The sequence below is a fragment of the Lactuca serriola genome, chromosome 1, assembly GCF_051521515.1.
Source record: "Lactuca serriola cultivar US96UC23 chromosome 1, Lser_US96UC23_V15, whole genome shotgun sequence".
NCBI lineage: Eukaryota > Viridiplantae > Streptophyta > Magnoliopsida > Asterales > Asteraceae > Lactuca > Lactuca serriola.
The window spans coordinates 240,886,566-240,958,654 of NC_136408.1; the positions used below are offsets into that span (position 1 = coordinate 240,886,566).

Sequence of the window (72,089 nt, forward strand, 5' to 3'; positions counted from 1 at the left end):
AAACTATTGGGCTTTGAAGAAATAGGATGAACAGTAACGAATAACTCTTTGGGCTAAATCGAAAGGGATTGATCCACAAAGCAATGTATTAATTTCGGACTAAACAATTTATTAGATCAGAAAAAATACGAATCAGGTCGAGAAAAAAATAGCCAGATGAACAGTGCAGTAACATAATTCTCCATGAACAGTTGATTGAAAAAATCTTGATTCCATACCACCAAAACACCAAAAATCTTCAATATATGTGCAGAAAATCATCAAATCAAGAACCGATTCTTCAAAAATCAATAGATCTTCAAAGACCCGCTCTGATACCACTTGTTGGGATTAAAACCCTAATTGTGATTTGATGAACAAGATGCGGAAAATAAAAACAAACACAAATAATGAAGACTATGTCGAATGATCACTCGATTTATTGAATTGTGAGGAACGAATTACACTTAAGAAATAAGAATCTAACTCTACAAGAAACCTCACGTGGCGGCTACATTTTGCCTCACACTCTTAACCCTAATAATTAATAATACATGACTATTTATAGGGAAAAGACAAGTCTTGGGCTTTTAACCTAGAATTCATCAAAGGGGCCCATTGCCATCATCCATGGAGTGCTTTGAAACCCTACAATTTTCATTTCTTAAAAACATGTTTTCATCCAAAACAAGTCATAGAGATCAATGTATCATATCATAATAGAAATCATATAAATCCCAAGATCATAAATCCCCCATTATTGTGTACAGATCATGCCGGCACCTTCCCACGGTCCTCGCTAGTACCTGAAACACATAACACAACAACTGTAAGCATAAATACTTAGTGAGTTCCCCAAAATACTTCTTACGCACATACGCCTTTCCAGGCCATGACCTTCCAGTCCATGTGTCTCAGGAGACTTCCGTCCCAACCCGGTAAACCTTTCGGTCTTACCCGCGTCGACCTTCCGGTCCACACCACAATGCCTTCCGGCCCATAACATAAATGACTTTCGGCCCATAACATAATGCCTTCCGGCCCATACATAAATGCCTTCTGGCCCACATCAAGCATATCATACACAGCACATATAAATAGCTAACTTAATCAGATACAATTCACACAACTCATAACGTACCCGACCTTCTGGTCACACAATAAAACCCTTCCAGGTACAATATAGTGAGAAAACTCACCTCGTGGAAATTCTAGAATCTTACGTGCTCGCTATCTCCGAATCCCAAATGAAGACTCAACCTCGCCTAATCATAACGAATATCATTTTAATTAATATAGATTTCCACCACTAGACTTTACCCCTTATTAACATTCCTCAGAGGGGTAAAAGACCATTTTACCCTCCCTTGACTCAAAGTCCACATGTTGACCAAAACCCTAAAAGTCAGCAAAAGTCAACATCTTCAGTACGCGGGGCGTACAGACTGATGTACGCGGGGCGTACATCGCCAACTCAAGAATCGGGGTCTCCACCCAGTACGTTGTGCGTACCGGGAGTTACGCCCAGCGTAATAGTCAGATCTAGACACACTTCATTTCTGGTCTTAATCGGTTAAGCCACTACTTCAACTTCTAGATCCGGCCTTATTTAAGTATCCTTACTCATAAAGTCGGAACCTTTAAGCCTTGGCATGGCTGTAAAGGCTCTTATACTTCTTAACACTTTTCCATTTCAACTCAAGGATCTAGATCTCATGCATGGCTAATCATTCACGTCTAAGATTACATTTTTATGGATCTACAACTCAAATGGACCAGAAATATGATGGATCTAAGCTAATGGAGACCACTTGCTCATAAAGTCTCCACCTTTGGGACCAAAACCCTAGAAAATGGTCCATAAAGCATACCACAAGATCTACAAGTCAAGATCTGAACTTTTTACCTTAGAAAGAAGCTCCAACCTTTGCTAAGCCCGGATCTACACTTGAACACCAGCTTCTAGCCTTCACTATGGACTCTTCTTCTCCTTTGCTACCATGGAACGACGCCACCAAGCTTAGAACACTCACAAAAAGGACTAGGAACGAAGGGACACTCTCTTAGGGTTTCTTTCTGAAGGGTGGTGGGTGAGGAACCAAGCCATCTCATTCCTTTTATAGCCAACAACTCAAATTAGGGTTTTGGGTCTGGACCGGTTACGCCCAGCGTAGCCTTAGGTACGCCCAGCGGACCTGGGTGGCAACGCGTTCAATTTAAGCGCGCGAGTACGTGCAGCGTACTCGCCCCAACACAAAAGGGCCAACATGACATTTATGAAAAGATGAAGGGCTAAAGGGTTATACCTGAATTCCGGGTTGTTACAGAATCTCTTCAAGATTGATTTTCCTCGCACTATCCCCTTGGCTTATGAGTTCTATCTCTCTCGGAAAACCCCTCTCCTCGCAGCGAAGACAACATTGTCACTAAGTCTATAGAAGAGATATCCATAGGACTTCTACGAGTAGCCGATGAAAATACATCGCTCACTACGAAGTTTAATCTTGTCGTGAGTCTCTCTTCTTACGAAAGCCTCGCAACCCCAAACCTTGATATGTGCTAATGAGGGAGCCTTCCTTGTCCATGTCTCGTGAGTTGTTTTGGAAACCTTCTTCGTAGGGACTAAGTTAAGGATATGAGCGGCAGTCTCTAAGGCATACCCCCAGAATGAGATAGGTTGTGAAGCACGACTCATCATGGAATGAACCATGTCGAGCAAGGTTCGATTACGCCTCTCCGCCACACGATTCAACTACGGTGTCCTACATGGTGTCAATTATGAAACAATTCTTCATTCCTTGAGGTAGTCCTGGAATTAAAGACTTAGGTACTCTCCTCCTCGATCGGATCGAAGCATCTTGATTTTCCTGCTCAATTGATTCTCCACTTCTTTTTTGAACTCTTTGAACTTTTCAAAGGTTTTTGACTTGTGCTTGATTAAGTAGATATACCCATATCTGCTATAATCATCGGTGAAAGTCACATAGAAGCGGTTCACATCCCTTGTGGTGGATCTAAAGGGCCCACACACATCGGTGTGTATGAGATCCAATAAACCCTCACCCCTCTCACAAGTGCCAGTGAAGGGTGACTTGGTAATCTTTCCAAGTAAACAAGACTCGCACACGTCATCATCTCTAAGGTCGAATGACTCCAATACTCCATCCTTTTGGAGTTGGGCTATGCGTTTCTTGTTGACATGTCCAAGATGACAATGCCACAAGCATGCTTTATCCATAATATTGGAAGAATCCACACACAACACATCATTTCCTAAGTTATCTATAACCATCACAGTTTCATATATTCCATTACAAGCCAATGCTTCAAAATATAAAACACCATTTAGATAAGCATAAATAGAACCTTTCTCGTTATCAAATGAATATCTAAATCCTTGTCTAAACAAAGCATGAAAAGAAATGATGTTTCTTGCCATATCTGGAGAATAGAAACAATTGTTCAAATCTAAACCTAATCCATTACTAAGCACTAAGGAATAAACTCCAATCTTGGTGACAGGAGACGATCTTCTATTTCCCATGATTAGATTTATCCTTCCTTGCTCTACATCCCTATTTCTTCTTAGTCCCTGCAAATCAGAACATATGTGAAAACCACATCCTGTATAAAGAACCCAAGAAATAACATGCGATGAATCATTTGATTTAATTGTGTAAATACCTGCGAAAGATGGCTTGATCTTTCCCTCCTTTATGTCTTGCAGGTATTCTGGGTAGCTTCTCTTCTAATGCCCTATCTTGTGGCGGTGGTAGCACTCTGCCTCCTTAGGGTTACAGTTGGGCTTAGCAGAGCCAGCTTTGTTTCCACTAGAAGAGGTGGCATTTTGGTACTTTCCCTTGTGGTGGCTCTTTGAAGGAGCCTTCCTATTCTTGCCCTTCCCTTGACCTATTGCCAAGATAGGCGCAGCAGTGGGAGTGGGAGTCGGTGCAATAGACTTATCCTTGAGATTGCTCTCAGCAGTCCTTAGCAAGCCTTAAAGCTTGCTCAAGGTGACCTCTTCCTTGTTCATGTGGCGGGTCATGTGGAACTGGTTGTAGCATGGAGGCAAGGAGTGAAGGATGATGTCAATTACCAGCTCTTCGTCGAAGTTAACATTTAACTTCAGCAGACGATCAACATATCTCTGCATCTTTTGCAGATGAACGGTAAGGGACTCTCCATTACTCATTTTGGCAGTGATCATCGAAGTGATGATCTCATACCTTTCTTGCCTTGCAATTTGGTGGTACCAATGCAACAAGTCTTGATGCATTTCGTAGGGATACATGTCCTCATAGGACTTCTGCAGTTCTGCAGTCATGGTCGCTACCATGATGCAATGGACTTTCGTGGCATCATGCTCATGGGCCTCAAAGGCAACGATTTCTTCAGCAGTGGCAGTGTTGAGGTTGATTTCCTTCAGCTTTACATCAAGTACATACTCTTTTTCCTCATAGCGAGTGACCATTTGGATGTTGCAGATCCAATCATTGAAGTTGGACCCGTTAAAGATCACTCTCCCACACAAATTTATGAGTGAGAATGAGTCGGAGGAGTTTGAGATGAAAGCACTGTTGTTGACATGCGACATCTGAAATAGAAAAGGACAAAGTTTGATTAGCAAATGAATCCCCAATTAAATACCCAAATGAAAAATTAGGGCTAGGATCCAACAACATTATTTACAAATTAGACGAGGGATGCTGTAATTTAACAAGCAAAAAATTTGAAGGCAAGTGAATGACGATTCATTAATTCTCCACCATGAAAAACGAAAAAGAGATTAAGTTTTAAATGTATTGAAAACTCCTATATTCCTTTGAGATTCATTGAACTTTTCAATGGCATGTTTAAATCTCGATGTTCCCCTCTAGTTTGTGACTGGGATGTCGATGATCATAAAGCGGGTGTGAATAACCATGCAAATGTACATGGTGTCCTGATTGTTACAGTCACCTATTTGATGTGCCGGTTAGCCACACACGCTCCATCGAACTATGACAAACAATGAGTCACCCTTCTCCACCTATACGTAGAGTCTAATTAGTGTGTCGGTTAACCACACGCGCTCCACTAACATCTTAGCAAGGGTGCAAAGTGTAATTTCATGGAATTGCACCAATTCACTTTTCCTAAAGTAACTAAGATTGGGAATTGTTGTAAAAACATTTAATTAATGAGGAAGGGTTTTCCTTATCCTACCCGTTCGGCTAACGACCCTCCACCAATCAAGGAAGCGGTGGGTAAGAGTGGACAACCATTAAACGACCATTTTATAGGCCGTAATCTTAAACCCCCCCCCCCCACCCCTTATAGATCGGCTTCGTGAATGAGGCCTAGTAACGATAAGACTAGCATTTTAGTTATACACACATATATATACATATATACATATATATATATATATATATATATATATATATATATATATATATATATTAATCTTGTAATAATATAATAGTATAGGGTGTATTTTAAACATTTCAAAATACTAGGATTTTAATTTCAATTTTAAAATTTTAAAATTTAAAACTTTTAAAATTTAAAAATTTAAATATTAAAACTATTTATTTAATAATTATCCTAAAATTAAACAATTAATTTTAATTATCAAATCTTCAAGGATTATCTTTTAAACTAAACAATTTAATTTATTCTAAACCCTTAAATCCCCTAAAATTCGAAAATGTGGGATGAGATAATTCAAAATATTTAATTACCATATTTAAACCATTAAAAGATAATTACAACATATGGGATTATCCAAATCCCTAAAATTTAGGATCTTATCTTAGGCAGGAGGCAAATTTCGAAAACTCTAGGGTTTGCAAACCCTAGATTTCGAAATCTTGGGGGCTAAGGAAAGGGTTTGAAAAACCCTTATCAAATTTCGAAAATCAGGGTTCAAGAACCCTAATTTTGAAATCCTTGCATTTAGGGTTTATTGGCCATAAACCCTAAAGTGTCAAATTCATACAATTGTATAATTCTAATTGAAAACAAAAAATATACGCTCTAATACCACTGATGGGTTTTATACAAATAATTCTATGTGTGAATGCAACCCTAAATTTGGATATATGTTTTCACTATTAGATACACAACATTATGAGCACATGAAGAACCCTAGCATGCTCCTAGCTATTTCAAAATTTAGATCGTGGAAGGCATTACATACCTCTTGTTGTTATATTCTAATAACAACTCAAATCTTCAATCTTCTTGTCTTTGAAAGTAAGTACCACATGTGCAGTACCTCTAATGGCTCCTAAACACCAACAACAAATGGAGAGGCAAGAGAGAGAGAGAGAGAGAGAGAGATAAGAGGCAGAAAATCGGCTCTAGGAGGTTCTGGGATGAAGTGGCCGATTATCCTTAGCTGAAGGGTCCTTATATAGGTGTAGGGATTAGGGTTTCAGTCCTTATCCTTATCTGATTGCTTGCCCACCAAGCAGTCCAAAGCATAAGTCCATAATCCTCATCTTGGACGAATTATAGGGCCTTATACCCTTGAATTCGTCCACCCTATCCATAGGGCATCCATTGCGCTACTTTGCAATTACCACATAATTACAATTCAGCCCCCTAGTTTAGTTAACCTCTTTTAATCACAAAATTAATTCTTGACCAATGTCAACTAAATAAATATGATTTCTCTTTTAATATATTATTCTTATAATAGATTAATAAACCATAATAACCTCTTTCTCTATCATTTCTCCACTCAAGTTGCTTTGGTGAAGGCAACCCAAAGGACCATGCACAACCGGATTAAATACCTACCAAATATGGTTACGGGTTTAGACACTAATCTAACATATTTATCATTTAAGATTATGCCGATTGTATGTTCGATAATAATAATAATAATAATAATAATAATAATAATAATAATTAAATAAATGTGTATATATAAGATACGAAGGTAGTAAATAATTCAAACCAAATTGAATGATGGTTTTTGAACAAAGATATAAAGCATAAGGGTTAATATTGTAAGTTGATTTAAAACCAATTCAATTTGTACGATTAAATTCAAATAATGCTTCATGTGGTAAAAAACTAGTTGTGAAACCCGTATATTATACGGGTTGATTAAAACAAAATTTTAAATAGAAATGATTAAATGAGAAGCTTATTTGAATTTGAAATTTGAAATAAATAAAAATTATGAGAAAAAGAACATGCAAAAAATATATAAATTAAAATTATTGTTTAGTTATTAGACCCGTATACTAAACAGGTTAATTATAACAAAATGTTAAACACAAAGGTTTAAACTGTAAATTTATTTGAAATTGAAATTGAAATTTAAAATTTAAAATTTGAAATTAAGATCATTATGGTAGGTTTAATTTATGGAAACTAATTAATAATATATTAGAAATAGAAAATGAAATAAATGACAAGTGGAAAATAAATATATCTCTAAATTATGACAAAATGACATGTGGCAAATTGAATGAGAGAAGGACATGTGGCAAAATCGTTCTTATTTATTAGGGTAGATAATAGACAACCGTCGCTATATATATTAATCATACACATGATGAAGTGAGCCTCCTTACGATCAATCTTCAACATTACATATATTCAAAAATATATCGTACGTCTAGGGTTAAGGTGGAAGCAGTACATGGCTGAAATTTGAGGACTACAAGGATAACATCGCATTAAATCTTCCTGGGGTTACGTCCGATGGGATTATGAGGATCGATTAGGTTTCATAGGTTTCTTTATGGGCTTATACATTCGATCAAGAGAAGTTGTCGATCTTTGAGGGGGGTATTGGAGTTGTGCAACCGATTCTTCTTTCTTGGTAAGCCTTGGTTTGGTTTTATTTATCCAATTCTTTCGTCAATTGGTGAGAATTGGTTGATATCATTTTCAATTTCTTTCTTTTGGTGATATCGATCATATTTTTCTTTCTTCTTAAAATTCTTGAGTGTTCATATGATTGAATACTAGTTTTAATGGAGCAATTTGATGTTTTATTGCTGTCAATTTTGTGTATGAACAATCACAAGAATACTAAGCTTCATGTTCTTGAAAAAACTCCAAGTTTTTTAGAACATTGTATTCTTTGGTGATTGATAAAATTTATATTATTTCCACCTTGATTCAAGCGGGTAATTTTTCTGTAAAAGACCATGTTTTGAGCCACTCAAAAGGTCTTCAAAACAGCCTTGGAAAGTCTTTCCATGAAACTTTAAGGTGGATCAAACTTAAGCTTTGGTGAAGTACTCTTTTTAGCAAAGTACTTTTTTCCCATACAAGCAATGTACTTTGAATCATGGATTGAGGTTGGAATTGTTAATTTAAATTCTTGACATGTTTCTACTGTTAAGAACTCAATTTCCATCTTATTAGTTGATTTTGGTGATGGCTTAATAGGTTAAGTGGTCAAAAAGTCCTTGAAATTCAAGGCTGGAAAATTCAGTAAAAATTACCAATCTGTCCTTGTATTGGAAAAATTATACAAACATCATCAGGAGTGCAATTAATGATCCGTAAATTCTGGAAGTTTTCATTTTGAGTCTAGTTTTCCATGAATTTTTCCAGGACCTTTTGTTCCCTCCAACATAGGTGAAAAATCGCCTTTTTTATCAGCAGATCAGAATTTAGCTGCATTGATAGATAGTTTTGTAAAAATCATATAAAATTGTAGAAATATATTTTGGACCTTCAAATGTAATTTATGAAAAGCTAAAAGTCTGAAATTCTGGAGTATGAAATAAAAACGAAAGTTCTACAGGTTCCAAGTGTGTTAAAGCAGCTCTAAACAGGTGGTTGTTTTGGGTCCAAAACTGAGAATTTTACTTGTTTGTTGATTTATATGTTTGGGTTATGAATTTGTCATCTTTGGCACTGTAGAACTCCAATAACTTTTTTATTTGAAATGTAATAGGGAAAAGGTGATACTTCCACCAATACAAGACTTGAAGTGTGAATTGGTCACATCTTTGGCAAAGGTGAGTCAACTTTGTGGTTTTTAAAAGTACATTGTTAGAAGTATCCCATATCTTAGATGGAATGGGATGAACCTAGTTATCTAGGATGTATGTGCCCCTTTTGATGAATGAGTATTGTCTCATGATGTTGAAATACTTTATGTGCAATTGTATCTAGGATTTTGCATCCTAGACTCCTTTTTGTTTGGTGTGAGATGTGAGCTAGGGTTATGCTAGGTTGAGTGATGTGTATGAACATTATGTGATGTGAGCATGTTAATTCTTGTTTGAAAATTACATGTTTGCATGGCAATGAACCCTTAAAGAGGTAATGAGCTAATAAAAGTAAATTCATAAAACTTACACGATTACTTGATGAGGGAATAAAGTGTAACTCCTTAATAAATTAATTAATATTATATTAAAAGTGGAATACACTAGCGGGGTGAAGGGAAGTGTTGGCTCCAAGAGGAAAGCCAATTAGTGTTGGCTCCTTGGGGTAGCCAACTAGGGTTGGCTCTACGAGGAAAGCCAATAGGTGTTGGTTATACGAGGAAATCCAAGTAGTGTCGGATCAACGAGGATAGCCGGTTAGGGATGACTCTACCAGGAAAGTCAGTTATTATTGGCTCTACTATGAAAGCCAGTCGGATGGTTATTCTAGGCGACTAGTCTAACGCATGGTTCACCTAAAGATAGGTGAACTGCAGTGATGTTGGCTCTACGAGGAAAGCCAGCACAAAACATCACGTGGGAATTGGGAGGTGTATCTATTGGAATTTGCACCGCTCGTACCAATCCTTAACGACAACACATCTATACGTATGTGCAGAGTCGGAGTAGCGAACGCAGCGCACTGGGAGTAATGATTACAGGTGAGAGTCGCGCCTCACTTAGTGCATTGGGTCGTGTTGGTCACGTTAGTAGCGAATAGGGTCTTGCTTTGGGGGTTTTTACGGTGAATAAATAGACCCTAACTAGGAGGTAATACTTTAATAATTACAGCGGTGAACGGTGAGTAATTATTAATGTAAAGCGGAGAAACAAAATATTGTATATTAACATTTAAGTGGTGAATCGATAAGACTAAATTAGTTACATCGGCGTTGAAGAGAATAACAAATAAAACAAGATCTAAAAAATGAAATAAAAAACTTGAGCTAAACATGTTCTTGTTATGTGGTGTGATTTTGTATGTCCTGCTAGTGAGTCTTTGACTGTGTGTGGATGTTTTGTGTTAATCTATCTATGACATGTGTGTTCTCTCAACACTGTACTACAATGACTCACTTAGCTTATGCTAACACTTGTTCTTTGGTTGTTGGTTCTCTTTGTGTGTTGGAATAGGTAGCTTGACATGATGCCTTAGTGAGGATGGGAGCTTTTGTGTAGTCTTAGTTAGTATCTTTAGTTATGACACCATTTGAACATGTTGGGTTCATCATTATGTTTTTGTGAACTTTAAATTTTGATGGGTTTGTTTTGACATGAAAGTAACTTTGGTGATGTTTTTGAAATAAAATAAGTCTTCCTCAATGTATTCTGTTAAATAAATGTATTAAAAATAAAAAAAAATTGGGTGAAAAATTCACGATGTTACATTTGAAGTCATAGGAGACTTGTCAGCACCAGTAGTAACAAAGCATTTTCCAGTCACAATCTCTTCTTCACTTCCTTCTTTGAAATTGGCATATACATAGCACCATGTGTGGGATTTCGCATCTCCTCATCGTCTGATCCAGATGACCAAATCTAATATGTGTCATCCTCTTCACCACTTCTTTTATCAACCAAAGACACACCTTTCATGTTTGCTCGAACCTGTTCAAGCCTCTCCACATAGTAGGCTTCGTCTTTCACCCTATTCTTCTTATCTTCTCGTTTTCTTAACATACAATCACAAGCCATGTGGTGCGCACCATTGAAATAATGACAATCGAACCCAGAGTCACCCTTTAGCTTCTTCTCTATCTTCGCATCCTCAGACTTATCGTCCTTCTTCTCCACTTTCTTCTCCTCTCTCACACTCTTCCCAGAAAAAATTCCTTTTGATTCACTTGTTTTAGACTTCAAATTGAAAGGCTTTTTGAAAAATTTATTCACTTTATTGTTTGAGTAAAAAGCCACAACTTCGTCATCAAAATTAACAATCATGCCTTCATCTTCTGATCCTTCATTCTCAGTTGCCTCGATCCCAGCTTCTCCACTTGTAACCTTCGACATCAAAGCTAGAGGACCACCCAAACTTAATCTCTTTTCCTCAGCTATCTCGTTGACTTCGCTTTCACGAGCCTTCAACTCATTGTAAAGATCACTAAAAGAAAAGTTGTCGAAGCATTGTTGGGTTTTTATCATCAAACTGATATTGCACCACTCCTTATGAATCCCCATTATGAAAGTCAAGTGGTATTGAATTGTCGATCTATTGACTCCATATCTACTAAACTTGAAAATTAATTCATTAAGACGATTTTAGTAAAGCTCAATATTCTCACCTTCTTTCTACTTGAATTCACCTAACTCAAGAAGACATTGCTTAACAGAACTCTTTTTGTTTTCTCACTTCTTTGGTACTTCTCCTTCAATGTGTCCCAAATTTCTTTGGCAATAGAACATCTATGGACATACTTATACACAACAGGTGGAAGAGCACCTCTCAATTCCCACATGCATCTCTTATCATTTGCTTTAAACTTGTTAGTTTGAGTAGTAACATCAATGGATGAACCACAACTTCTGACATCAAAAGCATCGATGGATGAAAGTTATCGCTCTATACACATCTCCATAAATCTTCATTTAACCCTGTGAGATAATCCTCCATCATGTTAGCCTATTGCTCATAGTATTAGGGGATTAACATAAGAATTTTGGTTGAAGAAACCAAAAGATGAGGATACCCTGACATCATGTTCATATTGAAGTTAGCCTTTATTCTAAGGAACATTCTGTGAGAGCATTAGTTTTAGAGAGAGAAATAGCAAGACCCATTTGTACTCTTTCTATCAAAAACTAATAAGAGCTTAAATCCGAATATATTTACTCTCTTGTGTTCTTCATGTTCATGATTCTTACAATGATTCATTAGATCTTTCATATTTTGTATTTGTCATCATAATCAACACCACTACAATTGGTATCAAAGCTCATAATTTCTACTACACGAACATTATGATTTTTGAAATCCATTTCGGCATCAATTTGTAATAGCTTGATTTTTCAACAAAACTGTGTTTTTTTAAATTTTATGAAAATCAAAAACTTTCTGTAAATTCTGATTTTGTTTTTAAGGGATAAAGCCAACTAAAGAGTGAAAAATCTTCCACAAACAATGCATAAAATTGATAACCATCGACCGATGTAACCAAAGATAGACCTCATAAATCAAAGTCATTGGAGTCTAATGGGTGCAATGCTTTGTATTTATTAATTTTAAATGGTCAACAGTTGTAACAACCCAAAATTTCATATCACTTCTTGTAATCCAATTTGATCAACCAAACGTTGTTTCCAATTTCGTTTCCGATTTCACCATTTTAATTAAGTCATTAACTTGTATGTATCTAAAATGAATTAATGGGTGTCTTAATGTCATTAAAAATCATTTTAACACCCCATTATAACTATCAGAATAATTCTAGAATCGACCATATCGGGTCACGGCAATTTGGTCGGGTATGACCAAAAGCCCCACTTAACGTCGGTATTGGGTAGAATTCAGTCGTGTCCAATTCCCGAACACTATATAAATGGTTCTAAGCTTTCATTTGAAGCTTTTGGCCATTTCTTCCATAAACACTTCCAACCTCTCTCCTCATCCATAATCAAAGGTCCAAAATAAAGATTTAGGGCCTCAAATCAAAGAGGTATCATCTCTAACTTGTTATTCAACCTCTTTAGCCTTCAATTTGATGATTAAATTAAGTTTTGGGACCAAGAACATGAGTTTACGGCCAAGGAGCAAGCTTGGGCCGTAAACTCCTCAAAATGGGGTTTTTAAGCCAAATTTACCCTTCCAAATCATAGTTGGGACTTAGATGTGACCTTGAGGCTTGCAAATCTAAACTTAAAACAATTAAAACATGAATTTTATGGGACAAAAGAGAGTTTACGGCCAAGGTTTGTTCTTGGGTCGTAAACTCCTCTTAAATGGGGATTAAGTGCCTTTAAACATGTCCAAATGCCTTGTAACTTAACCAATAGCCTTGTGGTAAATCCTAGAATCATCTAAAAATGGTTTGGAGACCTTAAACACATCAAATGTCATACATATTGGAGTTTACGGCCTAAGCACATAGCCTTTGGCCGTAAACTCATAAAGTGATGCCAAAAATGCTCCTAATTTACCCTTAAGGCTTGGAAAAATTCCTAGAATTACATATCAGTGTTTTAAACATCAAAATCTAATTTTTCTCAACCATACTACAGTTTACGGACAGAGAGTATGTATCTGGGCCGTAAACTCATACAAAGGTGTTAATTGAAGCCAAAAATTGATACCAAGCCTTGGAAAATTAGTTAGAATCACATGTGATTGTCCTTTGTAGCTCAAATTAATCATTCTTGGCCATGGGTGAGTTTACTGCCATAAACTCCAAGTGGGTGGCCGTAAACTCCCTTTTAAATGGTATAATTACATTTAATCCATTCCAAGGCATTTTAGAAATCCATTCTAGCAATCCCCATGTCCAAACAAGCCATTAAACACCCAAATTCACACCAACATGAGTTTACGGCGGTAAACTCATGTATGGGTGTGTTTTGTGGTTGTAAACTCATTTAAATGTTTACTCTTGGGGAGTAAACTCAAGTCCCAAGTCCCTAGTGCCATTACACGTCTGTAGATGCCACCCGGGTCACTCCAAACGCTCGTTTTGAGGTGTTTAACCTCGTTGGAGTGTAATGTCCCATATAATTAGTAGTTGTAAATCTAATTAGTATTATATGGACTTTATTACATTTTACATAGGGACATCGCGAGTAAACAATCCCTGAACCAACGTCTAGTATCCAAAACTGTCGCATTTCCGAGTCTGGTGAGTTCATACCCCTACCCTTTTTCACTGTTTTTCACTGTTTTCAGGGGGGAACACAAGCAGAGTACAAGGATTTTCTTGTACTCAAAACTTATTTTCGTATGTGTGTTTCACATTTCATATGCTTTTAATACTGATATACACAACTGATAACCAGTAGAACATACAGATTACGTAAACATTTATTTGTGAAATGAGTATTATAAACTGTTATGTTTTATATATTTCACAAATGGTTTCCACATTTTATCAGTTAAAAGCATGACATTAGAACACATGAACAATATAATTTGTACACTGTCTTGTCCTCGGTAACATTCCACAGAGATACGCGAATGGAGGATTATCCTATTATTACTAGTAAATTTGTTATTCCTGTATGATTGGAGACACGTCCTCGGCGAACACTCCATAGAGATACGCGAGTGGAGGACTACACCCGTAACCAGAATCTCTGGGATTTAGAGAGCGTGACTTGAGTGTATAGATCTATACGGGGCTGACTACCCCACACCTGGCTGCTAGCTACAGCCGAACCGAAATGGTTCAAGGGTGACGAAAGTCATAAGGTTGTGGACTACTTATTGCCACAGGTTCAGTCTTTAGTATGGTTATGGAACTCGCAACTAGGATAACAGAGATTTACTTATAGTAATAATGAACCACTTATTACATTTTACAGATAACCAGGTTTCGGTTACATCTTTTACATCTTTTACATCTTTTACATCTTTTACAATGATATCCAACATTTAGGAAGGTATGAGACCTTCCTGGGAAACTTTGTACATAACCAGGTCTAGCAGAATACATCTTTCACATCGAAAACCAACATACAGGAAAGCATGGGGCATTCCTAGGTAACATATACATAACCAGAAAAGTGTAACAAACTGAATAACATTACATCTTTTACAATAACTAACATTCAGGAAAGTATGGGACTTTCCTGGGAATACACTGGTACACAAACGGAATAGAACAACGAATTGGATAACCAAACTATACTTTACTTTTGTGAAACAACAACCAACTTTTAAGAAAATGTGGGATTTTCTTGGCGTGTGTTACATTTTCAGAAACAGAAAGGAAACATAAACATTTTCACAAAACAAAACTACTTATGAACTCACTAGCGTTATGCTGATTTTCAAACCGCTTGTGTTCTCAAGTCAACGATAGTACAGGTACCCGAAGACTTACTTAATCCAGGTCGGTGTGCATGCAAGGCTCGTTCGTTTTGTTCATATCTATATTATGTATCACAACTATATAAACAGTGTCTTTTGAAACAAATTGTAAAACTTTTAATATGTAATGTAATGTTTGTTTCACTTTACTTACTATGTACATTGGATTTGATACCCAACGTGGAGTCAACCCCAGAAATGTTTCCGCCTTCGGTTTTCGGGGTGTGACAACAGTGTCCCTTGGACATTTGACAAGATGAACATAGCCCTAGTTTTGGTAAAAAAGAGGTAACAGATGAACAACCAGTTTATTTAAAAGAAAAATGGTGTCAAAAGGCACATAACCTAATCGTAATTGCCAAAGTTCAAAAGATGCCATCAACTATGATTCGGAAACAAAAGCTTCAAATCCAGAAGTCAAAACATATAGTTCATTTTCACATTTTCCATTTGGTAGCATCTTTTACATCCACGTTATTATTAGATGTTAACTTGCTAATTTATAAAAGCCTTTTTGCAAGGTAAGGAATCACCAACACATCATTCAAGATAATATGATCTAAAGTTGTAGTGTGACAATTATAGGAGACTGAAAGTTTATTACCATTACCAAACGTGACATGTGTCATGCCAGTATACATAGTAGCTTGTGGGATATTGACTTTAGACGGGGTCATATGATTTGTGGCTCGTAAATCTAAAAACCAATCGGGACCCGAGGAGGTGACATGGCGTCGAGTATAAATGGTTTAGTGAAATCATCATCAGTGGAGACAAGTTCAGAAGCAAACTAATCAAATTAGGAAAATGATTGGCATAATGATGTACAGTGCAACAAAATCAACAATTGAGTGGTCATCTATCCCTTCCTTCACCACTGTAATTGCCACCTATTTGAAATTTACCACCATCACGACTATAAGACTGACCCGAACGAGATGATTGTATGGCTGAAAACGCCACAAGAGCAGGAGTCACACCATGAAGGGAGCACATAAGAAGTTCATGTGACTCAACCTGAATAAAAAGATCTCAAAATAGAGGGGTTAGACGAGTGGTATAAAAAACATTAGAGAAACCTTTAAATAGCGGACCTAACCCACACAAAAACTAATGAAGCTTATTATGGGTTTTGAGCATAACTACAATTCTTATGTGTGCATGCAACCCTAATTCTTGGGATCTAGGTTTTCTCTAATGAACATGAAAACTTGAACACAAATGGAGAAACCCTAGGAAGCAACTACAATTTTCGAATCTATATAAAACTAGGGTTTGGTTACATACCTTGATTAATAACAATGATTCCCTTGTAGATCTTGAAGCTTGAGAACTTAGTGTCACAAATGTAACACATCTAAGGGCTCACAAACACAAAATGCTAGAGAATGATATGAGAGAGGAGGAAGATATATTTTTCGGTTTCTACTTCTTCTTAAGAGTGGCCGAAATTCCACGGGTTTTGAACCCTTTATGTAGTGCACCAAGGATGCTATGGATAAGCTTAATCTCAAATATGGTAATTATCCACCTCCTTTGATTATTCACATAAATGATTTCGACCACCCCTTTCCCTAGGAAGCTTCTGGACTGTTTTGCTCAACTATTGAACAAATGCACTTTTAGTCCATGCACTTTCAATTAATTCCATTAATCCAAAAACTAATTCAAAATTAATTTCTAATTAAATATTAATTAATAATATGATTACTAATTAATATATTATTTCCATAACATATTAATAAACAATTTATTCCAATTTATTAATTAAAATAATAAATTCTTCATGCTCCTCAATTAGTCATCCTGTCTAGTTGCAAGTGTGAAGGCAACCCAAAAGTAGAATGTCACTATCAATTCAAGTATATACCAATTATAGTTATGGGATTAGACACTTAATTCAACAACTTATCAGAATCATCAACCGGTTACTCAACGGCAGTGAGTTGATTGCATACTCCCTTAAATTTTCGGCTAAATTATGAGACCAACATGGATCCATTGGAAATTTGACATAGTTTGTCTCACAGGTTTTGAATATGCTCCATTGAGGAATTATTTTAAGCAGATTCAAGATTCAACCAGATTTGGAGAGTAGTGGGAAAGCCGGTGATTTATGTAATAGTTTCTTCGGTTAACGATGGGTGTAGTATGATTATCACCATGTTGGTCAACAATGACCGTAAAGGGTATTGACTACTTGTTTGCCATCAACGAGGACTTCTGATGCAAGGGCATAGATAGATCCATCAATATGAGGCAGAAGGTTTTGATAAAAAAAATAGGGGTAGCATTTGATTCTTCCATACAAGATAAAATAATTGGAAGATGAGAGCTTGATTGTTATCATGCCTAAGATCATATTCATTGACAATGATTTATCAGAGGATGTAGACATGGTGAAAAAGAATCATGGAACAAGAAGAAGAAACGAGACAAAAGGGGAAAAGAAAAATCAGAGGAAAAGAGAATCGACACTAGGCATATGATACAATGAGTGGATTAAATCTATGTGTCCCACAAGAGGAAATATGTAAGCCTTTAATAAATAAGAAAAGTTACACATTACATACATCAATAATAGGATAAGTAGATAAATGGCATAATAAATAAATGAAACTAATAATTATAAGGGTATAGAAGCACTAAACCATGATGTTCTTAATGAAAACTTGTATTAATGGCCCTTTGCACTACTAACATAACCATCTGCCACAACCCCTTTTCATAAAATAAGTAGCAAAAACAACTAAATTTTCGGCAAGGAAATGAGAATGTCAATTCTGGAGTGTAAACCATGGTGAAGATGGTCACCAGAAAAAATTGAATCTATTTGTTTCTTCCTTTTGTAATAAAACACATGGTTCATATTTCTAAACAATGTTGTTTCACTAGGTTTTTAGAAATAATTAATGAACTTTATACTTTTGTAAATACTTTTCAAACGTACGACCCTTTAACATAAAACTCAAGGATGGATTCCCTAATTCATCTTAATATTTATAATTGCAATTAAGAGACACATTTCATGTTCTTATTCCATCCTAAGTACACATAAGCCTAATAATAAAAAATATATACATGAAACGGAAACATAAGTAATTTTTGAATACGTTTTACACAATAAAAAGATTCTAAGATCCGCTTTGAAAATTATTACTAGTTCTACATGGCTATTCTACGGCTTGCCAAGTAGAATAGGAATAAATACAACAAAAACAATATTTAATAGTGTGAATACATTATGAAAGGTTCGATATCCTTCTACTAAATATTTCTATTTATCATTCTACTCATTGGATTATGACAAGTATTACAATCAAAGGATTATATATAAGATAAGATAAATAGTACATGACAAATGTCAATCATCAAATATGTAAGATTAAAAGGGAGGAGGATGAAATATTAGGATAAACTAGTAGACAATTTTATTTTCCATATATTACATGCATCATGGATCTAGCGATGCTATTGATGATGATCATTTCCTATTCCTCACAAATTATTTTTCAATAGCATCACAAGCGACCAAGATTTTTAAGATTGTTCATCTTCTCCATTGATTTTTCATGAATGTACCACGATTTGTGATGAGTCTTCTTATGATTTTATTCATTGTTTCACCCTTTTTATGTTGAAAGGAACTTGCATTTGGCAGACATACATTTTGGTGACATATAATTAACTAAGATATATTAATTTTAGTTTCATAACCCATGCTTCTTTTTTATAATTCTTAACTAGTATCTATTAATTCTTTCTAACACTTATATATCATATACTAAATATGTTTTAGAGAGTGGTGATAGAATATATGTATGGAGTTTTAGGTCTATATGTTTGGTTTAAATGAAAAACCTGGGAAGCCCTATTTTGTAACCATGTATCCTGACATCTTCTTGAACCTGTTCTCTGAATTCTCCAAAACTAAATTCTCTATAAACTGAATTCTCAAAGCAACTTTGTATCATTGTTTCATAAGATGGACAGAAGAAATAAGCAGTTGAGAACCTCTCCACATTCTTATTAGCGACAACACGATGCTCAACACTCTTATAAATATTGTTACTCCAAGCCTAAAACAAAAAGGAACAACTTAATACAAACTGATACTTAGATCAATGATAATGGTTACCATTTAAAAATAATATATAAAATGTATACCTGAAAAAGATCTCCGATATTAATGATTAGAGCTTCTGGATTTGGTTTAATAGAAATCCATCTCCCATCTTTTACTAACTGTAATCCTCCAATTTGATCTTGATGTAAGATGGTCAGGAAATCACTGTCAGTGTGTGGCATCAATCCAAACACTTCTGGAGAAATAGGGCAAGCAGGATATCGATTCAGTCGAAGATAGCAACTGGTAGTAGAACAATCTCTCTCAAAGAAATTTGGTTTATGGCCTAATTGCTTGGCCAAAATTCCAGCTATTTTTTGTGCTAGATTAGAAATCTTGGTTGCAACTTGTTTTGTTGTCATGCTGTATTACAATAATAATATGAGGTTAAAAAATGTATCCAAAATATAAATATTATTATCAAATTGGTGATTTATCATTAAAGTCATGTCTTTTCTTTTTTACCCATCACAAATTTTATGGAGAGTGCTCTATACACAATAAATTTAGGTCATACATAAAAATTTATGCTTTATAAAATTGTAGAATTTGTATATTTTTATATTGTACAACCATATAAAACATAAATTTGTGTGTAGTAAAAAATTGTTGTATACATGTGAACTCTCGAATCCTAACTCTCCATTAGTTTCATTTATGAGTATGATGTATCATGATTAATGCAATAAAATGTTTTAAACATTCGTAAATATTGAAAGTCCTTCAAAAATTCATTTTATGTACATAGTTACTCTACATAATAATCAATAAAAATTATATATATATATATATATATATATATATATATATATATATATATATATATAAAAGACATAATTATATAAATGGTACTTATGTTTTACAAAATGTCACAATTTCAGTCGATGCTAACTTTTTCTTATGTACATGGTCCCCCTAGTTTCAAAAGTTGCTTTTTTGGTCCTTAGTAAAAAGACTGTTATACCCTTTCTATTTTATTTTGTATGTTTCAGTAACTTTGACTTAAGTAAAAAAGGATATAAAAGCTCCTCACCCTAACCCTATTCCTTTTCTTAACATCCTTCACCCTTTCCTAACTTCGCCAACATCGCCATCAGGTTATCATTGTCAAATATTTACATCCACTACATGCATCATCATCTTCATAAGGCTTTGTCACTAAGCCATGTTCACCAAAATTCCATCTTCACATCCACCTTACACTACTCGCACTTCCACTACTAAATCTACCGAAACAACCTTCTTCACACATATATAAAATATATGAAGAAGAACACCATTTGCTTTTCAATTGCTTTAGAGAGAGAAAAAATTGGTGTTATTGAAAACCCACACCATTGGACCATTATCTTTACGATAGCTTTCATATGATTGACTCCATCTTAAACCACAATCTGCTTAAAAAAATCATGTTAATAGGGAGAAAAAGAACCAACAACGATCAATGGTGGAGAATGGGATTTTTTGATGTAGGTGATGTAATGGTGACGCTAAAGAAGCATTCAATTAGGCTTCTTTGGAATGTTGTTGACGGTGAGTGTAACAAACCACCAGTGGCCAACTATGAAGGTTGTCGTATTATGTTACTGGAGGAGGGCACCATCATTATCGTCACAAGCCACTAGAGCATCATCATGTCGCCTCCCATTTGATGAAGATGACATGCCATCTCTTCTCCTCAATTTCTCTATCTTGTTCTTTATTTCTTGTCGTATGTTTGTCTCTCTTTCTGATCTCCGGCAAGATAGTCAATTACCGGCCAAGGGTTCCAACCCAATTATTTTTTTCTCTTACTATCTCTCTTAACTCTAATGTTAAAAAGCAAGAGGAAGGGGAGAGAGGTTGGTAAATGGGGATGACTTAAGTTTATTTATTTTTTATTTGTAATAATTTAAATTTAGTTTTAAAGAAAAGAAATTGGAACTTGAAAAAGGGCGTATTTTTATTTAGCTCAATTCATTAATGCTTTAGAAACCACAATGAGGATTCGTGTATGTTTAGAAACCATGGGACCATTTGTATCTAAAATAAATTAGTAAGTACTACAATTGTGGTATTTTGTAAATCACAAAGATTATTATATAATTCTTTTGAAATATAATTAATTTATACACAAGTCCCGTATACTATTGAGAAGAAATGAAAGGTTCAACTTTATATAGAAAATAACAGAAAGCAAGATGGTGCTAAGTCGATATCATTAATAGGGGTTGGTTAATAAATAATGCACGATTCATGTTGGATATATCTATATACTTTTCTCGAAAAATTGTATTTTAACTATTTATCACATGAGTTTCTTTTTACAAGCTCGCGTTGTACCCCATAGTACAGACATAATTTACCTAGTTCAAAAATCTGATATCAATGAGATTAAGGTTCAAGATATTCATTTATGTTATATATGAATATGTATCAAGTTAGATATGAATATATGTGAATGTGTATCAGTTAGATATGACTTAGATTTATGTGGCAAGAGTTATTTACCTGGAGAATAACATACAGATTTATTTTAGTATATTTTAGTGTCTGTAGAAGAAAAACTTAATTTTCCAACCCCATATGTGACCTAATTAAAAGAACTCTTCTTGTTTCAAAAAATAAACATAATCGATTGGTAGAAAAACCTACTAACACAATAACAAACCCCAATTACAACCATCATTGTTGTGAGTATTCATGATGCAAAGTTGATTGACTATGACACGGCAATTGAGAATATAAGTGGTGTTGAGTCTAAGAGTATCTTCAATGGCTAACCATTAATGCATGTTATTACTTAAAAACATTATCAACTCATCTTTCTTATAACATTAAACTATAATTAAATAACATCTCTAATAGTCAACCCCTTTCAATATTTTTTTTCTTAAATTAACTAATATATCTTCATTTATCTAAAATATTCTATAACTCTCCTCAGTTAATTATTCATTTTCTAAAGTAAAATATGAAGAAAAAGATCACTTCAAAGCTATAAAAATTAAAAAACTTTTTAAAAAGATTATATAGGCGATATAAAATATGTATTTCATAAATAAATTTATATTATATATAATAGAATGAGTTATTTAATAAATAAATAACAAATATTTAAAACTAAAATCAATTTATTTATAAAATGAAAACTATTAAAGAATAATGACGGCCACTTAGCTAAAGGGATAAAATGAAATAATCTGTATCAATATATATTATCAATATATATTGAATGATTAATAATAAAAACAAATAAACTATCGTCTTTAATGGTGTTGAGCGCTTAATTAAAAATAAAATAGTAATACGTTTGAAATAAAGCTTCCATTAAAGATACTTTAAAACAATATTTTAATGAATTTTTAAAAAAGTTAATAAATAAAACAAAAAATTTACCATTTGATTAAGAAAAAGTAACTTCTTAAAAAACATTTCAGTAAATTATAATTTGTAACTATTATAAATTACTTAAAACTTTTTCCATTGTGAAAAACAAATTTCCTTAAAATATGTATAAAAATATATAAAAAAAACAAGACAAGTATTTTTTAATACAAAATAATCATAAAAAGCAATTGGCAAACATGCAATCATAGGATACCTTCCTTTTTATTAAAATGCAAAATGACAAAAATTATATTAAAAATCAAGAAGTAATCGGACCCCAGTGGTAAAAAAATAAATAAACATTGGCAATTATGATTATGGCGTCAGTTCATGTGATTTTAAAAAAAGGATAATCATTTATAACCCCGAAAATATATAATATTGTAACGATTTTTTCTTTATACATTTTTTATAATCTTGTATACCAATTATATTCAATACAAATATTTATCTACAAATATTGTATCAAACATTTCTTGCATCAACATTTTTTGACATACTAATGACACAATTGATAAGTAATTAAAGCCAAAACTTAAATAAATGTACGAAAAAATCAAATCTGTATAAGCCATATGAAGTCATCATAAAATATCCAATCTCTTAACATTTAAGCACAAATTACATTTGACAATTGATATATATATATATATATATATATATATATATATATATATATATATATATATATATATATATATATAAAATCGAGAAAACAAAATTTCCGCGTGAAATGAACCATTTAGATGTTTATTGACCAACCAAGTAATGAATATTTAGATAATACCAAAACAATCTGATTTAGATAAAATAAGCAGGAATAAACACTTCGAGGGTTTATTTTTTTTAATGACAAACCCATAATTATCATTTTAGACAATTTTAATGAATAATAAAAAAATGAATATTTGAACCGGTTTTTCGGAATATTTTCTTATAATTATAAGTATTTTATATTATAATAAATGATTATAAAAATATTAAAAAATAGTATTTGGGCAAATATAATGTTTGGATTTAAGAAAGGCATATACAAAATTATTCCAAATAAAATATATATTAAAAACTTTGCTTTTTAAGTCTCTACAAATGGGGAGGCTGTTTTTGTTCCTGCGAAAAATGGTTGGTCCTCGGAGTCGAGTAACGGTGATGATTTTACAGTCAAAGAAACAAGGATGTTCATAGATTATTATGCTGCGACTCAAGCTAATAACCAAACTTTATGAAATGCTTTAATTTCTATTAAAGTTAATCTTTTCTTGAGCCCTCTCACATCTAAAGATAATCTTCTTTTGCGTGGTTTGATATTCCTTGTGTTTTTTTTTTCTTTCATTCTTTATTTAGCTTTTCATCATTTTATTATGTATCATTGTATAGATAAATTCTTCTACTAAAATATTCTGTTTTGCGCTGATTCTTGTTGTCATGGTATATTCGTCTAAGACGAAAGACCATTTTTTCAACTTCATAACTAACTAGAAAAAGCATATCCCATGATGAGGAAATGTTGATATATAGATGTATTTGAATAGTTTATACGTAGCAAGCTCAGTTTAAAACCTAAAGATAAATAATGAATTGAAGGATCGTGTATTACATGAAAATTTTACCTGAGAGTAGAGATATCATTATCACCCGTTGTAGAAATGCCGGCAAGTGGTACATGAAAAGCTTCGGACCATGACAGTTGCCTGAGGCAGGTGGCCGAAGGAGTCCCCCACTGGTAACTCCCCGCAAGAAAATTAAACTTTTCGCTTCCCTCTTTGATCTTCTCATGAAAAGGTCTATGGAACAACCTCACCTGTTCACATCTCATCTTCTCCAAAACATCCAACGAGACCCCATGATTAATCACTTGAAAAAATCCCCATTCTTGCGAGGCTTTGGCTATCTCCATCTTGCATTTTTCCTCCTCCAGACCAAGATCGATCATTGGAAGTTCTCTTTCTTCTGCTACATCGAAAATCTTGAAATCGTTCTTATTCCTTGCATGGCTGTCAAATAATTTCTTGTAGAACTCCTGAAATGGTGGATCGGACGATTCCATGGATATCAACTGCGAAAAAGTTGTAGAACGTGTTATACTTGTATATGTTTTACTTATGCTTTTCAAATTTAAAATATTTCTTTAACTGTAATTCTAGAAAATAACAAAGCTTGACGTTTTTTAAATTTGGATTTTTAACATTCAGTAATTAATGAATAATACATAGATAGGGTCAAACCACACAAGCAAGAAAAGCTAGATTTCTTGTTATGGTGGTGTTAAATTGGATGATTACAGCGTAGGATCCAATAAATGCTTAGTTTGGAGAGCTTGGTACCAAAAACTTCATAAGTATTCATACATATATGAAGATGACCCTAACAACTAAACCTTCTTCGTGAATCTTAAGATGCACGACTAAATCTAATAATGCATGAATGCTTAATATAGGGAGATGATCTTTTCATCTTGGAACTTAATCACTTCTTCAAAATTAAGAAGGAAAAGTGGATATCATGACATTCGTGTTGCTAATCGCCTTAAGTGAGGGTGATTCTAAGAGATTTGTGGTTAATTAAGGAAATGGTTTTGCAAATAAAGAAACGTGCCATATATGTTTACCTATAACTTCACCATGTAAGATTCGAGCATATATACTACACTGATGAAAGAACTTAAAATCCGTTGAGAAAAACTGAGAATCATTTGGGGTGTGGACCAAAAACTTGTACAGAAGATAGTTCTCCTACAGCACGTCTGACGAATTTTTGAAGATATGCCGAGAGAAAGTACAGAAGTTCTTCCGAACTTTTGTGTTTTTCATCTGCTTCCGATAGAAAGGTCGAATCTTTTTCTCGACATAAAAAAGAATATTATGTGGCTCCAGATATGAGTTTCAAAGCTAAGTTAGAATAATAAATAGGGTTTTTGTCCATGTTCAGATCATGAACACGATTCGCTAGAAAAGAACTTCGAGAGAACAGATAAAGGAGGATGCAAGTGACAAAGATTGGGAAAAAGCTTAATTTGTAGGGTTCTGTGGTTTGATGGATGGTGCTTTGGGGATTGAAAAAAAAGACAAAAAAATGTTGCTCGTCAATTCTAGTTGTACATTTTAGGACGATTGGGCGGAAAACATGAACCTTCTTGCAGGTTATCATTTGAGATATAGCTATATGTAAAACCACTATATTTTGCATTTACTTCTGTACAATTTTTGTTTGTGATAAAAAAAAACTTTTCAATAATGTTTTATTGCATGTAAATAACGGTCAAACAAGCAATCTCTTAGGCTACTCGGTACGGACAACCCCGTTCAACGGTCCACATCAGCAAACGGTCCACATTAGCGTAGAAGGATGAAGAGGTGAAGAGAGAAGAAAATGACGTTACACGTTGTTATTGTAGTTGTAAAATTGTAAAAGTCGAATATAGTGTTTTGTATAGTTTCGCATTTTATGTTATTTTATTAAGTCATCTTTGTGCGAAGTGAAATGTCTAGACTTAGTATATTTTTTGTACACTTATGTTCTCTATAAATAAGGGACTGAGGTTAGAAGTAGAGAGAGACTTTTCGTAACTGATATCTCTTTTCTGCTTATGTTGTAATTAGTCTTTGTCAATATGAGATCTGATTAATATTTACTCTTCGTGTTCTAAATCTTCAATTACTCAAATCAAACTTTGCTTTCTCAAATCTCGAAAACAATTCTCATCAATTGGTATTAGAGCAGGATTCAAACTGCTTCGATCTGATTTTCGTGTTAGAATCATTTGCTTTTTGAGTTGCAACTTTACTCAAAATTTTCCACGCATTTTGGTTTTGAAAATCACATTTGATCTTCAGATTTGAATTGATTCTGTCTTTGAATTGTTAAGTCGAGTAATCGATTAGTGATTTGTGATCAATTCAATTGATCAAATTCTCTATTTCATCAAGTTTTTCAAGCTTTCTGAAAATTTCTGTGTTCATCAATGGCGAATTTCAACATGAATACAATGACTTCCTTCTCTCACTTGCTTGGTTCTTCAACCAAAATTCCGATGTTAATCCCAGAATACTATGATCAGTGGCCTGATAGAATGGAAGATTACTTAAATGGAATTGATGAAGAACTTTGGAATTGTATCGATGGAACAGTGCAAGCTCCTGTTAATGTTCAACCAATTGGTTCATCTACTACATCTACTGAAGTTGCTGATCAAGAAAAACAGTTGAAGAATAATGAAAAGACATGCATGAGGGAACTAAAAGGTGCTCTACCTCCTGTGGTTTACAATTACATCAGTAGTTGTAAAACAGCCAAGGAGATCCGGAACACTCTAAAAGAGAAGTATTAAGGTAGCGAAAAGACGAAGATCAACTATGTGAAGCAATGTCTAGTTGAACTGAAGGAATTCAGACAAAAGGATGCAGAAACTCTTGAAAACTACTATGATCGTCTGAATGAGCTTATGTTTCGCTGCAATAGGTATGGAATCACTAGGTCTCTCATGGAGTTCAATTTAACTTTCATTATGGGTCTTCGCAAGGAATGGCGAAGTGTGAGCATGATGATTAAGAATCAACAGAGTTTTGATACAACTAAATTGAATGATCTCTACAATCAACTGAAAACACATGAATGTGAGGTTTCAGAAATGTATGAAGAATCAAAACAAAGTATTGGAGGTCCTTTGGCTCTTGTTTCAAAGGTATCAGAAACTGATGTTAATGAAAAAGATAGTTCAGATGAAGAAGGATTTTTGATGAACTCTGATGATGAAGCTGTGGCATTCTATTCAAACAACAGAGTTAAGAAGTTTTTCAAAAAGCCTTTTAATCCAAAAGGAAAGGCTAGTGATGTGAAGAATGCAGTCATAAGAACTGGAGGGGAGGAGAGGAAGAAATTGGAGAAAGCTGATGAGAAACAAAAAGATGCGAAAGAAGAGAAGAAGTTGAAAGGTGATTCAGGAATTTACTGTCATTACTGCAATGGTGCGAATCACTTCGCAGCCGATTGCATGTTGCAAAGAAAGAAGAAAAGAAAGAAAAAGTTAAAGATGAAGCATACTATTCTGAAAAGATTGAAGAGTTGTGCGCCAAGACAAAAGGAATGTCTCTAGTTGCGAAGGGTGAATCTGTTGATGAAGAGAGTGGAACGTATCAGATCTGGTCATCAGGATCTGATGATGAAGAAATGAGGCATCCCACACATGGAGCAATGTTCGCAAGTTTTGAAGATTGCGAAGAGGACATTTCAGGGAGATGCTTCGTATCTAAATCCACGGACAAATCACCCATGACAACCAAGGTACGTGCAATACTTGAATCTTTTAATATTCCTTTATCTGCTTATGATGCTGAAATTGTTTCATTTGATGATACTGTGGCTTATTTTGATTCTGTTATTGTGTCTGCTAGTATTGAAGCTCAAAAATTAAATATGCAACTAGGTGAGACACGAAGAGAATTAGAAATAAAAAGGAGCAGAGTAGAAAAACTTGAAATGCAGATCAAAAATATAGATTGTGATAGGAATAATCTTACAAATGATGTTAGGTTGTTGCTAGCACAAAGGAACATATATTGTAATTCTGCCAAACGATTGTATGCAAAATTAACTGTTTTACATCATTCTTCTGACTTAGCAAAGAACAACATAGGAAACTTTTACCTTTTCTTGAGTATGAACGTGAAAAAGTTGATGTTGTTTCTTATGATTGCGAAAGTACAATTGCTCAATTTGACAAAATACCTGATGATAGATATCCATACGGTATTGTCAAAATTGATGAATTTCTGAATGCTGATGAGTTGGTTAACATTGTCAATGAAAGTTTGACAAAGAGTGAACAAGTGAAAATCTTAAAGAAAACAGAAACTTCAACTCTTGCCTCTCAATTCAATTATGCTGATATTGATGACAATTCAGATAATGTGAGTGAAATCAGTGAGATAGAAGAGGAAGAAGAGGTTGATTGTTCTCAATTGTCAATCATTAATATCACATCTAAGATCAAAGGTAAAGAAATAATAGTTGATTTGATAGTAGAGGATGAAATTGATAAACCTTCAACTTCGCAACACTGTAAGTTTGATAATGTGGAAGTTGAAAGCTGGAAATCTGATGATACTGATGAGAACAAAGAAGAAGTGAAAGATTCACAGGAAATACCTCCAATAGTTGTGGTTGATCAAGTGTTTGAGAATACAAAAGAATTTGACAAAATATTAAATGACAAAGGCGCACATTATTTGGAAACGAACACTGTGGTATATGCAAATTTTGTATGCACTGATAAAACTATTTTTCCAAATCAAGTTTTTGTCACTACTGGAAATGCTGAGAAAATTCATCCTGAATTCAACAAAATGATTGAAGAAGATAATCTAAAGTCAACCACAGAAGGTTTTTTCGCAAATCTAAACACAGAAGCAAACACTTTAACTCAAAATTCTTATGTGTTTCAAAAACAAAAATCATTACAAAAATGGGTGGTTAAAGGTGAAAAACCAAACAAAATTTTTGAAAAAGTGGAAAAACCAAAGTCTGAAGTAAAATTAAATTCTCATGAATTCAAATTGATGGTTGGAAATTATTCAACAGAAAATAATGTTTCAAAAAGAAAAGCAAGAAAAGCAATTTTCTGGCAAGTTGTGTCTAATGACAAACCAAGAGCTGAAAAAGAACAAATTTCAAAAACAACATCATCAAAATTTCAAAGCAAAAATAAACAAACAGATTCAAGTTTTCATAAACCAATAAATTTTGTTGACAAAATTCCATATGTTCGCAAATATGACAACAATCGAAAATTTGAGAATTCGCAAAAATTTGCAAATAATCAAAATTTTCAAAATGTTGGCAAATTCACGAATACTTCATCAAGTTTGAAAAATTCAACTCAAGCAAAAGTGAAATTTTTACCAAAACAACAAAATTTTCCAAATCCTTCAGTCTCAAAACCGACCAAAGTTTCATATACAAAAGGAAAATCTGATGTAAGTACGATCAATCGTTGGTTTGAAGGGAAAGGAAGAAAATATCAAAGTGGGAAGTTTTCAGAGCAACAAATCAAGAATGCATTTGAGAAGTTCGCAAATAACTCTTCCACTGCTAGTTTAACATCTCATAATTCGCAAGTTCGGGTTCAAAAATGGAAACCAGTTATCAAAAATGCGAATGTTGTGAAGGATGAGATTACAATCAATGGAAATCCAAAACTATTGAACGACTATATTTCAATATCTAGATTTGATGATGTTGATATAATGGATTCTGTCACAAACAAAGTGAAAACATGGTTTTTAAATTCAAAGAATTTGTTTCATTATACTAATGATGGACCCAACAAGTCTTGGGTTCCTAAATTCTTTAAATAAATGCAGGTGATGTGTGACGAGCAATATGATTCTAAATGGTATATTAATAGTGGTTGCTCTCGTCATATGACTGGAAGAAAGGAAAACTTGCGAGATTATAGAAGTTTGGAAAATGCTGGAGTAGTCAAATTTGCGAATAATCACAAGTGTCAAGTGAAAGGCTATGGGAAAGTCACAAATGGAAAATTCACTGTGAACAGAGTTGCTTATGTTGAAGGACTTCAACATAATTTGATAAGCGTGTCACAACTTGTTGTTGGTACTGGAAATCAAGTTGTATTTAATGAAGAAGGAAGTATCATTTCAAATGCGAAGTCAAATGAAATACTTCTCAAATCCAAAAGATATGGTGATATTTTTACACTGGACATCAAACCAATTGTGGGAAAACCTGCTGTGTGTTTACTATCAAAAGCATCTAATGATCTCAGCTGGTTTTGGCATAGAAGATTGTCACACTTGAACTTTCGAAATATTAATAAACTTGTCACTGAAGATTTAGTTCGAGGGTTACCAGTACTAAAATTTGACAATGATTCTTTGTGTGCAGCTTGCGAACAAGGAAAACAACACCGAAAAGGTCATCCAATTGTGATAGATTCAAAAATTGTAGAACCATTGAAACTTCTTCACATTGACTTATGTGGACCGTCGACTGTTGCAACAATCAATAAAAAGCGGTATATTTTAGTTGTTGTAGATGATTTCTCTCGATTCACATGGGTGTTTTTTCTCAGGTTGAAATCTGAAGTTGCTCAAACGATGATTGATTTTATCAAAAAGATTGAACTTAGTCTGAAGAAGAATGTACGAAAAATTAAAAGTGATAATGGTTCTGAGTTTAAAAATCAAACTCTTGATATTTTTCTCACAAGCAAAGACATTTCGCATAATTTCTCACCACCATATACTCCACAACAAAATGGTGTTGTTGAAAGAAGAAATCGATCTCTATGCGAAGCAGCCAAAACAATGTTAACATATGCGAATCTACCTCAATATCTTTGGGCAGAAGCAGTGTCCACTACATGTTTTACTCAAAATCGATCATTCATTCATCGAAGATTCAATGTTACTCCATATGAAATAATCAATAATCGGAAACCTAATGTAAAATTCTTTCATGTTTTTGGTTGCAGGTGCTTTATCATGAATCTCAAAGATAATTTGTCCAAGTTCCAAGCTAAAGCTGATGAAGGCATATTCTTAGGATATTCACAGAATTCAGTTGCATACAGAGTGCTTAATAAAAGAACAAGAAAAGTTAAAGAAACTTTCAATTTAACGTTTGATGATTACTATCTTAAACAAATGGATAGTAAATTTGAAAATAAATCAATACTTGTGGATTCAAATACTCCAATTGATAATTCTGAAATAAATGATTTTGATTATGACTTAATTTTCGGCATTCCTGACAGGGCAATTGACGCAGAAAATAATGCTCCAGATAATCAAACATCAGAATCCTCAAAACATACTGATGATTCAACAATAAATACAACAACCATATCTTGTGAAAGTACGACTGATATTCGTATGGAGGAGGAACATACGAGTATTCATGAAGATACTCAGCCAACTCTCGAGGGGGAGAATGAAATTATGAATCATCAAGTTGAGGGGGAGCATTCACAAAATCAACAGGAACATCAAGTTGAGGGGGAGCATTCGCAGAATCAACAGGAACATCATTTTGAGGGGGAGCATCAAGATGGAGATCATGTTGAGGGGGAGCATGATGAAACAGAGACAATTAATCTTGATGAAAATGATGAGTTTCATGAACTAAATGATAACTTTTCTGTTGCAGGATCTGAAAATGAAGATATGTATGAAGATGCACCATTAGAATTTGATCCTAATTTTCCACCACTTGAGAAATGGACAAGAAATCATCCAAAAGAACAGGTAATTGGTAATCCACAAGATGGTGTGTTGACTAGAGCTCAAATTCGTGCGAAAAATGAGGTACTGAATGCGAACCAAGAACTATGTATGTTTAATGTCTTTATTTCGAAAATAGAGCCAAAGACAGTAAAAGATGCTATGGAACACTCAGATTGGGTTGTTGCTATGCAATCTGAACTGACTGAATTTGAACGAAACAAGGTTTGGAGATTAGTTTCTAAACCTTCTGATGTTTCAATTGTTGGATTAAAATGGATTTTTAAAAACAAAACCGACAAAGATGGCAATATTATTCAAAATAAAGCTAGACTAGTGGTTAAAGGTTATTCGCAACATGAAGAGATTGACTATGAAGAAACATTTGCACCTGTTGCAAGACTTGAAGCAGTTCGCATATTTTTAGCCTATGCAGCTCACAAAGACTTTGATGTTTATCAAATGGATGTTAAATGTGCATTCTTAAATGGAGAGCTAGAAGAAACAGTGTATGTTGAACAACCACCAGGATTTATAAGCAATGAACATCCTAATCATGTTAACATCCTAGATAAGGCTGTATATGGATTAAAACAAGCACCAAGAGCCTGGTACGCAACACTTACAAATTTCTTAAAACAATCTAAATTTAAACAAGGATCAGTTGACCCCACATTATTTCGCAAGAAAGTTGGGTGTCATCTAATGCTTGTTCAAATTTATGTTGATGATATTATCTTTGGCTCAACTGATCCAACATTGTCAATTGAATTTGAAAATCTAATGAAAAGTCAGTTTGAAATGAGCATGATGGGAGAAATTCATAATTTTCTTGGCGTAAACATAATACAGAACAGGGATGGAATCTTAATCAATCAAGAAAAATATACGAAGAACTTGCTTGAAAAGTTTGGAATGTCTAATAGCACGAAACTCAGAGTACCAATGGCAGTAGGAACAAGACTAACTCCTTCGTTAGATGCTCCTGCTGTTGATTTAACACTTTATCGAAACATGATAGGGTCTTTATTGTACTTAACTGCAAGTAGACCTGATATTATGCTTTCGGTTTCCAATTGTGCTAGATATCAAGCTAATCCCAGAGAACCTCATTTGACTGCAGTGAAAAATATTTTTCGCTATCTTAAGGGAACAGTTTCTTTAGGACTTTGGTATCCTACGAAAACGGGGTTTTTCATTCAAGCTTTTTCAGATTCTGATCTAGGAGGATGTACTTTGGATAGGAAAAGTACGAGTGGTGGGTGTCAACTATTGGATGGGAAGTTGGTTAGTTGGCAATCAAAGAAACAAACTTGTGTGGCTATATCAACCGCTAAGGCAGAATACATTGCTGCTGCTGCTTGCACTTCGCAAATTATTTGGATTCAGAGTCAACTTCGTGACTATGAAATAAACATGAAAAAGATTCCTTTGTATTGTGATTCGCAAAGTGCAATTCGCATTTGTCATAATCCAGTACAACATTCAAAGACAAAACACATTGCTCTTCGATATCATTTTATCAAAGATCATGTGGAAGATGGGAATATTGAAATTCATTTTGTTAAAACAACTGAACAACTTGCTGATATTTTTATAAAACCTCTTGATGAAAAATCATTTGTTAGAATTTTAGCAGGTTTGGGGATGATTAATGCGAATTCAATTTCAAAAACTCATGCCTAAAAGTCTGGTTTAGCAGTTATGAGTCAAATTTGTTCAGGGGTTACTGTTCATTCAGAGGCTTCGCATTCACATCTTTTCACATTTGAGATCATAACAACTAAGGTAAGGTTTACGACTAATATTGAATTTTTTTAAACTTTTGAAAAATCAAAAATCCAAAAAGATTTTATTTTGTTATGTTCTTAATTTTGAAAATCAAAAATCCAAAAAGATTTTATTTTGTTCTGTTCATTAATTTTGAAAAATTAAAAATCTAAAAAGATTTTATTTTGTTATGTTTTTAATTTTGAAAAATTCAAAAATCACAAAAATATTTTTGTTTTCTTTGTTCTTTAAACTTTGTGTGTTGAGAATTTAATACAAGGCTAAAATGCGAAGATGTCATACTTATGTGTTTCTACGGGAAGGTATCAAATTTCTTTTAAAAACTAGTTAGGATGTCCCTAGAAGCATGCTGTTGTATGTAGACCAAAAGCCTCAACAAGACTCTATCTGTGAAAACAAAAGCCTTAATGAAATTATCACATGAAAATTTCTTCCCAAAAAAGGCTTATATTCGTATAAGTCAACAGAGCTACCTTACTCTTCTCAAATGAGTTAAGAGTTTTCTGTTTTGTCCATTATAACAGAGGTATACTTCGATTCTTATCCAATCTTTTTATACCAAACAATTCTTACACTCCAAATTTTTGAAGAGATTTGTCCTTGAGGTCTTTGATCAAACCAATCAAAACCTAGACAAATCACAAGTCTGTATTTATGATCTAACATCATGAGTCCGTGATGGAAGTGAAACCCAAAAATCATAAACCTTAAGGAATTGACTGGGAACTTTGTTCCAAATTTTTACGAAACCTTTGTTTCAATATCAAAAATTTCGAAACTTCAAATCATATTCAATTCGCATGTGTGGTCTTGATCAAATATTCACAACCAACAATGTTTGTTACCCAACAAGATCCAGAACAATTTTTTTTTTGAATATGATTTATGTGTAAGTTTCATTCGCAAATCCTAGTCATGATAAATATTTTCACAAGCCAACTTGTCACTGACTACACTGGTCAAACAAGTAATTTCATTTACAATTTCTCACCTTATGTTAAGGCTGATATGTAATGAAATTTAACACCAATCCAAAATGTCTTTTAAAAGAAGCCCTTCGATACTTCTCTACAAGTATTCGATTGTAATTCACGGGAAACTACACAAGCTGTTGATTATCTCTCTTGATGATTAACGAAGCAACCTTTGCCTGGGGTTTCACTGCATTAATGTCAAATTAAATTTTTGACATCACAAAATTCCAAATTTTTTGATTCTCATCTTATTCTGTTGACACAATGCACACACGAAATCCTTAAGGTTCTGAGTAAAACCAACTCAGACTGATGATTTCACAAATCTGGCATATAACTTCACTTTATATCCCAAAAGTGAAAGATCCTTGACTCCATGCGAAGGGTTTTAACGGTTCAGATTCTATAACGGGAAACTTGACAGGCTGTGTACTCAAGATGGTTGGTATTCTATCCGGTTTTCAAGGAGATGTGACAGTTACTTTTTGAAGCATGGTTATCTTTTGCACTCATGATCCGATTTTCAAGGTGCCACATCAGATAACATTAAATGCATCCCGCTTTAATTTCAAATCAATTTGAGTAACCTATAAAAGGGGGATCAAGAACACTATGTACGGTTACGCAAACAGAAATCTCACAAACCTCCAAAGTTTCAACCTTGATCAAACTTCATCTTTTTCAAACCCTAAAAATGGAAGCCACTCAATCCAACACTGATGAAGTTCTTTCTCAATCCCTGATGAAAATCCAAAGCACAAACTACCAAGTTGATCTAAATGTATCTTCTTATCCTGAAGGCTTGAAGATGCTTATTGTTGCCCTGAAACGATCACCTCTGTCAACTGCCATGTTTAGTTCCTTCTCTGTTTCGATGACATGGTTATCCTTGGCAGCTTTAACGACATCATACAATCATACAACGGATGTGATAACATTCAACTTAACCAACAACAAACGGGTCAAACTGTCCAAGAAGATGTTTGTTGAATTCTTGCAGATTCCAAACAACCCTCCATTTGTCAAACATGTTAACTCTCAAATCATTCACATGTTCAACGAGATGGGTCATCAACCAGAGCTTGAGAAGATCAATGACTTTCGAAAGTTTGGGTTGCCGTGCATATGGAATTTCTTATTTTGAATTTTTCTCAGATGTCTTACAGGAAGATCAGTTGGACTGGATAGAGGACAAATGGAAGTATATGCTATGGTTATGGGTATATACTATGATATAAACGTTGATTATGCAACCCAATTATGGATGGAATTTGTTAAGAGTCTTGAAAACACAAATTCGGAAAAGGGGATTTCGTGTGCAAGATATTGGAGCCTGATTCTGGAGATGGTCTATGAAAAAGAAGCAATTCCAGTAATGGAGGATGTTGAAGTTGCAGAATTTTCTTTGTATCAGTTTCCAAAGACAGTAGAAGATGATGAAGCAATCTTTACTCATGTGGCTCGCATTCCAGATGCGATGCTTCGCAAGGTATCTCAAACTCACAAAGTCTTGGTGAGATATTTGCGAACAATTGATCAATCAGAGCAGACTGGAGTATTATTGGATGTTGCTGCTCCATCAAAGAAGAAGAAGCTCATAAAGAAGGATACGAAAGGTTCATCTTCACAACAAGTTCAAGATGAAGATATTCAGATTGAAGAAACTTCATCGAAGTCAAAGAAAGAAATAATACCTTCTAAGTCTGGGGTATTGAAGAAAATTCGCAAGGCTGAGGTGAGCAGTAAAGGCGTTACTATTCGCAATATTCCAGCTCCGGTTTCTCCAGGAAAGAAAAGGCAAAGAGCTGAAGATGTTGCCAAGAACATGCAACGTACTCTCGTCAAAAGAAGGAAGATGGTGATTCGTAATGAATCATCTGATGAAGAAATAGTACCAGAAACTCCACCAGTGACATCTATGGTAAATGTTTCGTTACCTATCATCCATACTTCGCAAATCTCTACCACCTTACCACTCACTAAACCACTCGAAATAGTCACTACCAAATCAGCTTTTGAGGAGGTACCTATTTCTGATACGGTTGTCAACGTATCTGATATGGGGGCACCTATCCTGAGTGTTGCAACCACAATCCCAATCTCCTTACCTATTTCATTACCAATTGTTTCAATTCCGGTTACAACTTTATCCACCACCTTATCAATTTTTGATCGTGCTCTTCAAAACCCATTTACAACACTTTTTCCATCTCAATCACCCGAAAATCCTCAACCTTCGCAACCTTTATCTGATAATGAAGCTGAAGGAGGTGCATTTGGAGGGATAATTGAAGACATTTATTTTGATTCAGAAGAGGAGGATATTCCTAATCATATGCTTATGACAGGAAAACAATTTAAAATCCTGAATCAGAAATTGAATGGTATTATTCAGTCGCAAGCTGATTCTGGCAGGATGTCTTCTATTTTAGCTATGGAGGTTGATGTAATGATCAAAGGTGCTGAGAAGCGTATTATGAAGAAGGTTGATCAATCCGACAAGAATAATGAGCTTCGCATTCAAGCACAAGGGAGCAATTTTTCTTCAGAGGTCAAGGATTTGAAAGCTGCTGCAAAAGAACGTCATGTTCTTTTTGTACAAGATGTGAAGAAAGTTCGGGAAGATGTCAACTATAAGCTTCAAGAGTTGAAATCTGAACTTGCGAAGGTTTCTTCAAGAGTACAAAAGTTTGTTGATGTCCCTATTCTTGAAGCCCATACTGAAGAAACAAAGGAGAAGCTTGATCAGCTAACCAAGTTGGTGTCTGAGCTTAAAATGGTGGTTTCGCAATCTTCAACTACACAAATTCTCACTCACCAATTTTACTTCTTTACTACCAAGGAGTGCCCCACCTGCTTTCACAGGGGTGCAAGGGGGAGAGAAAATCTTAAGTAAAGAAGAGGATGCGAAGACAGTTGGGAAAGTTATATCTACTCAACTTATAACTACTCTTCCCATACTTACAAAGCCAATTTCCTCAACCACAGTAACCACAAAAACGATTGCCAAAGGAATCGTTATTGGAGAAAAAGAAGGAGGTTCAAGTTCAAAACCTCAAACAGATATGGTGGGAAAAGGAAAAGGGATTTTATATGAAAAATCAAAAGAGGAGAAGAAAGCTGAGGCTGAAGCAGAGTTGGAAAGGATGAGGCAAGTACAAAGCATTATGAGGCAGAGGGCAAGTGATCCTCCCACGATGAACAAAGGAGATCATGCGAAGATTTACTCTTACGAAACTATAGAGTCAAAAGTTGTCGGGAGGGAAATGTACGAATTCGAGAAGAAGCCAAAGAGAAGTTATGATATTGCGAATTCAGACAATTGTCAGCTGGATTTTCCAATAAATGAAATGCTATTCATCACTTCTCAATACAAGATTAGTGAGAAGTTTGATAATCCTGATGATTATATACACATGAAAATCAGATTTCATGCTGTCTTCGGGAAGAATCCAGATGAAGTTTGGTCTTTAATGAAGATCAAAAAGGTGCTGACAATCAAGAAAGAAGTATTGTTTGAAGACATGCATCAAAATTTTTGTTATTTTGTTATCCGAGCAGACAACAAGCAGTATGACTTCATGGTAGCTGATTTTCCTTTGATGAACTGCAATGATTTAATTCAAGTGGCTCTGATTTTGAAGCATATGGAAGAAAATAATCTCAAAGGCTCTGAGACTGAAGTGTTCAAGATAGGTTTCGCACATGTGAAGACATTCATCGACAACTACTTTGATTGTTTGGCCCTTACTGATGAAAAACTGGCTAATGTGTTGGGAAGAGAAGTGAACGTTCCTTGGGAAGAAACTTTATCTCAATCAGCATTATCGAAATATGTTGTTGGGGAAATATGCCTGAAACCGTTCGGCATGGTGTTTTCTGGAAGAGATACAAAAGGGAAACCTAAGAAGTTCTTGTTTAAAGTCTCAGAGATTGAAAGATATAATTCTTCGCAATATACACACTTTATTGTTCGTATGAACAATTGCAAGAAGAACAATGAAAGAGACAAGAAAGATCTCAAGATAGTGATCTCCTGGTCTGGAGAAGTGCGAAAGACAATACACTCAGCTATTCAAAAGCTTATGGGATGAATAGCTTCGACTGTTTACAAAGGGGGAGAATGTAGATGTAAAATTGTAAAAGTCGAATATAGTGTTTTGTATAGTTTCGTATTTTATGTTATTGTACTAAGTCATCTTTGTGCGAAGTGAAATGTCTAGAGTTAGTATATTTTTTGTACACTCATGTTCCCTATAAATAAGGGACCGAGGTTAGAATAGAGAGAGAGACTTTTCGTAACTGATATCTCTTTTCTGCTTATGTTGTAATCAGTCTTTGTCAATATGAGATCTGATTAATATTTACTCTTTGTGTTCTAAATCTTCAATTACTCAAATCAAACTTTGCTTTCTCAAATCTCGAAAACAATTCTCATCAGTTATGGAGGCAACGGAGGGAAACGAAAACGAAGATAATAGACGAAAACAAAATAAGGGGCGGTGTTTTGGCATGGTCACGACATTTTTGTAATGCCACCTCACAAAAAGGAAAGTGGACGTTGCCCACACGGAACCTCTGCCACCCACCGGAACCACGACTGTCACTGCCATCATGACCTCTATCTCCAACTACCATATTCATACATGAATAATCACGATTGAATAAACATAGACTTACTCATAGATGAATATACTTATATATTCATATATGAATATATGAATATATGAATATACTTACATATTCATACATGATTATCACTATTCATTTATGAATACTACCTTCTCCGTCTTTCGCTTAAGCGGTTAATTTGAAATATGTGGCCCAATGGTGGTTGTGGTGGTTTATATTCATATATGAATATTACAGTCCTCCGTTGTGCCGGTACGCATGAGGGTTTTGCAGACAAAAAATGTGGTATAGATTTGTTCTCGGGTTATCAATTTCATAATTTTTTTCATTTGAATCTTCATATATATATATATATATATATATATATATATATATATATATATATATATATATATATATATATATATATATATATATATATTTATATATATATTGTAACACCGAAATTTTCAAAACAAAATTTTCATTTAAAATCGCTTATCTCTTTAACAGTTTTCATAAAAATCCCATTTTTGTTTAAAGTACAATACATGACTATTTTGTTCATTCAATTAATAAGCCAGGATCCTCAAAACAAACGCCTCCTCTGGTGTGTACAATCGAGCCGGTGCCGTCCCGTGATCCTGAGAAAACCTGAAACACATAACACAAACACTGTAAGCACGTAGCTTAGTGAGTTCCCCAAAATGCCACTCTAATACATATTAGCCACTTGGGGCTATAATCTATGTTGACCCTCTGGTCAGTGTGTCTCAGTGGGACCCTCTAGTCCCAACTCTCTGTGGGCCCTCTGTCACTGACTCTAATGACCAAAAGGCCCTAACTCTGATAACTCTGAATCATGCATATCACATATCATAATAAATCTCAACACATAAATAGCATACAAATTCACTGGCACATAATCCTACATATAGCACATATTAGCCATTCGAGGCTATAACTCTGTGGGCCCTTAGGCCCTAACTCTGCGGACCGTCTGGTCCTAGCTCTGTGGACCTTCCGGTCCTAACTCTGATATACACATAACATAAATCACATAGAAATAATGCAGTGCCACACTTCACATAGATAGAATATAATATATCTAACACATAACTCTGTTACCACTCTAGGTAAAGTATAGTGAGAAGAATCACCTTTGGTAACTCGGTAAATCTCTGACTCAGTAAACTCTGGTCTAGCCTCCTCCTAATCACATGAAATAAGTACCTTATTTAATATAACTTTCAAAGGCTAGACCTGCTCATGGTAGATCATTTCCTGCTTATGGTAGATCATTTCCTCGCGGCAGACACGCTGCCTGATACTCTAATGGAAAACATCAACATCAATGTGACCCTGTAGGGTTTACTCCTAAACCCAAAAATAATATCTCACGCCTCTCCTACTCCCACAGGAAACATAAATAACACCCAAAAAGTCACAGAAGGTGACATCTCCTCCTTCGGATGATTGCTCACTCAGTCCGCAATCCCTCATAAATGCCTTCTCTACCAATCCCTGAGTCTTGCGACTACATCTGACATCCAAGATACTCTGAAATGCTCCCGACCTCCCTCTCAAGGGATGCCTCTTTGAACTCAATCATGGCCCTCAGGCCTAAAACCCCATCGCGTCCAAATTCCACCAATCAATCCTGATCGGATAACCGGAGAATCACAAGCATCATTTGCTAAGAACCATGGTACTAAGCCCCTGACGTCTCTTCTCAATCTGCTACAATGCATGGTACACGACCCATAGCATCATTCCTCAATCTACTCCGACGTATGGTACTCGAACCATAACATCACTCCCCAATCTACTCCGATGTATGGTACTCGAACCATAACATCACTCCTCAATCTGCTCTGATGTATGGTACTCGAACCATAACATCACTCCTCAATCTGCTACTTAGAACCTTCAGAATACTCCCAGTATCGAGTATGGGTCCTCTTCTTTCGGTAGTACGGGCCCATACTACCTGCCACATCTACCCATACTTTCCACACGGACCATTCCAGAGCTCCTAAGTAGCTGCTCAACCTTCTCGTTTACTAATTCCGCCACATGTGCTCGCTCCTCAGCGAAATGCACCACTCCGCCAGTGTACTCATCTGGCTAAGGTCACTCCCTAGGCTCTGCCTTGGTCCTCCCACTTCTCCGCCATTAGCTGCTGAAGAGCTCCTAATGATGCCAGTCATCTACCTCCTGAATATCGTCATATTCATTTGGTAGTTGACTCCCATCATCAAGAGTTCCACAAAGCACGAAGCAAGTAGCATTTGGGCATCAAAGAATACATAGAACTCACTCTAAGTGATAACTCCGCTTACTCTGCTCATTCTCAAAAGTACCACCGAACTCTGCAACTCTACCCCTCGCGGGTTCTAACTATTCTTTCGATAAGCACCACTACTCTCATCTAGGCGTCTCTCCTAGATTACTCATCTACTCAAATCCCTAAAAGGATTTCAACTGAATATTCTCAATAATACTCAAAATCACATCACATATAAAATCAACTCCTAGGCTAAGGAATCACAAATCAGGCCACTCTAGTCCTAAGATATGAAGTACCTAGCATGTCTCTAGCATGCATAATATCTCATAAAGTGCGTCATAAATATCTCATAACACAAAAGTAAAGGTATTTTGGGAAATCACCGTTTGGGCTCTGGCTGATTGTACACACTGCTCTTTCTCGCTTTCTCTTTGAACTCTTATTCACTTATAGGAAATCATTTCTTTGAAAACTTTTCTTACTCCCTCAGTTTGAGTCCAGATTTACCCGAAGGTGCATCCGAATCCCTCAAACCAAGGCTTTGATACCAACTTGTAACACCGAAATTTTAAAAACAAACTTTTCATTTAAAATCGCTTATCTCTTTAACACTTTTCATAAAAATCCCATTTTTGTTTAAAGTACAATACATGACTATTTTGTTCATTCAATTAATAAACTAGGATCCTCAAAACAAACGCTTCCTCTGGTGTGTACAATCGAGCCGGTGCCGTCCCGAGATCCTGAGAAAACGTGAAACACATAACACAAACACTGTAAGCACGGAGCTTATTGAGTTCCCCAAAATACCAATCTAGTACATATTAGCCACTCGGGGCTATAATCTCTGTTGACCCTCTAGTCAGTGTGTCTCAGTGGGACCCTCTAGTCCCAACTCTCTGTGGGCCCTTTGGCCCTGACTCTATGGACCCAAAGGCCCTAACTCTGATAACTCTGAATCATGCATATCACATATCACAATAAATCTCAACACATAAATAGCATACAAATTCACTGGCACGTAATCCTAAAAATACCACATATAGCACATATTAGCCACTCGAGGCTATAACTCTGTGGGCCCTTGGGCCCTAACTCTGCGGACCCTCTGGTCCTAGCTCTGTGGACCTTCCGGTCCTAACTCTAATATACACACAGCATAAATCACATAGAAATAATGCAGTGCCACACTTCACATAGATAACATATAATATCTCTAACACATAACTCTGTTACCACTCTAGGTAAAGTATAGTGACAAGGCTCACCTCTGGTAACTCGATAAATCTCTAACTCGGTAAACTCTGGTCTAGCCTCCGCCTAATCACATTAAATAAGTACCTTATTTAATATAACTTTTGAAAGGCTATATTATGTCCTCTTATGACACTCTCAGAAGGGTAAAAGACCATTTTACCCCTCTCATAACTCAAAAGGCCCCACTATAGAGCATACCCTAGAAGTCAACCAAAAGTCAACTTTCCGGGTTACGCTGCGCGTACCAGATGTGTATGCTGAGCATACCCGGCTGCCTCTCAGAATCGGGGAATACCACCCAGTACGCGACGCGTACTGGGATTACGCCCGACGTACTCTCCTGCTTCAGCCCTTTAGCTCTCGAGGTCTTAAATAGTTAAGACCCACGTCCAACTTCTAGATCTGACCACTTCTAAGCCTCTTAATCCATAAAGTTGATGACTTTAAGCCTTTGCATGGCTGAACAAGTCACCAACTCTCATAATATCCCATTCTCTAACTCTAGAAGGCTTATTACTCAAGCATAACCTCATATCAACAACCAAGATGGAAACTTTATGGATCTAAACCACTAATACCACTGAAAAGGGACAGATCTCGGACCATGGAGCACCTTACACTCATAAAGTCTCCACCTTAGGGGGTTTTAGCCCTAGAAATGACACATGCAAAAACCAACCAAAAAGGAGAGGAAAGTTTTGAACTTTATACCACTAAGTGTAGCCCTTTTCTCTATAGATCTCGGATCCAAACTTGCACTTCAAGCTTTAGCCTCCAAAAGCTCCTTTCCTTCTTCTTCACTAAGCCACCGATGCATAATTAGCTCCAACAACACTCACACACACTAAGAACGATGGGAGGCTCTTTCTTAGGGTTTCACTCACTGATATGGAGGCTGAGAAATGAGCCTTCGCACCCTTTAAATGGTGCACAAGCCAGATTAGGGTTTTGCACCTGGGCCGGGTACGCCCGGCGTAACTCTGGGTACGCCCAGTGTACTCATTTGCCACATTTTCCAATAAAGGGCTAAACTTGACCACAATACAAAAGAAGGGGGTTGAATAGCTGCACCTGAACCTTGGGATGTTACATATATATATATATATATATATATATATATATATATATATATATATTATACACAAAAACCTTATGGGTTGAGATTATTTTATGTTCTTCATGCATAGTGTTTTTTGGCGCGTCTGGATTTGTTTTTCTTCTTCTTATGCGAGTTGGGATGGAGATTTTCAGAATAAAATGGAAAGCTTCTACCAAGTGAGTCATCCGCTCTACAAATTTAGATGGAAGACATGTTTCATTGATGAGCCTTTCCTCTTTCCCAAAACAACCCTACATATAATCACCTCATTGTCTTTTAGCCTCTTTATTTCTCTTATATTCCTATTCATTTTCCCTTCTTGGTTCCGTAATTGTTTGTGTCTTCGATCTACTCCATAATCAGTCCCTACTAGTTCATGAGTCGTGCTTCAAGCCTTGTCACTACTTTCTTCAACCGTCACCAGTTGTTCTCTCTATACCAACACGCACTCTCTCAATCTCGATGTAATATTTTTAATCGGTGTGCCTCTGAATGTAACAATTTCTTCTAAAGACATTAGGCGGCTTTAATAATACACTCTCTTCTTCATCAATACATTTATTTAACTTTTTTCTTTCTATTTTTCTCTACAAACTCCAACGGTCCCCAGAAGAAGGAGAGACCAATAACCTTTATTACTTTACTATTGGGTTTCTTAGTCCTAATTCGAACTTGGGTGTCATTGATTCACCTCTAATTGCACAATACAAAGTGAAGATAAACACTACTATTATTTTTACGTATCACCATGAATCAAGGTTCTATTGTTTTTGTTTTTTGGAACAAAAATTAGATGAATTTGTGTCACAACTAGCATTTTTGATAGGAAATTCTATTCTCATGAAAACATCATCTATTGTAAGGCTTGTACTCTAAGTGAATATCATACTCTATGTTCAATCAACGTCGTCCATTTGAATCCAAACTCATGAATGAAGGTCAAAACCAAATACAATACATCTCATATGTTCATTATGGACTAGGAATCCAAACTCTATGTTCAACTATGGGTTGAAAACCCTAGAAATCTCGGTTCAAGTTCATTATAGACTAGGATCCTCTTATTGGGCCTTTTGGACCAATAAACCTTCAATTTGACTATTTTGGGTCTAGGAATCTTATTTGAGCTCTAATTGGACCCACAATCATGAAACTAGAGTATTTTGGGCCATGTGGGTTTAAAATAATCCATTTTATCTCTAATATACCTTGTTGGGCCATAAATGATCCCAATTGCCTTAATGGGTCGTAAACCCTTTTAATTGGGCTTCATAGATTCGAACAAGTCAAGAGAAGGCCCAAATTTCTTCAATCCCTTCTTCCTAGCCCAATTTTTGGCCCAAACAAACAAAACAAAAATAAATAAAGAAATGGAAGAAGTTTTGATTAAAACTTGACAACACATAATTATCTATCATGTAATCACATACTTCAAGGAAATCTATTATCCTTCATCCAAAGAAAGCCTCTCAACTTCCTCACTAAAAATCGTGTGTACATGTGTGTATGTCCAAGAATCCTTCCACAAGATCACCTCTAAGTAAGTTGTTATCACATTCAAATGATTTTTTTCCATTTCATGCTAGGATTCTCACCCATAAACACTTTACTTCACGTTCTAGCTTCCTAGAAACATTCAAGTTTCAAAAACTCTCCCTAAGAAGCACTCAAAGATCCGAAATCAACATCATCTACTCGCTTCCTTCACCAAAAACTGAAACAACAAAGCAAGGTGAGTTCATACCCCCTATTTTCGGTTTTTACTAAGTTTTGGGGGAGAATACAAGTTGCTTGGTGTAGATCTATGTGTATATGCATGAATATGTGTGTTTTTCATGATTTATTTGGTGAATATATGTTATTAACTTCATAAATCTAAAAGTATGTAAAGAATATGAAGTTTATTGTAACATCCGGGTTCCCAGGTATTATATTTTGTTCTTTTATTTTTGGTTATTATGGGGGGACTCGGCGAGTTGGCGTCTAAACTCGCCGAGTATGGTCGCGGATTCGTATGCGAGTTCACAGCTGGACTCGGCGAGTTCTCGAGTGGACTCGGCGAGTCCATGCTGTTTAATGAAACCCAAATATCCACGGTTTGAGGCCTATTTTAGGGGCCATGTGGCCGTCATTTGCGGCCACCAACCCCCAGAGAGAAACCCTAAATAGATCTAGAGCGTTTGTGAGGAAGGAGAGGCCAATCTTGAACTTTTGTGGGTGTTTTTGCAAGAAGGAAGTGTTCAAGGCAGGAGGAGGCTGAAGGAGGTGCGATTTTGGTGGTTTTTGAGCTCTTAGAGATTGTATTGAGGTGGAGGCTAGATCACATTTCTTCCGAGTCAAATACTTACCGAGACATCGAGGTGAGTCTCCTCACTATACGTTACCTAGAGTGGTATTATGCGATGACCAGAGGGCCTTATGCGTTATGTATGTGATTATGTGCTATGTGATATTTGTATGTTGTATGATGATATAGACCGGACCGGAGGGTCCAACGAGCTATGACCGGACCAAAGGGTCCAACGAGCTACGGGACTGGAGGGTCCCACTGAGACACATCGACCGGAGGGTCGTATTATAGCCTCGAGTGGCGTATGTGCTGTATGTGGTATTTTGGGGAACTCACTAAGCATTTATGCTTATAGTTGTTGTGTTATGTGTTTTAGGTACTAGTGATGAGCACGGGAAGGGGCCAGTATGATGCATACACACACGCATTGGAGTTTTTGTAGAGATTCTGGGAAGACGTTTTGTGACAATAACATTTGATACAATGTGTTTGATATTATTTTATGAATGAATGAATATTTTAAAAATGAAAAATTATTTTGAAAATTTACGTCCTTACATTTACGACTTGGATCCACATGAAAACCTAGAGAAAAGTATGTGTTATCACATATATTATATGTAAACTAGTAGATCTGGGATTTATACACTTAAAATAGCAAAAATAAGTGTTGTGTACAAACATGGACAACTTAAACTCAAAAATCAGCCCTTGACAAAAACGTTTTGGTCCAATATCGACCTGTTTTTCCCGCCTTAATAATAATATTTTTCAAAACTGTTTTATATGCTAAATATTCAGGTTTATACCTTTAAAATGACAACTCTCACGTTTCATACGCTTTTTCTACAATTTTTGGCGAATTTTACAGAACTGCCTATCAGATTTTAAATAATTTCGGACCAGCCTGTGAAGGTGAGCAATTTCACACATGTTAGAAGCCATTAAAAATTATGGGAAAATTTTTGAACAAAGTAGACAAAATTTCCAAACTTCCAGAGTTTACGGATCCAAATTTCAACTTACGATGATTTTTCTACAAATTTTCCAACAACCAGGTCAGAAAAGTCAAATAGCAGAAAAATATGTATTTTCACAAAAATCAAGCCAAAATGGGTTAAAAATGTCATTTTTACCAACAACTAGCTATAAATACAAGTTTTGAACAAAATGGGGACTAAAATGTTATTTATACTAAAACTGGGCCTTAAGTGTAAATTTTTTTGCTTAATGGGCCAAGAGTGTTATTTTTACAAAAAGTGGTCGTTTTACATCATTGTAGTAAATAATTGAGCTAAACTAGCAATACAATAATAAACGGGCTAATTTTTGCCATTTTTCATGTTATTGGGCCTTAGTGGCCATTTGTATGTTAGATAGGTTCTGAATACTATTTATATGTTTATTGGGCCTTATTGACCCATTAACATACACGACGGACCTTGTATACTATTTGCGTGCTCTTTGGACCTATAAATATCTTACATGTAAAATGGGCCTTAGTTGTCCTTTAAAATATATTTTGGGCCCATGTTATATAATCTCATTCCTATCGGGCCTTGAAATGACTTACATGTTTAGCGATGCCTTAGTGGTTCACTTACATGGTTCATTGCGCCTGGGAATGAGATTTATATGTTTTTCTTCACGTAAATTCGATTAAGGATCTAGTGAGATTTGTCGGTTGACACCTATTGAGTGTAAGATGGTAGCCTGTAGTTATAATCAGATTCTCTTGGAGGGAGAGCAGGGTTTTGTGTATAGATCTATACAGGATGACACCCCACACCTGAGTTGTTCGCTATAGTTAGACTACATCAGTCTAGGGTGACGACAACCTTATTCTATTTTTCCGTCGGTGTTCACAAATGCCAAGATAGACGAAATTGTCATTATTTAGTATGGTTATGACGACCCACTTAGAGGAATTAACATTATGAAGTTTGCGGAAGACCATTCTCTTTTCTCTTGGATTACTCGGAAACTTACTCACACTAGTACTCAACCTCGGGGTTGGTACGATAGCTTTCTCTTTTCTTCTTTTACAGGCAACATCGGGTTGTCTGGGACATTCTATTTACATTTCTCTTTTGGCATTCTATTAATCAATAACACACATGCATTAATACAAGATCGCACACAAACATACTAAGCTATTTAAGAAAATACAGGATTTTCTTGTAATTACAAAGTTATACAAATAATTTTCTCAAACATGCTTATGAAGTCACCAACATTCTTATGTTGACCTTTTTAAATTAACTTGTATTCTCAGGAAACCGTTGAAGGAAGTTGGGACGAACAAACTAATGGATGTTTTGTTATATTTCTATTTCAACAGAGTTTAATTATTTTGGCATGTAATATTCAAATACAATACTCGATGTAAACAACGAATGTTGTTATATTACATGTGTGATGGTGATGATGATGATGATGATGTTATGTTTCAATTATATACTCTGTGATGATACAACAAAAATGGAGTCACGCTCAAGCCCCCAGACGTTTCCGCTATCTGGTTCGGGGGTGTGACAATTTGTCCTCAAAATTGAGTATGTTTTTCTTTGATTATCAATTTATGTGGATCATTTAACGAGTTTCGACTCTTAACAAGATCTGGAATATGGTGATGATACAACATGTAACACCCAAAATCAGGAAGGCCAAGAAAGGAAAGAAAACCCTAAGTCAAAGGGTCATCTCGTCGAGTCCAGGGAGGAACTCGACGAGTCGGAGCGGGATCCGGGGGATCGATTAAGTAACCGACTCGGCAAGTCGGCTAAGGGGACTCGGCGAGTCGGCTAAGGGGACTCAGCGAGTCTGGTCTGAACAAGGAAAACCCTAATCTCGGGAGTTGTATCCTATATAAAGGGTGTTATGTCCCTTCCTCAGCCTCCATATCATCCTAGAGAGCCTGTAAACCCTAGATTTCGTGTGAGCTTCCATCAGTTGAGAGAAATAACCTTGGAGGAGGGAACCTTTGAAAGGAACTTGAAGATCAAGAGGGTTGCTTCAAAGGAGAGGTGTAGATCTGAGATCTACTTCAGTTTGTGTTCATCTTGGAGGTAATAAGCTGGTATCTTCCCTCCGTTGCATCTAGATCTATTTTGTTATGAGATTTGGGGGTTTTACGGTTGTTGAGACTCAATTCGGGTTTAGGGCCTAGATATGTGGTTGCCACTTCAGATCTAGTGTTGGGATGGTCCAATATGTCGTAAAGCATCAGATATTGAGTAGTTGGTGAAGCCCTTTTGTCCTAAAACCTAGCCCTAGAGTGTTTTGAGCCTAGATCTCTTTAGTTATACGTAAAGTTTGCAACTTTACATAAGGATTGAGCTTTGGAAGTATGGATCTATGATTTGGAGCCCCTGCCAGGCTCGAAAAGCCACTGAATGGATTAAGAACTGGAGCGACTCAGCGAGTCACAAGGGTGGACTCGGCGAGTTGAATGAAGTTGGGCAGGAACTCGGCGAGTTGGAAGAACAACTCGGCGAGTCTGTTGAAGATTGCCTTGGACTCGGCGAGTCGGTTCTTGGACTCGGCGAGTCATGTTGCGAAACCCCAAACCCTTCAAGTTAAGACTTGGATCAGTGAGTCAAGTGGGGACTCAGTGAGTTGGACAGGTCAGGACTCGGAAATCAGTAGACTCGGCGAGTCGAGTCGCAAATGAAAGGATTATGAGCTAATGAACTCGGCGAGTCAGTAGGCAGACTCGGGGAGTAGGGTTGACCTGGAAGGTTGACTTTGACCAGGACTTTGACTTTGACCAGAGTTGACTTTCGGAGATCAGTTAAGCTAAGTGATATATGTTTTGATATTGGTAGCTCAGGGAGCTAGTGGAGCAGCGGTTCAGGGAATTGTCGGTCAGCATCCAGAGGGGTTATCAACAAGTTCAACAGTACCAGGTGAGTTTCCCTTTGTGTGAATGGGTGTAAGGCCACAATGTCGGCCCATGTAATTATGAGTAGAAGACCCGGGGGTTAGCCCTAGGCACAGTATGCTAGATTGATATTCAAGACGAGGTCCAATGATAGCGGGCGGGTGCCCAAGGAAGAGTTTATGTGATAGTTTATACTTGTTGTCTGTGTAATACTTGTATGTGCCTGGTAGGGAGGTGAGTGTGGGCGAGGTCCCGTATCTCACCAATAGCAGAGTGTGGATGGTGTTCCAAATCTCATTAGTTGCAGATCAGGGGCGAGGCCCAAGTTAGGGAAAGAGTGAGTGTGGGCTGGGCCCGAATCTCACTACCACTAGGAGCATGGACAGGGTTCCATGACTCATCAGTAGCAGGACAAGGGCGAGGCCCAGGATAGGCGAGGCCTTAGGGCAGAACCCATTAGTATATGTTTAGCTTATGTGTTGTGATATGTTTATGTGCTATTATATGTTAGCGGGCGAGGCCCTGTGACAGGCGAGGCCTAAGTGAAACAGATCTGTATCCGAGCGGGGCTCGAAGCCAGGAGCGGCCTGGAGCGGCGGGGCCGTTGTAGCGGGCGAGGCCCGAGGTAGGGGGCGAGGCCCAGAATAGCGGGAGTGGCCCAGTATGTGCATTATGTGGTTATGCATGGTGTGTGGTAGGTTGGGGAACTCACTAAGCTTCGTGCTTACGATTTTCAGTTTTGGTTTCAGGTACTTCCGGTAGCAGAGGGAAGAGCTCGGGGTGATCGCATGGCACACACCATAGATTAGTCAGCCTGGGAATGTTTTACTCTGATAATGAACATATGTTTTGGAAATTAACACACGGATTGTGTTTTGGATTGATGATTATGTGACAACGCGAAGTTTATCCCGTCTTTGTAACCCGTTCCGTTATTAAAATTCATCTTTTTCGAATTGTTTCCGCTTACATTTTTTAAATTAAGTCATTTATTTCGAGACTTCTATTACGACTTAATGGGTGTCCAAACACCTTAGAAACCTATGAAAACACCCCAATTTACTAATTGGAAAACTTTTAGTTTCGACCATATCGGGTTACGACAACTTAACCGGGTGCGACCAAAAGCCTAGCTCAACATCAGTATCGGGTAGAATTCCACCGTGTCTCAAACTCAACCCATATATAAAGTTCAAAGGACTTCATTTGAAACCTTTTTCAGTCTCTCTCTACTCTCTCTCCTCAAAACCAAGCCCTTGGTCCAAAATAATCCAATTCAAGCCTCAAATCGTTAAGGTAACTACCCTAACTCATAGATTAGCATCCTTAGCCTTCAAATTCATGTTAAAATCATGGAATAGGACCAACATCATGTGTTTATGGCTCTAGAACAGTCTTGGGCCGCTAACACACATAAAAGGGGTTTTTGAGCCCCAAAACCCTCCCAAATCACTTTTGGAGCTTGGAAATGACTTAAGGACTTATTTGAATGGACTAGGAACACCATAAACTCATCATTTAAGGGGTAAACATGAGTTTACGGCCCAAGATCATGATTGGACCGTAAACCCCTTTTCTTAGGCCGTAAACACCATTTTAAGTGTTAAGATGCCCCTTAAACACCTCCTAAGCCTTGGAATAAAGTCTAGAAGCAACCACAAGTGTGTTAGGGACCTTAATCATCAAGAAAACTACCCCCTTAGGAGTTCACGGCCGTAAACCCTCCAAGGAAAGGTTCCTGGGCCGTAAACTCCTATAACATGGTCAAATGGTACCCTAATTTCATTCTATAGCTTGTATAATGACTTAGAATCACATGTGATTAACCTAGGATCATCAAAACACATAAGGATTGAGTAGGTGAGAGTTTACGGCCGTAAACTCCTAGTTTACTGCCGTAAACTCATCAAATGGTCCATATGATTGGTTTAATCCCTTTCCAATGCCCTAGAACCAAACTTAGCATCATCCCTCAAGTGTTTTAAGGCCAATTAGCACCCAAGAGCACCAGCCATGAGTTTACGGCTGTAAACTCATGGGGATGTGGTCTTTACGGCTAAAAACTCCTCTAAGAGTTTACTCTTGAAGAGTAAACTCCATGCCTAAGTCATACATACCTTTAGATGCTACCCGGGTCACTCCAAACACTTGTAATGAAGTGTTTTCTCGTCTCAAAGTGTTTATTAATATTCGATTAGTAGTCCAAAGCCTAATTAGATACAAATGTGTATCTCTTCATATTACATAGGAACCTCACACGTTTTCAAGCCTCGAACTGACGTTTAGCATCTAAACCGACACATTTCTCGACTGGTGAGTTCATACCCCTACACCTTTTCCATGTTTTTCAATGTTTTCAGGGGGAATACAAAGCAAAAGTAAAGGATATCTTGTACTCCAACTTATTATTTCATTTGAAATGTTTTATATTCCACATACTTTTAACAATCAAAACCGTATTAAACAACAGTTTGACTTGTAGAGTTAGTTTTCAAATCTTATTATATATTGTTATAATATATGTTTCTCACATGATTTTCCAATTTATTATTTTTGAAGGCATTAGTTTAGTAATTTTGACTTGTCCTCTGTAACACTCCACAGAGATACGCGAGTGGAGGACCACCCTTTGTAATTAGAATCTAAAACAGGATTTTCCGCATTATTACTTGTAAATTCGTTAATCTTAATAATTGGAGACACGTCCTCTATAAAACTCCACAGAGATACGCGAGTGGAGGACCGCCCCCATAACCAGAATCTCCTGGAGGGAGAGCGTGACTTGAGTGTATAGATCTATACGGGGCTGACTACCCCGCACCTGGCTGCTAGCTACAGCCGAACCGAAAGGTTCAAGGGTGACGAAAGTCATAAAATTATTTGGACTTCTTATTGCCATATCTAGTCTATCGTATGGTTATGGAACTCGCAATTTAGATAACGGAGATTTACTTGTTGGTAATAATGAATTTAGTAAGCTAATAACCTCAAGAATTAGTTTACTTTCCACATAATAGTTTTATATACGTGTTAAAACTAACATACATTTCAAGGATAACCAGGCTTTCAGTAAACTTCACACAAACATTTTAAGTATGGTAGATACTTGTACATTACATTTGGATTCGATAACTAAACACAAACTTTTAGGAAAATAAGGGTTTTTCCTGGGATAACTGAACTGTTTTTAATTAACTAATGGATAACTAAGCTTTACTTATAAGAAAATATGGGATTTTCTTGGATTCATAACTTTTTCAGAAAACCAAAGGAAACTCGTTCATTTTCAGAAAAACAAACCGCTTATGAACTAACCAGCTTTACGGTTATTTTTAAACTGCTTGTATTCTCAGGTCCACATTAGACAGGTAACCTGCGATCTTTTGGAGAAGTCGGAGCGTATAGAAGACCCATCTTAGCTTTGGTTCATATAATACATATATGTATAACACTTGTAACACTTTGTTTTCAGACAATGTAAATATTTCTATGTAATGTAATGTTTTGTGTTTACTATGCTTACTATGTACATTGGTTGCGATACTTCATGACGTCCTCCGCCCCGGAACATTTCCGCCTTCGGTTTCGGGGTGTGACCGATTATGCTTTAAGTAATGTTTTATTAAAAGAAACTTTTAGTCTTAAATTTTCGGACGTTACACAACACACCTGAAGTAATCTTTTTCAGGTGATATTTCTTATTTTCACTCGATGCTATGTTGTTCTTCTCTTCTCAATTTGGTTTTGATTTTATAGTCGGGGGATCAATGTTTGTGATCATGGATATGGCTTTATTTTCCGTTAGAGTGTGGTATGCTAGACTCAAATCATAAGGTAAGAAAGGCGTCATTGTCACTCTTCATGAACGCATTTCCTTTTTATTTCTTGAATTTTATTAGCATTCACAAGTTTTAGCTATTTTAAATGAAGTTTATTCAAATATTTTATGCATCGTATGAAGGTTATTATGTAACAATGTATGCATGATATGAGTGTTCTAATGATAACATTCCACCATTTGTATTTTCTGACTCATTGTTTTTTTAAATTTCTGTTTCTGAATCTCCACAAATTTGTTTTATCAATTTTCGATCCTAGCCCTTTTGGATTTGGTGATGTATTATCTATATATGTTTTACTAAACTTTTTTTTTTATGATAAGTGATTATACATGCAGATAACAATCTTTTAGTTTATATATGTATTTATGTTGTTCAATATCTTACTGGAAATGGTTTGATGATTCCTTGTGAAAACTTTATTGATTTTGAAGCTTATGTTGTTTTTATTTTAATTAAGGATTTCCTTTAGCTATATATAAGATCATAGGTAAAGTTGATTAGGTATAGTTGATTAGTGTTGGAGATAACAAATCAGGAGTTTTAAAAAAATTATTATTTTAAATTTGAAGTGGCTTCATAAGTTTTGTTTGTCCTTATAACACCACTCGTATAGGTCTATTTAAATTGACCTTTAATAAAATATGTCAACATAATTTCACAGTTTTAGTTGGTAGAAAATCAATTTCCAATGTCGGGTCTAATACTTTACAGTGCTCATACGCGGAAAACGGTCCCAAAAAAAAATTTCCAAAACATTTAGTGGTTTTATACAACAAATCATGTGAGAGTGCTACAACAGATATCAAAACAAATGTCTAAGAAGATATTACAAACCAACGATCTTCTAAATAGCCAAAGCTTATGAGTATCCTAAGCTTCTGACAATATCTACTAACCTGCAACAATTTATCAACAAGTGGGTTAGGCTATGGGGAGCCTAGTGAGTACGATCCCAGGGTTAGACATTATGGACGGTGTATGAATGAACCCTAGGGTTCTTACACCAATGTACAAACCCGTACCTTCTAAAAAACGAAAAATCAACAACAAAGGTTAGCTTTGGGGTAAAAAGAGACATAAGACAAAGTACATTGACATTTGTGACAATTCGCGATAACATTCACTATTAAGTAAATAATACCAATTGGGTGTATCCCATGTAGCACCTCTTAATAATCAGAACAAAATACAATAGTCAAACTATTAAATGTTGGAGTGAGTTAAAACATGATAGAAATCCACTTTTTCGAATTCAATGTTTCCACACTACTACAAAGTGAGTCTAATGCGACCTTTTAGATGCAACCTTTGCATAATAGTTGCATTTAGTTGTAAAGAAGGTATTGTCGAACAAAAAGGTTGCACTAGAAGATTTAATGCAACTTTGTTTCAAAAAGTTGACAGTTTTATTAATAATTGCAACTTTGTTTTTAAAAAGTTACAAATGTTGTTAATAATTGCATCTTTTTTTAAAAAAAATTGCAAAATTTATTAAAGTTATAACATTTATTACAATAGTTACATTTTTAATTTTAATTTTGTACCACTATATATATATATATATATATATATATATATATATATATATATATATATATTAATTTTTTTCCTAATAAATTAGAAAATTTTATTCCCCTCTTTATGTTATTAACTTCAAAAAAATGAAAGATGAATTGATTTAAATAAAAATTAAATAACCATAACAAGTGGAGGTGTTGAAGTGGTATTAAGGGAAAATAGAAATGCTAACTAATCTAGAGTTGGGGAAGGAGAGGTTTAAGGATGAAATTTAAGGGACCGATTAGTAAACATTCGTTCATAACCCTAAACCTAGCGATCGACGGGATTTATGAAATACATCTATTTCTTTTGCTTGGGCTAGCATCATAAGCATCAAGAACACTCTCAACTCGTTCCTTTAGCTATTGCATCATGACCATCGTCCATAGAAGGAAGGAAAAAGAAATCAAACAAGGCAACAAGCTTCTACACCAACAACAAAAGAAAAAAAACGAGATATGAGGGAGCGATGAGAGCATTAAAGGAGATAAAGTGGCTCAACATGTCGTCTTGTTGCATTTTTCTCCTATCCAAGTATTCTACTTTCGATTTCTAGCCCTTATAGCATCAATACCACATTGAACCACCACCAAGACCACCTTCGGCAACCTATTGCTGCCAGGAATGAACCACATCACCACCATGGAATGGTGGTCGTGGTGTGGACGGAATTGTGCCCTAGGTTTATCTTTTTATTGCCAATTTCTTCCTGTGAAGCCTAGTTAAAGTACATCCCATGTGTGCTAGGTTAATGAGTGGTGAATTAAGGACATGTCTGTCACTAATTGGTTTTGAAACTCTCTACGCATGATCTTGTCTAGAACTCCATTGCTCAACACTTTGTAACTACAAATTGGAGTTTTCTAATCCTAATGAAATCCAAAAAATTTAATAATAGGTATATATAAAGGTAAACAAATCAATATATGGGTTAACAAAATTTAGTAATGGAAGTTATCGAAAGAAAAGAGAAAATAAAAAAGTATAATGTTATATGGTTTGAGAAGTATGTTAGTATAATAATCTAAACAAAGAATGGGAGAAGGTAGACATGGGGAAGTAATGCTTAAATATGAACATATGAGTATACGTATGCAATTTTATGTATAAGGTAAGTTAACAAAAGTTATGAATGAGTCTGTATATGTATGCAAGAAAAAAAAATAACAACTCAGTAAATCTCGGTATGCATGAAAAAGGTAAATGGCTAAAAATTTAATTATTGAATATGGTAGAGTGTATTATGATGGAATTTTATAATCCTAAACCCCTTTATTAATACTTTAAAGTATAATTGTGATGTTGTCGAATATTAGAATCTATGCTGAATTATTGACCTGTCTTGAAAGGGCTGTAGAGGCTATTTTGTTCGGAATTAGACAAGATCACCACAAGAACAAAGTTGTAGGAAATCGAGTCTAGTTACCAGGGAATTGGATACCAAGTCATTTGGAGTTGTGGATTTTGTTTTATTCTGAAACACTGAATAGAGGTCAAGTTGAGAAATTCTAGAACTCTAACCAAATGAGCATACACCTAATCATAATGTGAACTCTATATGTGTCAAAGCAGTAAACTTGAAAACACATAATAGTGTGGTTGGTTGTGTTGTATTAGGGGAGCTTGCGATAATCTCAATTGTTCATGATACTTAAAGTGGGAAAGAGCCTTTTCGTAACAAAGGTGAGTCAATACTTATTCAAAAATCTAGTACATTGTATTTTGGTGGATAGTTTTAATGATTTTTATGCTTATGGTCTCCTTGATGCTAATGGATGTTGTTGTTTGACCTTGTTGAATTTGATTTCTCTTACTTATTGTTAGTTCCTTCCCGTTATGGTCATAATGTTCGTTTTGTTGCTTACTCTAGAGTTTCCTTCGTTATAGACCATTTTACCCTCATTTACTTCTAAGTAGGATGGTGAAAATTATCGCTATGTAGGCCTTCTATGTGGAAAAAAGATAAGAAGTTATATGGTTAAACTTGAACGATACACTTTTTAAGGGAAAAACATCAAAGGTTGGGATTTCAAGCATTTATCTTGCCATTGTTGTATCTAAAAGTTGAGATGAATGATTTCTTGATTTTTATCTTCAAGGCCGTGAAAAATAATTGAACTTTGTCAATATGATCTTTAACTACTATAGGTAACCATAAAATTGAGATTGATGAATTATATGAGCCAATCATAGATATCGTCGGGTGTGTAGTACTCATGGCACTAGGGTCCATCCAACCAAGGCACTAGGGTCCAATCAACCAAGGCCACATGATGTGTATTGAACCTCTACTCATGCACATGAGGATTATCTATAAATCTACTCACAAAAAAATAATAAACAAAAACAAATGTCCATATGGGTACCCATGACCACAAAGTCACACCCATCATAGCATGAAATGCATGTATGCAACAAGTAGGATGCCAAAAATCTATTTTCTCAAAATAAGCGTTACTAGCTTTATTATAACCAAAAGCATTTATGAAAATGCAATTTCATGAATGCACAAACAATCCCCATAAGGGCAACTAGCAATTAGTACATGTTAAACAGTTTCCAAAACACAAAATCAACAATAAGAGATGTGTACTCCTAGTATTTCACAAGATATTCAAAAGGGAAATTATACCCAAATTACTAGAAAATTAGTTTAACCCCCCACAAATAAATCAATTTCTCAAAACATGTCCTTAATTCAAATGGACTTCCCTGAATAATAAATTATCAAAATGAGAAAACGAAACATATATTTTCAAATAGTATACATATGTATAACATAGCACAAAATGGAAAACATAAGTAGAATATTGATTTTGGGGATAATTGTTCCAAGGTAAGTGTACTCACCTTAAGTCCTAAGCTTGCAACACCAAAGATCTTCTAATCATTATTAATGCCACTTCTAGCTCCAAAATCCTCAAATAAAACAACTAATATCATTACAAGGTGTCAAAAGACTATAATACCCTTTTATGGGTCAACTTAACATTCTAAGTTCAAATTAATCCAAAATGGTCTATTAAGTCACTTATTATGTTCTTAATTCAAAAATTCAATTTTTATTGTTTCAAAACCTTCCTCGGTTAAACTAAGAATGTATGCGAAAACCGTGCGCGATTTCGAATACGAATGAAAACGTTATGACCAAAATAAGTTTTACCATTTGTGATGTTAATTCAGAACACTGTACAAGACCCATGTCAAATCGACACTACCCGTGTCGTGCATAGCATGTCAAAAATGGTCAAAATCTCACTTTTATGCATCGTACTTTGGTCTTAATGGATCCAAACATCTTATAAATTACCCAAATAACTCAAGGAGCTTAAAATACAAGTTAAAAAACTTCAATTGGCATAAGAAAGGATCCCTAATGGTTCATATCCTTGGATTAAAAAGAAATTTACTAATATCATTTCATAACTCAAATTGGAGGACTAAATGGGAAATTAAGAACTCAAGTTATACCAATTCACTATGTGTGAAGGGTAGTTAACCCAACATGGCCATACATGATCTCTGCAACTATAAACATATGGAATTGACATGTCATGAAGATTATTTGCTCATCCATTTAGCTCCAAACTTCACATGAACATCAAAAAAGCTCAACATCTCATAAAGCTTACAAACACCAAGTCAAGCATGAAATCATGGAGTGACTTAGATTTTTTAAATACAATACATCATTTAAAAATGAAAACAACTTTATAACACTAAATGGAGTTTGAAACTATTTCTATGAACATCTATGGTTTGCGCAATCCCCAAACCACACATAGAAGCTAAGATTTCATCAAAACTCCATAATCATCAAAATGAGACTTGAAGTAACAATTGACCCAATGACTTGGAGCTAAATACATAACCAAATCATGAAATCAAGCTCATATCATTGCTTGGAGTCATGAAACTAGATATGTAATATCAAGGGTTAAGAGTTCCCAAATCAACACATAAAAGCTAAATTTTGAATCAAACACCAAGCATCTCACCAAAAGTCAATAATTAACAAATGGATCATTGAACTGATATCACCAAAATCATTGAGCATCAAAGTCAAGATTAAAACTAGATTGTAACAACTAGATTCGGGTTTCACATTCAAGGGTTTCAAAGCCCCATCAAAACAACATTTAATCCCACCAATCCCACATCTACTTACTAGTTGGAGCATAGGTAAGGATCAGGAGATGAAACCCTAACAACAATCTGATAAGAATGACACAATTCAAGTATAAATTCATATTTGGGGCTTTAGGGTTTGAAAAACCATGAAATAATCCTTCAAACTCGAAAATCTTACAACCATTTGTTGGTTGGAGCTTGGAGATGAATGAAAGAGTGAAATTACAACATAAAATTCATGAAAATCATCATAAATGCAATGAGAAACTCATAATTGTAAAATAACCTAAATCCATACATGAATTTAGAAGAAAAAGAGAAGAAGAAACTAAATGTTAGATTGTAAGAGCAATTGACCAATGCCTAAAAAATGGACTTCAAGCATCATTACACCACGGATTTAAGGTCGAAAAACGTTGAAATGGGAGGAAAATGGATTAAAATGTGATTGGGGGAGAATGAAGAAGAAGATGACTTCAAATAGACCATCATTGGTCACTTAAAAAACTTTGATCCTTCCTTGAAAAAGCCTTTTCATAATTACCCCAAACTAACTAAGGAAATAACCAATAACTTTCCAAAATGATCCCTTTCCATCCGAACCTTTACAAACTAAGTCCAAGTCACTAAATTGGTGAACTCTCAAGTCAAAACTATGTCTCACCCTTTTGACGCAAACAAAGCTTTTAACATAATACTTCACTAGACATTAAAATTTTATTATTTTAAAATACCAACTAATGACAAGATTTTTACTACTATTATGGTCATTTCCAAAAAATTACTTTATTTAATTTTTTTCTTTGATTTATTTTATTTCAACTTAATAATATATATATTTTTTATTTTTACCAAAAAGCCAAAAACTTTTAGCCCCTAAAACAGGATGTGACAGTCCTCTTTTTAAGCTACCTCCGTTTCACCTATATTACTCATTAGTTTAATATCCTCGCATAGAATGCATGATCCAATTGTTCTCCTTTCTTTCCGTAGGAAGCATGGTGCGGTTCCTACAATTAACGGGCTTTTAATGAAGGAAATGATTCATAGAAGTGGAATATTGGGATCTAAAGGAATTTACAATCATAGGACCCAAGGGCCTCATCGACATGGTTCGTAAACTATGACATGTAGCTAGCATGATGGAGAGTTTCAATGGGAAGAATTCATATTGTGTCAACTTCGACGTGGTTGAAGTTGGTAAGATAATCACTAAAAACAAATGATTTACATAATTAAAAAAGTTAGTTTATCCAAAGTTGATTTTTTTTGGGGTTTTCATACTTTAGTTGAGGTTAAAAGTGGCCCTGATGGATTTGTGATTAAAATGAGTAATGGGAAGACCATTCGTATAATGGGGCCAATCAACAATGTTGAAAATCCAATGTTAATTATGTTTTCTTTATACATTCAAGTCAATACCTTAATTTTCATGACACTACTTGCAAATAATTATTTATTTTGTCTCCCCTAGTGGTTTCTCTATCTTTTTTGGCGTTGGAGAACCCATCCTTGAGGGTACTGATCTGTACAGGGAAATGATGGAAAGCAGTGTTATTAAGCTAGGTAAATTTTTATATATTTTTCAAGGTTCTAAAAAGCTCGTCATGGCTTTGTCATGGCACGCAATGCCTCCAAGGCTTATACTTGTTGTCAAGCTTTGACAAAATTCCACCTTAAGGGAGGAAGGAGTCATTCCCTACCAACCCACTCAACCCAGTTCCACATTAGTTTTTTTTTCTTTTTTTTCTTCATCTTTCTCAACCTACAACACATGAAAATCTTATCTTTTTCAACCCAATCATTAAAAAAATACAAAACAACTAACGTACAAATCTTAAAACACATGGTACAACAGAAAATGAGAGAGAGAAAGTACAGAGATGATCAAACGAGTTAGTGAAACCAATTAAACAACCCACCACTCCCAACCCACTAAAGAGGGAGTGGTATCTTGAAGGTACCACCTGTAGCTCTATTGCTAATTAAGACTTGTAGCTTAGTTTTTTTGTATTTTTTTAATTTAGTGGGTTCAGTGGGTTGAAAAAGATAGGGTTTCCGTGCATTATGGGTTGGGAAAGATGAAGAAAAAAAAAGAGAGAAAAAGTGATGTGGGAGTGGGTTGAGTGGGTTGGGACGGAATGACTCCCTCCTCCTTAAGTCACATATGTATATAAAAAGGAATAATAGTAGAAAATATATATCAAGTTATTAATTATATGAAAAATTGCCACCTTAAGCCACGCTTTACAAATGACGTGGCTCGCCACAACTCAAAAAAGCTTAAGGTTTGACATTGCCGCCAAGTCATGCCTTACATTATTTAGAACCTTGATATTTTCCATTCCCATTTCCATGGTATTTGTGAATTACTTCAAACTTCTTATTTCAAGAGTGAGATATGATGTCCTATTGTGTATGGTAAATGGAATGCCCATGTATATGTACTCGTTTAGGGATGACTGTGGTTGAACACTTTAGACTTCAAGAGATATTGAAGATCAAGAAATGCTTCTCTTCATTCAATATATTTTTTGTTTCACACATTTATCATTTAATGTTTATTTTATTAATTTACAACTTATTTTTTCTTGATTAAAGTGTGATTGATTATTGTTTTCTTTATATCCACATGCTAATTGTAAAATGTTTTCTCTACTTGGGCGTATTCGATCTAATGTGCGTTATCAACCAACATTGGCAAATGATCTTGGAGGTCTTCAGCAATGTATCACAACAACTAAAATAGGTTCAGTTACTTTTTTTCCAAGCAGTTTATCCTCCTCCCGATGATTTGAGTAATCTTTCCCTACCACAACCTTTTCTCTCATTTAGATTACATAACAATATTATCCCAATAGGTAAGTAAATATTTTTCTAAATGTATATTGACAGTGATTTGATTATATTAACTTATTAATATTTCAAATTTATGAGCTTTAGATTTACTCTATTATTGATACAGATGGTTCTAGCGATGAGTTTTGAGCATAACAAACAATCCTATGTGTGCATGCAACCCTAATTTGACTGATCTATGTTTTCTCTAATTGAACATACAACTATTGAACTTGAAATGGAAAATCCTAATAACCCTTGGCTATTATCGAAATTATACAAATTAGGGTTAGGAATATTTACTTTGATTGTTATTGTTTTAAATAACAATGAACACCTTCTTGAAAACTTTTGGAAGCAAGTGCCACAAGTGTCGCACCTCTAATGGTTCACACTCAAACCCAAACAACTAAGGAGATTGAAGAGAGATAGAGGAAAAGAGTAGAATTTCGGACCTAAGACTTTAATGGAATGTCTTGGATGAAATTCTAAGGCCAAGAGTCTTTTTATAGCTGAGGTAGCTTGGTGCCAAAGCTAGAGTTTAAGAGGAAACCCTAATCCCTTAGCTTTGTGACCAAGCAACACATTCCCCTCTTTCAAGGGGATTAGACGAAATTCCTTGGGCTTTCCCAAGAGATTTTCCTCCACCTCATCCAATGAGGTCCATGGGCTCCTTTCCTCAACTTTCAATAAATAACAAAACAGACTGTGAACTTTTAATTAATCTAATTAATCCCAAAATTAATTCCCATTAATTTCTAATTAATTATTAATTAAACAATATGATTTGCAACTAATATATTATCCTCATAATATATTAAAAAATCATTTATTATGATTTCTAATTAATTTATTAACAATATAATAAATTAATAAATCATTTTCTCTCTTAAAAGGTTATCCTATTCAATTGCTAGGTTTGAGGGCAACCCAAAGGACTGTGCTACCATCAATTAAAGTTTATACTAATTATAATTATGGGTTCAGACACAAATTCCAACAGTATCCCACTTGGATAAGTCTAATAACTATAATTGCCAGTATATCTTCCAAACTGATCAGCAAATTGTAGCTTCCAAAAGCCGTTGTCGAACTCTGACCCAGTTAGTTACGTGTCCTAAGATAAATGATCAAATATTCATCCATTCTACAAGATATCATAGGACATGAGACATGAATTATAATCAATCTCTCTGTACAAGATTTGTTCCCTGATTTCTGATTTATTACGACCGAAATTAGACTACCAATTGAAGACATTAATTCAGTCTAGGCTTGGCCAAGCGCTTTAGATGTCATCATCAAATCATCGTGGGGCCCACATATATCGCTTTTGTCGTTAGGGCAAAAGGAACGGATAAACTATGACTTACATGCTTGCACTATTCACTTATCAAATCACGTACAAAAATACATTTTATAACATCAAGTTACTGATGTGTATACGTATTATCGATGTACAACTGACTCGTAATCAAAAACTCATGTATCTCCGTTTCAAGAATATAATATATTTTTGTCTCAAAGTTACTCGTGATAAAATCCATGAAGTAATTCTCTGAACGTGGGTTAATCCAATACCCAAAATCCCCATTTTCCAAGTACTCATAAACATTGTAACAAGACCATTGCTATGTCTAATCTCCACAAACAATCTAGGATTCAATTTATGATAGTCTTAACGCTACTTACTTCCAAAAGTACGAACAACTGTGGATGTTTCAATAATCCAAATATTCGGGAAGTAAAACATGCAAAGTGAAACACAATAATAAACTGATTAACTTTGGTCTCAAAACTAGTGAGTATATATAAAACCCTTATTATGTGATCACCATATTAATTAGACTTTATCTGTTGTATAATTTTTTGATTAATCAACTAGACACTTGAACTAAATCTCAGTCATGTAATAAATATACATACTATGTTTGTCTATGGTACTTCCTTTGTGAGAAAATCGATTGGACAACATTCCAATGATGCTCATTTCACAATTCCAAATTCTTGTTACTACTAGAATGTGTTAGAGTTCAACCTTACATGCAATGATATTTAGTAATGTCGAGGCCCCAAAGTCATAGAGACTTAGCCAACGATATTACAAAGAATTCCATTGGAGCTTTGATACTAAAAACAATTTCATGGAAACGAAGTCTCAAATTCAAAGTACACTCCTTGAACATCCTTTTTTCATTAAAGTTCCTAACTCACATGTGGATTCTAATCATTAACTCCCATTATGGAAACATTTCTATATTCCCATATGACTATCAATTATGAACAAGAGTCACCTCCATTCAGAATTATATCGATATGGTCTGTCTAAATTAATATTATACTTCCAACTTTGCAAAAGCAACCAATCTTCAGTAACCCTCAGAGTGTCATTGGCAGTCGTGTTAACAACTTTAGTTACACCATGTTCTAGTCGTTTTCCCTTCTCAATACGCAAGGATTTTGGAAAAATATGAACAAGTGAATATTATAACATATGTAAACGAACCTATATCCGAAGCATATAGGACTCGACACATAATGTCTTATATAGAGACATGATGTCTGATCAGTCTCTTGCTATAATATATCCATATATCAAATTTCCTATGTTGAATCATTTCAACATGACATTCATATATGTCCAAGATTGTGATCCATTTAAAATTCAATCTAAACTTTCTGATTTGAAATAAAGTATGAGTGTCCTGTCCATTAAATCTTTATGTAGCGAAATAATTCCCAAACTTTGCAATTTGCAAATTTTGAAATGTTTGTTTCCTACAACTAATATTACGAACTTGCAACACTTAACAGAACAATTATGCTCCCAGTAGCTTTGACATGTATCCATAAATCAACTAAACTTATAGAAATCAATACTATTGACTTTCTTAACAAAGTGCAGATTTCTGATAAGTAGTGCTTCGATAAGTCTTCAGCCAGACTTCTTAGGCTCATACACCTTTCATTAAATAACATATATGTGTGTGTGTTTAATCCCTTTTAGAACTTATAGCTATAATTCCCAAACGTTCAAACTATTTATTGCCATTTCTCATAATTCGAACTATGAAAAGGGATGTTGTAATCATATTGCATATTTGAGAATGCAATTAACACAACCACTAACCAAAATGATATTTATCAAATCTTCAAAATCTGCTAGCGAAAGTGTTTCCTCATAATCATTTTCATGAATTAGAGTGAAAACTTTTGCCACCTAGATTTTATGTTGTATGTGTTCCCATCCATGTGAATGTTATCATTTACAACCTACAATCATAACATATGGTTGAGGACGAAACCAAAATAAAATTTAGTTTTCCTTTCATGGACTGAACTTTTTTGATTCTTAATTTCTTGCTTTTTGGTAGCACAAGGGTCTACCAGTGCTTCCAAGTTGTTAAGCAGTTCACATATATTGATCAATGCACTTTCACTGACCAACATGCTTTGCCTTTTGCAGTAAAATGAAAACCATAGAACTCATAAGCATTTCCAACTTAACTGGAAGATGCATAGAAACAAGAATGTGTCAACTTAACACGATAGGTTATCACCTCGGGTCATGTGCTAGTGATTAGTAAAAGGTTTATTCTTGATTGACTTCTGAAACTCTTCAAGATCAATAAGACTCCGACTGACTTCTTGACCTATAAGTTTCTCTCTCAAGGTACAATCCTTGACAAGAAAAAACACATATTTAAAAGTTAGCGCGGATTCTCGACAAGAAACACTTAATGGAATTGTCCTTAGTTCATACTTTGTTTTAACCAAAACATCGCAACTTCTGGTTCAATTGTGCTAGAGTAAGAAACAATATTAGTCCACATTTCAGGAGGTGTTATAAACCTAATTAGTACGAAACAAGCTTCAAGATACGATTTATAGTTACTAGAGTATGACTCTAAAATTTCAATTGGACACGAAGTATGACTCATCTCATGATTGAACCATTTCAACAATATCCTATTCCTCTTATTAGTCAAAATAATTGTACTAAGATGTTCTTCGAGGATAAATTGTCATATGGTTCCACAATCATTAAGATGATCATAAAACATGATACTAAACTACTATCCTTTCCTTTCATATTGGAGAAACCTTTATCTTTTTGCCTAACAAATTCTTCTTATTCGTTCTGCCACTCTTTGAAAGTTTTCAAAGCATCAGAATTATGCTTAATCTTATAAAGAAAACCATGTTTACTAAAAGCGTCAGTAAATCATGAAGAATAAGGTTTTCATACTTTGTAGCGGACCTGAATAGTCCACACCAATGTGTACAAGATCGTTTAGTTCTTCACTTGATTTACATAAACATGTGATCAACGAATTAGTCATAATCTTCCAACGATCAAGATTCTCATACATCACACTATTCAAATTTCACGACTCCAAGTTTCTATCCAATTGAAACTTAGGTGAAGAGAATTCCTTTTTAGTTGGTCAATGATGAAGCTGATGGGGTTTAAGCATTCTAACACTCCTCAGGTGTACATGTAACCCTAAATACCTTGGATCTATGTTTTCTTTATTATACATGCAAATATCAATTTCCCAAGGTATTACCCTAACTAACATAGAATAATATGTACTAGGATAACAAAACGAGATAGAATACATACCTCTTTGTTGTAGCTTGATTCCATGGAGCTTAAGAGCCTAGTTCCTGTCACACCCCCAAACCGGAACGGCGGAAGCGTTCAGGGGTGGTTGACGTCATGCGTAGTATCACAACAGTTGTATCATAGCAAGCATAGTAAACACAGCCAAACATTGAATACATATATGAATAAGGTTTACATTGTCTTACTACATAGTTTTGTTCATGACAAAAGTAAAATCAAAAGACGTGATTCTAACGCGCCGACTTCTCCAAAAGTCCTGGAAGTACCAGTCTACTAAGTCCCTGAGAATACAAGCAGTTTTGAAAGAATATCAATATAAAGCTGGTGAGTTCATAAGCATTTAGTTTTGATGGAAAATGTTTCCTTGAATCCTTTTGAAAAGTGTTCGTCAATAAAATCATATATTTTCTTATGAAATGCATGTTTGAAAAACCATTCCTTCCATGACATCCAGATTCATACAAGGTATGTACAATCCAAGGAGTCGTGGAATGAATATGAATATCCGTTAGTTATATGTAAAAACAATTCGTTTATGAATAGCCGAGTTATCCCGGGAAAATCGTATATTTTCCCTAAAAGTTGATGGTTGGTTATCTGTTCTAAACTGAGGTGTACAAGTATTTACCATATTTATATCGGTAAACGTAGTTTTCTTTTAAAAAAACCCTGCTTACTCCCAGTGAGGTATATTAGCCCTATTTTATAAATTGAACTAATAAAAGAAAACGTTTTGAACTAAATCCTGAAGGTGCTATTAATACCCTCTAGTAATCAAATTGCTTATTACTTTGAGGTTAGTTCACTTGATTCATTATTACAAAAGTAAATATCTGCTATCTAGGTTTTGAATTTTATAACCATAACCGACTAGATATGGCCCGCAACGGCCGGTATCCTTAATGACTTTGTCATCCGTAGACCTGCCGGTCCGGCTGTAGCTAGCAGCGAGGTGCGGGGTTGTCAGTCCCATATAGATCTGTACACAACAATCACACTTTCCCTACAAGAGATTCTGGTTACAAGTGCTAGTCCTACACTCTGATTCGGTGGGAGTGTTACCAAGGACGTTTCTCCAACTTAGACTAACAAATTTACAAGTAATAATACTGAAAATCCTGTTTTATGATTTGCATGAATCCTTTATAAAATAATACATTTTACTTCATGATTCACAAGTTCGTTACCCTAGTTTAGAAAACTGTTTCTACGAGTTGATTTGTTAATCGTTTGGTAAAACTGTTTTCCGTGTTAAAGCATACTAAAAATATTATTAACTTAAACAAAATAATATAATTTGAGCACAAGTTTCCTTGTACATTTGCTTGTATTACCCCCGTGAAAACATGAAAAACTCGGAAAAGCATAGGGATATGAACTCACCGTTTGATGTTTGATTCGAATGAAAGATCGTTAGGGATGTTGAGTATCAAGTGCAACCTTGAGCACAAACGGACCCTATTTAACATATAACGATGTATGGACATAATTAGGGTATAATATAACTAATCATGACAAACGACACCCTATGGGACTAGGAAACACTTCGTACAAGTGTTACAATCACATATGATTGTATGAAGGGAGTGTAAGGCCACACAAAAGAGTAAGTGGTCGGAGTGTGTGGTCGGATTATGTGGTCGAGGTGTTTGGTCAGAGTGTGTGGTCGGAGTGTGTGGTCAGAGTGTGTGGTCGCAGTGTGTGGTCGGGATGTGTGGTCAGAGTGTGTGGTCGACTTTAAGGTGAATCAAGGCTCAAATCATGAAATCTTTCGAGTATAACAAGCTAAAATGATGGAATACTTACGTTTTTTAAGCCTTAAAAGTGTTTGTGGATGATAAAAGTAGAGAGAGAGGTATACGTTTGAGGAGAGGGGAAGTGAAGTGAAAATGAGCCTCATCTATATATAGATAATAGGTGTGCGGCCACACACTCGGGTGTGCGGCCATACACTCATGTGTGTGGCCACACACTGCTCTAGAGGGAGTGTTTGGCTTTTTTGCAACCCTAGATCTTAAACCAACCCATCCCTAACTCAAACTTTGGTTGTACTAGGCTTTAGATCATCCAAATAGATTTAAAACAATGCTAAAAGATAGCTAAAACGAGTTTAACATTGATAGTATTGAATAGTTGAACAAGGTAAAAGTTTCGGGGTGTCACATCATCCCTCTGTTAAAAGGAATTTCGTCCCGAAATTCTAAATCGATACAATTACGGACTAGGGAAAAGATGTGGATATTTCTGTATCATCTGGTCCTCGCGATCCCAAGTGAATTTGGGTCCCCACTTGGCATTCCAGCGAACTTTCACTATCGGGATGCGACTTTGTTTCGTCCACTTGACTTCCCTATCCATTATTTCGACTAATTCTTCCACGAAATTGAGGTTCTCATCGATCTTGATCTCGTCAATAGGGATCACAAGTGTTTCATCAAATAAACACTTCTTAAGAGTTTACACATGAAAGACAATATGAATGTTACCAAGCTCATGGGGTAACTGGAGTTTGTATGCTACGGGGCCGATCCTAGCGAGGATCTCGAATGGCCCAATGTATCTTGGATTAAGCTTTCCACACTTACCAAAGCGTATCATGCCTTTCCAGGGTGAGACCTTCAACATAACACGCTCACCAACCTAGAACTCCAATGGTTTTCGTCTTCTATCACATAGCTCTTTTGTCTATCTCTGGAGGCTTTTAGTCGTTCTTGAATCTGTACAATCTTTTCGGTGGTTTCTTGAATGATTTCCGGGCCGGTGAGAGTGCTATCAGGGATTTGACCTTTAGCTAGTTGCGTGTCCCCCACCTCAGCCCAGCATAGAGGGGATCTGCACTTACGGCCATAGAGGGCTTCGAACGGCGCAACCTTGATACCGGTATGGTAGTTGTTGTTGTAGGAAAACTCAACTAAGGGAAAATGGGTGTCCCATGACTTGCCAAAATCGATAACACACGCTCTCAACATGTCTTTGAGGGTTTGAATGGTTCTCTCACTCTGCCCGTCGGTTTGTGGATGATAAGCTATATTCATATCCATCTTAGTTCCAATAGCTTTCTATAGTGACTGCCAGAATCTCAAGGTGAATCTGCTATCCCGGTCGGAGATAACGGACACAGGCTCACCATGCTGACGAACTATCTCTTGAATGTAAATTCGTGCAAGTCTTTCCATTTTGAATGTTTCTTTGATTGGCAGGAAGTGGGTAGATTTGGTCAATCGATCGATGATCACACATATGGTGTTGTACCCACTCGGAGATTTGGGCAATATAGTGATAAAATCCATAGTAATCCTCTCCCACTTCCACTAAGGTATTTCTGGCTGCTGGAGTAATCCTAATGGCTTCTGATATTCAACCTTCACCTTAACGCAAGTCAGACACTTGCCCACGAAGGTAGCGATATTTGCTTTCATGTTTGGCCACCAATATAATTTCTTGAGATCCAGGTACATGTTATCCGAACCTGGGTGAACAGAGTATCCAGTCTTGTGAGATCCGGTTCATGAAATAGTGAACTCCTTCTCCCTTGATCTCCATGTTCTGTTCCATTCCCCTTAAGGCTTCATCTGATATTTTCTCCGGTTTTAAGGCTTCCAAGTGAGCCTCTTTGATTTGCGCGGATAAATGGGAATAGATGGTCATTGTCAGTACCTTCACTCTACGACTTGAATACTCTTTCCGGGTGAGGGCATCTGCTACCACATTGGCCTTGCCTAGATGATAGCATATCTCGCACTCATAATCGTTGAGTAGTTCTACCCATCGCTGTTGTCTCATGTTCAACTCTTCTGATTGAAAATATGTTGTACGCTCTTATGATCAGTGAAGACAGTGCACTTGGTTCCGTAGAGATAGTGTCTCCAGATCTTTAATGCGAAGACCACTGCTCCCAACTCTAGATCGTGGGTTGTGTAATTGATCTCGTGTGTTTTCAGCTGCCTTGAGGCATGGGCGATAACCTGTCCTCGCTGTATAAGCACACAACCTAAGCCCTAATTGGTGCATCACAGTAGACTACGAAGTCTTCCGTCCCTTCAGGCAGACACAAGATAGGTGCGCTGCATAGGGCCTGCTTTAAGGTTTGAAACACAGTTTCTTGATTTTCTCCCCAACAAAAAGATACACCTTTCTGAGTCAGGGTGGTTAGAGGCTTGGCGATTCTAGAGAAGTTCTGGATACACCAGCGAGACCCAAGAATTGACAGATTTCCGTGGCTGTCTTTGGTGCTGACCAATTCTAAATCGCTTTAATTTTGGATGGGTCCACGTGTATGCCTTCCTCGCTAACCACGTGACTGAGGAACGTTACCTTCCTGATCCAAAATTCATACTTGGTAAATTTTGCGTATAGCTTATCCGCCCTTAATGTCTCTAAAACTAACCTCAAGTGTTATTTGTGATCTTCCTCACTCCAAGAGTAGACAAGTATATCATCAATGAATACTATCACAAACTTGTCTATGAAAGGGCGGCACACCCGATTCATTAGATCCATGAATATCGCGGGTGCATTGGTTAGACCAAAGGGCATTACTACAAATTCATAGTGACCGTACTGAGTCCGAAATGCGGTTTTCGGAACATCAGGCTCGTGGACTCGTAGCTGATGGTACCCTGATCTCAAGTCTATTTTCGAGAAGTAACTAGCTCCTTGAAGTTGATCGAATAGGTCATCGATTATGGGTAGGGGTAACGGTTCTTGACGGTAAGCTTGTTTAGTTCACGATAATCTATGCACATCCGAAAGGATCCATCCTTCTTTTTCATGAACAGAATCGGGGCTCCCCAAGGTGAGAAACTCGGTTTGATGAATCCTTTTTTGAGTATCTCATTGAGTTGGGCAGATAATTCTTGCTTTTCAGCTGGTGCTAAACGATATGGGGACTAACTCGATACAAAACTCAACTTGGCGCTCAGGAGGTATTCCGGGAAGATCTTCAGGGAAGACATCAGGAAAGTTGCAGAGTTTGGGGATGCTCTCGAGTCTTTAACTTC

General features: G+C 35.6%; 1 protein-coding gene across 1 annotated transcript; it reads right to left on the reverse strand.

The window, feature by feature from the left end:
- Positions 1-18,827: 18,827 nt before the first annotated feature.
- Positions 18,828-26,134, reverse strand: LOC145050088 (gibberellin 2-beta-dioxygenase 8-like). The gene is made up of 4 exons (XM_078998396.1): positions 25,263-26,134; positions 24,265-24,710; positions 19,327-19,648; positions 18,828-19,238 (listed from the first exon to the last, which is right to left on the reverse strand). Exons 2-4 carry the CDS (start codon positions 24,699-24,701, stop codon positions 19,008-19,010), a joined length of 990 nt encoding a protein of 329 aa, XP_078854522.1. The 5' UTR covers positions 24,702-24,710; positions 25,263-26,134; the 3' UTR covers positions 18,828-19,007.
- Positions 26,135-72,089: the final 45,955 nt, after the last annotated feature.

Excerpts from the sequence above, each read along its gene's own strand:
- LOC145050088 (XM_078998396.1), bottom strand. The coding sequence starts at position 24,701 with ATGGAATCGTCCGATCCACCATTTCAGGAGTTCTACAAGAAATTATTT. Across the intron at positions 19,649-24,264 it reads AATGATATCTCTACTCTCAG|CATGACAACAAAACAAGTTG; the intron begins GTAAAATTTTCA and ends ATTGTAATACAG. Across the intron at positions 19,239-19,326 it reads ATATCGGAGATCTTTTTCAG|GCTTGGAGTAACAATATTTA; the intron begins GTATACATTTTA and ends TTTTTGTTTTAG.